Here is a 72,089-nt window from a genome sequence, read left to right as displayed (position 1 = left end):
CAATTTATCAACACCCAGGAAACAGTATACACACACACACACACACACACACACATTAGCTTTGACCACATTACCCTTCTCTTCCATCACCTGTGCCTGGCCTATGCTACCTTTCCTGATGCATGGACACCAGTCATTTGTTTATCTTCCTGTTTTTTCATCACAGCAAACTCATCTCTGCCTGAAGATCTTTACATTAGTTCGTTCTTCTGACCTGGAGTATTCTTCTCCCTCATCTTCTCAAACTACAACGTCCCTCCAACAATCTACACTGAATTTCACTTCATTACTGCTGAATTTTATACTAGAAATGTCATAATCTTTTCAATTCCAATTTTCTACTATAGATTGATGGTGGTCATCTCTCTTTCTATTCTTCTCCCAGCCTCTGTCATTTCCAGACAATGAAATGGCTTTGTCATTCATCTTTCATTGTTATTTAAATGTCATCGCTGTCAATATGTAGGGATTTTCCTGTACACTTTATTTTAAATTTAGTTACACAATCCGGTAAGAACGATTCAAAATTATAAATGAAAACTGTCTTCATTCAATTCACATTTCATTAAATCAACAGAAGCTGTATTGGCAGATAGAGGCTCTGGGAAAATTACTGCAACATCCAGAGATGCCTTAATTATTGAAACCTCAAGCTGGAGTCTTTACAGAGATTCACACTCACATTACAAAGAGTAGAAAACTTGAATAATTGATAAATTTACACGTTGCACTGTTATTCACTGGTAAAAACAGAACGTTCAATTTTAAGATATGGCTTTTATCCATTTCTTTCGAAAAAAAAAGAAAGCCTGGTGCTTTCAGAAGGCACTAATAAATTCTTAAGATTTCACATTAGGGACTTGCATAGCCATTCAGTGGTCAGGACTCTGTGCTTCCAATGCAGGAGTGAAGGTTCAATCCCTGGCCCAAAAATAAGATCCCACATTCTGCGTGGTACAGCACTCCCTGCAAAAGGTATTTCACATTAATTGTCATTAAAATACCAATGACTTTGCAGCAATATGAAGTATGACTTAAGAAAATGTGATGTAAATGCCTTCTGATAACTATTGTTGGAAAAACTCAAATGAATCTTTAGATCATTTGAAGTAATGATACTTTAGATCAGTTTTGTCCAGTAAAATATTCCATGATGATGCAATATTCTCTAAATGAACTGTGTATTATGTAACTATTAGCTGCTTACAACTATTGAGCACTTGAAATGTAGCCATTGAGGCAGAGAAATTGATTTTATATAAGTTTTTAAAACTGCTTAGTATTTAAATGGTCACATGGAGTTTCTGGCAACTGTATTAGTACAACTTAAAAAAAATGATTCCATATCTTCATTATTATTATTATTATTATTATTTGGCTGTGCCATGAGACACATGGAATTTAGTTCCCAGACAAGGGATCAAACCTGTGCCCCCTGTGGTAGAAGCGCAGAGTCTTAACCACTGGAGATCCAGAAAAGTCCAAAATACAACTTCAGATCTTTTAACTATCAAGATAATTTTTTTTTCAGAAAATTGCACTTCTACTTAATTGTTATGATTGATTTTAACATCAAAGCATTTGAATCAAAGCATTTTTCAGTTTCTACCTCAGTCATCAAATTTCCAACATCCAATATATCAAAGATCAAATTGTCAAATCCACTGGATCATCGAAAAAACAAGAGAGTTCCAGAAAAACATCTACTTCAGCTTCATTGAATACACCAAAGCCTTTAACTGTGTGGGTCACAACAAATTGTGGAAATTTTTTAAAGAGATGGGAATAGCAGACCTCCTTACCTGTCTCCTGAGAAATTTGTGTGCAGATCAAAAGCAACAGTTAGAACCAGACATGGAACAATAGACTGGTTCCAAATCAGGAAAGGAGTACATCAAGGCTGTATATGTCACCCTGCTTATTTAACTTATATGAAGAATACATCATGCGAAATGTTGGGCTGGATGAAGCACAAGCTGGAATCAAGATTGCCGGGAGAAATATCAATAACCTCAGATATGCAGATGACACCACCCTTATGGCAGAAAGCAAAGAAGAACTAAAGAGCCTCTTGATGAAAGTGAAAGAGGAGAGTGAAAAAATTGGCTTAAACCTCAACATTCAGAAAACTAAGATCATGGCATCTGGTCTCACCACTTCATGGGAAATAGATGGAGAAACAATGGAAACAGTGAGAGACTTTTTATTTTGGGGGCTCCAAAACCACTGCAGATATGACTGCAAACATGAAATTAAAAGATGTTTGCTTGTTCCTCGGAAGAAAAGCTATGACCAACCTAGACAGCATATTAAGAAACAGAGACATTACTTTGCCAACAAAGGTCCATCTAGTCAAGGCTATGGTTTTTCCAGTAGTCATGTATGGATGTGAGAGTTCGACTATAAAGAAAGCTGAGCACCGAAGAACTGATGCTTTTGAACTGTGGTGTTGGAGAAGACCCTTCATAGTCCCTTGGACTGAAAGAGATCCAACCAGTCCATCCTAAGGGGAATCATTCTTGAATATTCATTGGAAGGACTGATGCTGAACCTGAAGCTCCAATACTTTGGCCACCTGATGCGAAGAGCTGACTCATTGGAAAAGACCCTGATGCTGGGGAAGATTGAAGGCAGGAGGAGAAGGGGTTGACAGAGGATGAGATGGTTAGATGGCATCACTGACTTGATGGACGTGAGTTTGAGCAAGCTCCAGGAGTTGGTGAAGGATCGGGAAGTCTGGAGTGCTGCAGTCCATGGGGTTGCAGAGAGTCAGACACAATGGAGTGACTGAACTGAACCTCAGTCATGCAAGATATTGGGGGAAAGTTTTATTAGATTTTCAAGAAATCTGTTTTTAAGACTTCTTTTGAAATCTTAAATATACGACTTTTAGACTTTCCTTTGAATGAGAATTTATATTTTCAAATTATATATGAATAAGCTTTAAATTAGGCTTCCCTAATGGCTCAGTGGGTAAAGAATCCAAGTGCAATCCAGGAGACTCAGGAGACATGGGTTTGATCCCTGAGTTGGAATGATTCTCTGGTTTGGAAGGATCCCCTGGAGAAGGGCATGGGAACCCACTCCAGTATTCTTTCCTGGAGAATCCCATGGACTGAGGAGCCTGGATGCAACAGTCCGAAAGGGTCAAAAAGAGTCTGACATGACTGAGAGACTAAGTATGCGGGCAAGCTTTAAACTGGAAAGGGTGTGCTAAGAAGTCAGGTTTTTCTAACAGAAAGTTCTGAGGAAAAGAAAACCTTAGAAAAATAGGGAAACAAACACATTTTCTTTTATAATAAAATTAAGATTTTTAAAAAGGTAATACTTGAAGTTCACAATACTCAAGTAAATCCAAAAGTAAACAAAATACGCTCCTTTATAGGACTTCGTCAATTAAAAAAAATCGTCCTCAAAGGAGAAACAAATAAAATTAAGATAAATAATCAAAAGTGTCTTCTCATTTGTAAGGGAAAGTTTTAATTATTAAATAGCTTTTGTCAGGACAGTCAGAAATCCCATTTCTTAAAATAAAACCCAATAGACTACAAATTGTAGCTATACCTGTTATATTTTTTAAAAATATTTCAAAGTCAAATGATGAATGAAATTTAAGAATGGGACACAGGAATTGATTATTAGTTTTAAAATAGTAGAATTAAAAAAAATGCCTTGATTAAGTTGAAAACTTGGATGTATTTTGCTAAAAATACCACATTGATCTCCAGATGGTTAGTTTGGCAAAAATTCTTGAGTCATAAGTGATAATAAAAATATCTGTTATTTGCAGAGCACATTGATGTCATTAACTTGTTCTGAACCACTGAAAATTAAAAAAAAAAAAAAAAGAAATTTTTAAAGGTTCAAACTCAGATTTTTGGAGTTCAAACAGTAAAAAATCTGCCTACAATGTGGAATACCTGGGTTCTATCCCTTGTTCAGGAAGATCCCCTGAAGAAGGGCATGGAAACCCACTACATTATTCTTGCCTGGATAATTCCATGGACACAGGAGCCTGGTGGGCTACAGTCCATGGGGTCACAAAGAGTCAAACATGACTGAGCAAGTAACACACACACAATCCATTTCTTAGACCTAGAATTTGGGATACTTATATAAGCATAGTAGAACTCAGTCGACATAATAATTATTAATCCAGGGAGTCAATCATCCAATAATAGTTACTTAAAACCCTTGTAAATCAAAGCACGCATCATCACTCAAGCAGTATGGATTAATACAAAAATGCATGGGCCTTACTTCTGGTGGACTTACCCAGGACCCACCCTCAACTGATGACTGAAGGCAGAGTGTGCTACCAGCCTTATCAGACTAGCGATCAGCCACAGTGTGTTCTCTAAGAACTCACAGTTCTGCAACTACGTGCTTGTAAAGGAGGTGGAAAAGGAAAGTCTTAGATAGGATGTGAAGTTTTCATTGCACACACACAAAAAATTCATTCTAGTGTTCCAGTGCTCCAAGGTCTTTGGATTCTTTTCATTATAACAAGAATTTTGAGTGTTATGGAAACTCCCCATCCTTTGCTCAAACTCATGTCCATTGAATCCAACCATCTCATCCTCTGTTGTCTGCTTCTCCTCCTTCCTTCAGTCTTTCCCAGCTTCAGTCTTTAAAATGTCTCTGAGTCTTGGGCTGGCTTGGGAAGCCTAGTATTGTGCTGAGTTTCATTTCTCAATCTTTTCATCTTATATTTCACCATTTTCCATCTTCAGGCTCTGACTTGTTCATCATGAATGCACTAAATTTTTATGAGACCTTGTGAGACTATGAATTGAACTAACATTTTATCTTGGCCACTCACAATATCAATAGCTGAGTTTGTTTTTTAAGTATCTTTGTTGTAGGCTGGAAGAGATAAGAGATTGTTGCAATGGTTCCAGAATGAGCTAGGGATGGAAACTTTGGAGAATTTCATTCTCTTTCTTCTCTAAGCTGTCTGTACTGCTGTGCATGCTTAGTCCCTCAGTTGTGTCTGATTCTTTGCAACCCCATGGACTGTAGCCCGCCAGGTTCCTTTGTCCACAGAGATTCTCCAGGCAAGAATACTGGAATGGTTGCCATGCCCTCCTCCAGGGGATCTTCCCAACCCAGGGACTGAACCCAGATCTCCCACATTGCAGGTGAATTCTTTACCATCTGAGCCACCAGGGAAACCCAAGAATACTGGAGTAAGTAGCCTATCCCTTCTCCAGGGGAACTTCCAGACCCAGGAATTAAACTGGGGTCTCCAGCATTGCAGGTGGATTCTTTGCCAGCTGAGCTACCTGGGAAGCCCCTAAGCTGTCTGCTGCTGCTGCTGCTGCTGCTGCTAAGTTGCTTCAGTCATGTCCAACTCTGTGCGACCCCATAGACAGCAGCCCACCAGGCTCCCCCGTCCCTGGGATTCTCCAGGCAAGAACACTGGAGTGGGTTGCCATTTCCTTCTCCAGTGAATGAAAGTGAAAAGTGAAATTGAAGTCACTCAGTCATGTCCGACTCTTAGCAACCCCATGGACTGCAGCCTACCAGGCTCCTCCATCCATGGGATTTTCCAAGCAAGAGTACTGGAGGCGGGTGCCATTGCCTTCTCCCCTAAGCTGTCTAGTTCTGGCTAAATATGGCATCACCCCCTCTCAGAACTGAATCTTTGCCCTTGGTTCTTGAATTCACCAAGCCCTCACGCTGGGTCTCTGTATCAGTCAAGGTCCCAAGAGGTGAAAGAACTTTCAAAAGAAGCCAGAGAGGAAAGGTTAATTAAGGCTGCTTTAAAAGTTGCAAGCAGAATTAATTGATCCATCCCAGAACTAGTGAGAGAAGAAAGACTGTTAACAACCTGAGCTCAGTTAGAGAGTACCACCGCCACCCCCACCTCACCCCACTGCCAAATCCAGGCTCTGCCCAGAATCTCAAGCAGTGACATTATCAGGCTCTGAGAATGTAATTAATGAAGTTAAGATGAAGTCACACGGAGTTCGTGGCTTCTTAGTTCATATGGCTAGTGTCCTTATGAGGAGAAAAAGGACACAGGAAAGAAACCCACAGGGAGATTGTGTGATGACAGAGGCAGAATTTGCAGTGGTGAATCCACAGAAAAAGAAGCAGCAAAGACTGCTGGCAATACTAGGAACTGAGACTGCAGTGCGTTCTCCCAAATCTTTGTCTTTTTTTTTTTTTTTTTACTTTTTATTTTGCATTGGAGTATAGCCATTTGGGGCTTCCCTGATAGCTCAGTTGGTAAAGAATCTACCTACAAGGCGGGAGACCTGGGTTTGATCCCTAGGTTGGGAAGATCCCCTGGAGAAGGGAAAGGCCACCCACTCCAGTATTTTGGTCTGGAGAATTCCATGGACTGTATGGGGTCACAAAGAGTCAGACACGACTGAGCAACTTTCACACTTCACATAGAAGATTAACAGTGTTGGGATAGTTTCAGGTGAACAGCTGAGGGGACCCAGCCATGCATATTCACGTATGCATTTCCCCCCATGTCCCTCTCCCATCTAGGCTGTCACATAACATTGAGCAGAGTTCCCTGTGCTATGCAGTAGGGCCTTGTTGGTTATCCGTTTTAAATATAGCAGTGTGTGCATGTCCATCCCATCCCCTTCTCCCTAGCCACCATACTTTCATTCTCTAAGTCTGTGCGTCTCTTTCTGTTCTGTCAATAAATTCATTTATATCATTTCTTTTTATATTCTGCATATAAGGAATGTCATATGATATTTCTCCCTCTCTGACTCACTTCACTCAGTATGACACTCTCTAGGTCCATCCATGTGGCTGCAAATGGTGCTATTTCATTCTTTTTAAATGACTAATATTCCACTGTATAAATGTACCACATCTTTATCCATTTCTCTGTCGATGGACAATTTAGGTTTATTCCATGCAAACGCTGTCTTTTAATGATTTTAAGCCACGTGATAACACTATTAGCTGTTTTTCCCATTTGGTGCTATTGTAGGATATTGAGTAACTCTTGAATTAAGGGTGAGGAGGGAGAATCTGGCTTTAAACATGGACAAGCATGAGTGTGGTGAAGTGATCACAACCACTGCAAACCTCACACCGTGTGAAAAATCTGCTACCCACGTGATGCCTACACGCCCTCTCCCACCCACCCTCCACCCCTCTCCACGAAGCCAGGCTGGACATCAATCCTGGCACAACTGACTGAACACTGGCTTCCACCTTTCACAGTCGATTGCTGCTTGATACTGAAATTGAAATATCCTGGGACCTGTACCCAAATGCAGATTAAAAACAATCTCTCCCCACATACTCTCCCTCCTTTGCTCTCCCCCACCCCATTTTTTTGCATTATTATATTTTCCAGATTCCATTTCCAGGTTAGAATACTTGTCTGATCAAATATAGATCCCACTGCTTTGCTCCAGCTGCAAGTAATAGGGGATACAGTTGAGGCATAGTTTCCTGCCCTATCCAAGCTTTAAAAAGAGATTTGGTGACTGGGCATACAAAAGATTACACTCCTACCATTTCTTTTAAGGAAGAAGCCTCCACATTTATAATTCATATCCCTCTTTTACAATAGATTGTTCTCAATTAATGTAGAAATTTTCATCCCAAACAAGTTGAGTTAATTATTACATAATGAATTTTTAAACAAGAAATATTAAGTAAAGTATTTCTGATTTTCAAAAATATGCTCTGCACACCAACTCCTAGTATCCTTGGAATTATATGAAGAGTTCAAGATTCTGTGAAATTAATTAATTGTTTGTTTTCACAACTTACATACTAAATTGGCTAAAAAGTAAGAAAATTTGAAAACAATAATTAAAACATGAATAAAATAGTTCCTAAAAATATTATTAAGCCTGACCTAAAAAATGTGTAAAACTGAGAGATACAATCTCAGTTACACAAAAGCTTGGATGATTTTTATATTTTACTATTTTTGTTCCCTGAAATTTGAAACTGGGAGTCTCTTGTGGAATCACTTTATACTCACATGACCTCAGAGAGCAGCCCAGAAACATTTATCCTCAACATCTCAGAGGGCTCAATCACATGGTAGAACCCACCTTCCTGAATTTTCACAAGCTTCAGTTTGAAGAACATTTATGCACAAGGAGAATGTTCCTTCCTCAGAAGATTGGGGACAGCAGTAAGACTAAGACCTTGCCTTCTGCCTTCTGGTAACCATCCACCTCCACCGTCAAGAAAGCCCAGACACTCACCAACCATTGCCCCTGACACTGTCAGCCTTATCATTCACCACGGTCTATCTAGAATTCATTAAGACCTTAGGATGGTTCAATACAGCCATCAAGGAAACTCAGACTTCTGGGTCTCCACCAATCACCAAGGAATAACCCCCTTGAGGCTCTATATACTTATATTCTTTACTTTTCTCCATCTCTCTACCATCTCTGGAAGCACATCCCTTCTGGAATTCAACGGCATTGTCAGTGAAAGCCCTGTATTCTGATCCTGTTCCCTGAATGCCCCCTTCTCCTTTCGCTCTTATGATAACCTGGGTTTGCATAGCAGACACCATTTCCCTTGGGGTCTCCTAGCCCTGGCTGCTTTTCTTCCCAAGATCTTCTGTCTCCCTGAACCAGGAGGTGAGGTAGGGTCTTCGTAGATTCTCATGATAGCATTTCTATAGCTCATCCTCTGAAATATCACCATCATCATTATTATTTTAATCATTATTTCACCAACTACTTGCATTATTTCTATCATGTCTTCGACTTTTGGGTCATGGTTATCATTTCTGGATGATTCTAGCACCAGACTTACTGTCCATTTCTAGAAATTTACTTCTCAGTGCCTTGCTCAGTCACTAAGTCACGTCCAATTTTTTGTGATCCCATATACTGTAGCCCATCAGGCTTCTCTGCCCATGGGATTTTTCAGGCAAGAATACTGGAGTGGGTTGCCATTTCCTCGTACATCTTGGTTATTTCAGTCTCTATGTAGATGGTCTTTTCTGCACCATACCTCTCAGTTCTTTGCACTCCTATCCACTATCAACCTTGCCTTCCTCTCTCAGTTCCAAGTCAATGTTTTAGAATTAACTGTTATCTGTGACTTGCAAAGCATGCCTAATTGCCTCCCGACAACCTACTTTCCAGCCAACTTCCTCTTGTATCTCACCCCTAACAAACATTCTACCCCAACAAAACATCCGGGGAGGGTGACTTCTAGTTAGGATTAATCATACCATCTTCCCATCATTTTTCATCCTCCATAACAGTCAAGAATCTAGGTTAAATTTCAAGTCAATCACTGGGCACAAATCCTCAGACCTCACCTAACCATTGAAACTGAAGGTGTAGAGAGAAACATGGAACCAATCTGACTGGTATCACTTCGTCTCCCATGATTTTCCTGGTCCTCCTCATCTGATTCTGCCTGACTGTTATTCCACACACATGACATGAAGTAACACACTATATAACCCATGCATTTCTTAGGCATATTTTTAATTGGTTCAATATTTCTCTGCTAGAATATTATCAAAAGGTAAGAATATTTGCCCACTTTATTCACTGATGTAATAACCCAAGACCTGAGAAATGCCTTTGTGTTATAGTGCTCAGTAAATATTTTGAATTCATATAGCACATATGAATTGTGCTCAGTCGTGTCTAACTCTTTGTGGCCCTATGGACTGTAGCCCGCTAGGCTCCTCTGCTTATGGAATTTTCCAGGCAAGAATACTGGTGAAAGTGAAAGTAATTCAGTTGTATCCAATTCTTTGTGACCCCATGGACTGACTATACAGTCCATGGAATTCTCCAAGCCAGAATACTGGAGTGGGTAGCCTTTCTCTACTCCAGCAGATCTTCCCAACCCAGGGATCGAACCCAGGTCTCCCACACTTCAGGCGGATTCTTTACCAGCTGAGTCACCAGGGAAGCCCTAAGTGGGGTGCTATTTCCTACTCGGGATCTTCCCAACCCAAGGATCAAATCTGTGTCTCTTGTGTCACCTGCATTGATAGGCAGATTCTGTACCATTAGTGCCACCTGGGAAGGTCTTATCACACATCATAGGTTGAGACAAAATTTAACATTTTGAACCACAAGGAAGAGCAAAATGCCAACCTTAGTGTGATCAGCAGTTGTAAGTATCCGTGGAGGACTAGAAGAGGGTTCTATTTCTCATCACAAAAGTGATAGTATAATAATTCACACTGATAGTATAGTCATTGCTGGAAAGCACCATATAATTTACATGTCCAGAAGACACTCTCTTTTCAATTAAACTAATAAAAATTAATTTTATGCCAGTAAAAAAGAAAGAGTACTCAACTGTTATGACACTGCATTGTCACATAACCTCATCCTCACTGTCATGAATTGTTCAAAATTCTCCTCAGCTTGAGCAAACTGATGCATAATAATTTCCTGTGTATTGGTTTACCTGAGATCTTCAACTCCAGTCCCATCTCATGACATGTTAAGGCATACAATAGACTACGTGTCAGAACTTTTCATTTTGTTATCCATATTTAAAACACCAAGCTAACAAACCTATAATCAGATCAGAAAGCCCTTTCCAAAGCCATTGCTTTATTTTGGAAGGGAAAAATCTCCAGAAGACTTATTAAATCTGGAGGCCTAATTCATATACAAATGCTATTTATTATTTCCAGGAAGTGATTTGCATCTCCCTAGCTTATAAATCCTCGGAGGTTGGGGCCGCACTTGAGAGAGCTCCTTTCTCCCTGCCAAGGGTTCTTTACTGCAGTGGTGGATGCCCGGTGGGCACAGGGAAAGTGTTGATGATGGCGACGTCAAATTACATTGTCTTCGAGGCATTATCTACAGTAACTGCACATCCTCTTCTTATTAGTGCATTATATCTTGATAAAGGATTTGTCTCAATAAGCCTGTAGCACTAACTTACTTGAATTGATTATATATATCACAGTTTAAATGGCTTTCATCTGATCTATTTTAAATTCATTGCTTTATAATTTCTTTATGAGACAGGATAAGTAGGAGTAGGCAAAAGGATTCTTTTCTATCACATTGTGATTTTTATGCATCGGAGCATATTTTCCCCGTGTCAAAGTTAGTGAGCTCTATTTTTCACATCTAAGGAATTATACAGGGGGGAAAAAAAGTTAAATGTGATAAATTAAATTCATTTACTGATTTCTATAAGTAATTAAGCTTTTTTTTCCACAAAAGTAGCAATTACTTACTAACCACCCGATTTGCTCATGCCCCTGTGCACACGCAGGCACGCTCACACATACATACACACCAGGTTAATGATTCTTTTAATAGCACTGCCTTTTCTAATCATCTTCATAGGACTTTACTAATATCTGCTTCACTATGTCTGCTGGATGTCTTCTTTTTATCTAAAGTAAACAGTATAAATCTTTCTAATTTCATTTATAAATCTACCCCATATCTCTTCATTCTTTGTTAATCTGTCCTGAGGTTGTCTTTTAAGACATATGTAGGTTAATCTGAACCATTATTCACTAAGGACTCCCCCACTGAGTCCGCAAGAGTTCACCCCAACTCCTTTCTTTACTGTAGGGACTGAATAAACTGTTTAAGAATAATAAAACTTCCTGATCCAGCTCTTTTTTGTTTTTTCTATGTGTACTTAGTTCTTAGAAAAACATACTTTTCAGTATATTTATCATAGAGTTTTATTTAAGAGCATGCAAAGGAGGGTTAATAACTAAAGCAGAGAAAATCAGCATGTTTTAAGTATGGTGAATTGTGTTTTTATTTCTAATTAAATGGAACTAAAGTATATTTTTAGCAAATGTTCCTTGTTTTGTTGCCTGTTCTCAATTTTTTATTTTGTTGTTAATTTCTTGACATAATTAATTCCACATATATATATACACACATACGTGTCTGTGTGTGTGTGTTTCTAAATTCAACTTATTTCCAAGAATCTGAGTGTTAGCTCATTGAAATGTCTGTTAAAACGTATCTCCCCCCTCTGGCTCTCATGCAATTAATGACTGTAAGATTCATGTCACATGGCTCAACAAATTCAAACACTAGCAACTTGCTTATTTCTTTATTTATATTTTTTAATTTTTAAGTTAGGATATGTCAAAACCTACCACTTAATTTTTTGAAAAAAATATATCCGCTCAATTTTCCCTGAACAATTTTTCCTGTGATTTTTTTTCCGTTTGATTGTTTTTCTTCACACAATTATTTGGAAATCCTTCCAGGAAAGAGAAAAAAAAAAAAAACAACTCTGGAACTTTAAGTAGTAATGTATCTATTAGAATGAAGGAAACAGTGTAAAAAAAGTATTTAAACATTTTTAGTTTATTTTCCTTTTTCAATTAAAATTTCAGATTAAGTATTATTTTTTAGGATTTGGTCATTTTATGGTTATAGTCATGTAATGTGCTTTCTTTCTGATAAATTTGAAACAAGAGAGGAATCACATTTTTAACATATTTATATAATTGCTATATTTGATTTTTCCACAGATATTTCTATATTTCAACCCAAACACATTAATCAGCCTATCACAAAATAAAATCATTGATCGAGATTATTGTCCTTGATTTAAATATCACTAATGTTTTTGTCAGGCTTCTCAGGTGGCTCAGTGGTAAAGAATCTGCCTGCAATGCAAGCATTGCATTAATAAAATGTTAATAACATTTAAATTATGTCAATTAACATAATTAAATTGTGTTAATAATATGTTTAATTATGTTAATAGCATAACATTGCTAATGCTAATGCTAAGTCACTTCAGTCGTGTCCAACTCTGTGTGACCCCATAGACCGCAGCCCACCAGGCTCCCCCGTCCCTGGGATTCTCCAGGCAAGAACACTGAAGTGGGTTGCCATTTCCTTCTCCAATGCATGAAAGTGAAAAGTGAAAGTGAAATCGCTCCGTCCTGTCCGACCCTCAGCGACCCCATGGACTGCAGCCCACCAGGCTCCTCTGTCCATGGGATTTTCCAGGCAAGAGTACTGGAGTGGGGTGCCATTGCCTTCTCAAAGCATAACATTAATAAAATGTTATTTTATTAAATAACAAGATTTCTATTGTGACATTGAGACATAAAAGCAAAAGAAGTCTTCTCCATTCATTTGCAGAAGACTCTTTGTCCTATTTTAATGAGATACTAATATTTTCACCTGTTAAGTCCTATGCCTGTATCTGCTTTGCACCTCTTACTGTCTTTCTCTTCGGGCTTCCACTAACGTTTCACTGCCAAAGGAAGCACTTTAAATAGCACAGCTGATCTTTGCATTGAGAGAGTGAAAGTGAAAGTGAAGTCGCTCAGTCGTGTCTGACTCTTTGCGACCCCATGGACTGTAGCCTATCAGGCACCTCCATCCATGGGATTTTCCAGGCAAGAATGCTGGAGTGGATTGCCATTTCCTTCTCCAGGGGATCTTCCCAACCCAGGAATCGAACCAGGGTCTCCCACATTGCGCGCAGACGCTTTATCGTCTCATACCCCAAAATGACGTATTAGGGCCTCCCTCTATTCCGACATGTGTTATCCTTTTTCAGTATACATCATCTCCACACTAAGTTCAGAATGACTCTTTAACCAACTGATAGAATTCTGTGTGGTTTAAACATGACTCCTTCCACAACCAGTGGCGTTGGAAGCAAGCTTTTAACCATCTATGTAGACACAGTGTATATTGGAAAATCAAGACTCCCCCCTCGCTGCCAAGCAGGACTTATATAAGAATCCTTCCTAGGATTTTTTAAACCCAGGAGTTTGCTGTGTCCATCATTTCTGAGTTGTTTTACTTCTGAGTTCACATAAGTCTATGAGTTCTAAGATTTTCCACCAGAAATCCATTCCAGCCTCATGAGATAGGGAAATATTACATGGGACACTTACATTAGTTAAATGGATATTTACAAATGAAGGGCTGCCTGCGCTTTTCCTTTCAGGCTGTTGAAGGAGAGGCTGGAATGCCCAGAAGTACCACAGAGAAGACTCTATGTATGTGCCCAGTAACTCAGTCGTGTCTGACTCTGTGTGACTGCATAGACTGCAGCCTGCCAGGCTCCTCTGTCCATGGAATTCTCCAGGCAAGAACACCGGAGTGAGTTGCCATTTCCTCTTCAGGGGATCTTCCCGACCCAGGGATCAAACCCTCATCTTGCATTGCAAGTGGATTCTTTACCTCTGAGCCACCAGGGAAGTATGCAGCCAACCAAAGTCCAAGCAGGAGTGAGAAGAAAGGCAAATGAAACAGGAGATCACCAGTTTAAAGGCATCATTGGGCCATGGAAGCATAGACAATGAGAGAAACTAATCTGCAGAAATGTGATGCTCATTTAAAGAATCCTTGGAGAGATCTATCCGTTACCACCTTAGCTGAGGCATCAAACAGCATCTTTTTTTTTTATTATTATTACTTTTTACTTTACAATATTGTATTGGTTTTGCCATACATCAACATGCATCTACAATGGGTATACACGTGTTCCCCATCTTGAACCCCCCCCAACCTCCCTCCCCATACCATCCCTCTGGGTCATCCCAGTGCTCTAGCCCCAAGCTTCCTGTATCCTGCATCGAACCTGGACTGGCAATTCGTTTCTTATATGATATTATACATGTTTTAATGCCATTCTCACAAATCTTCCCCCCCTCCCTCTCCCACAGAGTCCAAAAGAAACAGCATCTTTAATATGAGAAATCTGACAGAAGAGCTCCCAATGGGCTGCAATAGGTCAAACACAAAACCATCCATAAAATCCCCAATATTGTTATGGAAATAGACAATATTGCAATGGAAATATCCAGATTTCTTTCCAGTTTGTAGGAAATGCGGGGATTTGTTGTTCAGTTGCTCACTTGTGTCCATCTCTGCAACCCCATGGATGGCAGCATGCCAGGATTCCCTGTCCTTCACTGTCTCCCGGAGTTTGTGCAAACTCATATCCATTGAGTCGATGATGACATCCAACCATCTCATCCTCTGTCATCCCCTCAATCTTTCTGTCCTGCCCTCAGTCTTTCCCAGCATCAGGGTCTTTTCCAATATGTTCTCAAGGATATAGAATGGAATTCAGCACTAGGAGTACTCAAATTAGGAGTCAGAAATAGCCTACAAAAAAAAAACAAACTGTCCCTGAGTCTTTAAATAAAGTCAACGTCACAGACAAGTCATGGGATTCTTCTAGACTAAGAGGTTAAACAGACATAATCAGCTGGAAAAGTTGAAACTATATTAGAGCCTGATTTGGATTTTCAAAAGCAAAAAAATATTTCTTACAGCCATCAGGTAAATTTAAATGTGAACTCCATACAAGATGAAATTAAAATTATTTTTATTTTTCATGTTTGATAAATGCACTGCTATTGATGGCTATTTTAAATAATTAAAAATTTGAGAATCCATAGTGTTACATGAAAAGAAGGGGTAAAATAGGAGAAAAAAAGTGAAGATCTTCTTTCAAGAAAACTGCTAATTAATATAAAATGGTGAAAACCCTGAGTTTCACAATGGTGTATTTCAAATAATTCCTTCAGGAAATATTAATGTCTCAGGGAACCGTTGTTAAGGATGGTAATTGGCCCCTTTCTTCCTAAGATGAATGCCAATATATTTAGATGTGAAGCTATATGGTTTCAGAATTGTGCTTTCAAATGTATTCATGTGGGTGGTGTGTGTGTTGTGTGTGTGTGTGTGTGTGTGTGGTGCGCACACGTGCGTGAAAGAGAGAGGACAAATATGGCCAGTTCTCAGCAGTTTTCTTTTATCTACTTGGTAGTATTTTTCCAGCATTTATTTATGTTTGAAATTTTTCTCTATGTAGGAGAAACTTAGACTAAGGGATCTTATGTCACTCTTGAAAAAAAAAAAAAAAGAAAAAACCTCTTTATCATGAAAATACACTGTAAAACCAAGCTGATTAGAATGTAGAGATAATGCGATATATTAACATATATATTCCTGACCAGAGTACTGGTCAGGAAGAAGATGGACAGATAGATAAACAGATGATAGATGCAATGATAGAAAGATGGATGATAGGCGGAAATAGATAGATGATAGACATAATTGATAGATATAGATGATAGATAGATATAGATGACACATGCATACATACATACATGATAGAAAGATAGGTAGGTAGGTGAATAGGTTTTTAGACAGATAATTTAAAAATGTAGACCCACATCACATGGAAGTAATTAAGGAGGAATTTTCCTGTTTATTTATGCATGTTATCATCAATAATAGGTAGTTCAGCAACCATCCCTAAACTGTATTATACTGTGAACCTAGGCTATTTATAAAATATTGTGGATTGATTTAATATTTTTAATAAAATCAAAATATCTCACAATAGTTTAACCCCCATGCGAAAAGCATTTCACCAAGAGTAGCTTTCAACAATAAATATTCATTTCTACCCTAAACTAGAAATTCATAGGTTGTGTCAGAGACAAAGCAATGGCTGTTTTCTGTTGTGGAACTAATAAATGACTTGGTATTTTTTTCCTTCAGAAGTGTTTTAGTTTAGGTAGCTTATTTTTACAATTTCAAGGGAGTGTAGACGTCATTGAATGTCTTGGGGAACATTAATAAAATGTGATGACAACAGCTTTTAATACTAGAAACACTTATCACAGCGGGCCTGACTTCTGAGTAATCAGGAGATGCCAAAAAAGATGATGCTGAACAGAGCTGAAAGCTGTGCAGACTCCCATCATTCTGCACTCTTAGAAGCCTCTGAGTTGAGCCCTCTGGAGAAGTCTCCAAAATGCAGCCGGTAATACATCAAATGTAAATGCTATTTTAGGCAAAGCCTAAATAAGTATTTGCTATATGCTCTATGAGTAAGTCTACACATTCCAAGCCTGTCCCCAGGACAAGTCTGCAGACGCAGAAATAATTATGCATTTTCCCAAATTCCCTGCCTTCATGTCCTCTTTCTTCCACTTTCCATGTAAAATGATTTTTTAAAATAAGTAACTTTTGTGGGTACTTAATGTTTATCTTGTTTTGATAATTAATGCAATCAAACTAGTTGAGTGGGGTATGTACATCTCTTGAAATTTTTAATGAAATCTATTTTGAATGAATCAGAAGTGAATTTTGTCATTTCTGTTACTTTTTATCAGATAATTCTAGGAGCCATTCAGGAAAATGTTTATTAAATCCATAGCAGATTTTTAAAAGAAGTTATCTAATTATTGCAACTCATTAAAAAATCCTCATTTTAAATTATATTTAATAATAAATTCATCTAATGCCTGAAGAGCAAGAAATAATTTTCTACTATTTTTTAAGAATGTAATCTTCTGATTGTAGCCCATGCATTGGGTTTTTGAGTGACCTGGCCACAATTTTAAGTTAATTTGTCACTGTTAGCTTACCTATCTGTGATACAGATATTTGTTAAGCATCTCTGATCCATCAAAGATGTCGATAAACCTGGATTAATTTCTAATAGCATGAATTGCTATAGGAAGAATCTTACAAGTTTCATGGAGTCCTTGCGTCTCTGACTCCACATTTTGAGATCCTATGGAGTTTTTTTCTCCTGGACAAAATCCCAAGCTTGTAGCTGTGTCTTCCCTACATTTTTCCAAGAATCCAAACACACTCAGCATTTCATGCAGTGACAACTTTTCTGGAGGCTTGAGGGCTGCCGGGATAAGAGTACATCACACTTCTCCTTTCCACCCGTCTGACCCTCAACTTGTTGCCTCAGTGTGCTCCTCCAACACTTGCCCTGCTGGTGTGTGATGCTCCAGGCACACAGAGGTCCCTGAGAAAGCTGGTCCAGCCTCAGACCCTGACAGCCTCTCTGAGGGGAAACAGTGTTGACAGGTCTGCCCACCTTTCTTAACCCTACTGAAATTCTCTTCATGCACTTGTCTCATAATTTTACATAAAAATGGTTTTGATCCCTTCAAAGGGATTTGCCTAAAAAAATTCACTAAAAAAGCTAAGAAAAAATCCATAAAGTTACTTTTTTTTCCCTTTTCTGATTCCACATAGGTATTGGTGAGGGTATTTGTGAGTTCAGAGCCATTATTTTGTAGGATCTGTAGTACAGTTTCTAATACCAGGCCTAGATGGTTATGCTGGGTCTCCATTCCAGCCTTGACACTTAATAGGTCCATGTGTTTGGGGAAAGTCCTTTCTGATGCTTTGATTTTTCTTCTATAAAATTTGAATAAGAGAATACCATCTCATAGGACCACTGTAAGGATTAAATTACAGCATCACACTTACAGATGTATCCAGAAAACACCAAGCTTTACAGACATGCTAACTCAAGTTTGAGGGGGTCATAAACTAGCCCTCAGATTCATTAAACTCAGTGGCTGATGAAAAAATTATTGAATACGGCATCTTCCTGAAAGTGTTGTTACATTGCTTAGTCTCTCAGAACTATACATGGTCTCACCCGCTGATTTTGTTTCACTTTTTTCTTTCCAATAGAAATTAAGGCATAAATACCTCCCATTTATTTTTTAACTTTTTATTCTGTACTGGTGTATAGCAGATTAATGTTATTGGGATAGTTTCAGATGCACAGCAAAGGGACTTAAACATACGCATGGGTTTTGGTTTTCTTTCCAGTAGAAATTAGGGAATAAATATCTCCCATTTACTTTTTAACTTTTTATTTTGTATTGGAGTACAGCAGATTAACTACTTATGATAGTTTCCAGTGAACAGCAAAGGGACTCAGCCATACATACATGTGTATCCACTCTCTCATAAATTCCCCTCCCATCCAGACTGCCCTATGATATTGAGCAGAGTTCTCTGTGCTGTACAACAGGTCCTTGTTGGTTATCAATTTTAAATATAGCAGTGTGTACCTGTCCATCCCTTACTCCCCAGAATCTTAAGAAATCACTGATGTTGAGTGAGTGAGACTATGTCTGAATCTGCTGTTTTCATAATTGTATTTATGTTTATATGTGAAGTCCATATCCCTGCTATAAAATCCAGGTGTTTCTTTCCAGCTGTCTCTGGACAATCCCCACGAGCTATCTCAAAGACAGCTTGCTTTCAGCATTTACCGTGTGGAGCTAATGGTCTTTCCTTCACATAGCTGCTCTATCTCCAGCCTTCCATATTTCGGTGGACTTAATGTCAATTTCCTTGCTCAAAGGAAAAAAGGAAGAAGTCATCTGAAATAATGCTCCTTTCCTTTCCCTCAAATCTAGATGTTTCACTATTGTAGTTTTGCCAGTCCTCTTACTGGGAAAATGTTCATGCAACTGGCCAGTAGAATTGCAAAATAGGAATGATTTGGAATTTGAATGGTTAAATAGAACATCTCTATCTGTGCTATGTAGGTGTATGTAATGACACCAGAAGCGCACACAGCAATTCATCATCAACATGATCAGGAGAGTGAATTCAAGTGGATCCTGCAAGCACAAGGCAGGTCTACGAGCCAGTGGTTCTGACTTTAAGGACACTGCTCTCTATTTATCGTCGGGTAACTCCCAACCCATTTATAGGAGCTCACTATAGATAGTTGCCCCCCCAAAATAATAATGGCTTACAGATGGATCTCCAAGACAAGTTTGAATCACCAGAAAGTGTTTTGTTTGGGCCTGGTATCCCACAAGTCTTGCCCTGGAGACACAGGAGAAGAAGACGTCTCTCTAATTTGGCAGAGTTTTAAGTACTGCATCTCTTTTCAAGTTTACTATGGAAAGTCCTAATCTCCTCATTCACCCCACATCCCTGCCCTCGAAACAGGTTCATCTGTACCATTTTTCTAGACTCCGTGTATGTGTGTTAATATACAACATTTGTTTCTCTCTTTCTGAATTACTTCACTCTGTCTGACCAATTCTAGGTCCATCCACATCTCCACAAATGACCCAGTTTTGTTCCTTTTTATGACTGAGTAGTATTCCATTAGATATATGTACCACATCTTCTCGATCCATTCATCTGTCGATGAACATTTAGGTTGCTTCCATATCCTGGCTATTGTAAACAGTGCTGTGGTGAGGAGTCCATGATGTGTCCTTTTGAATTATGATTTTCCCAGGGTATAGGCCCAGTAGTGGGATTATTGGGATTGTTGGATCATATGGCAATTCTATTTTTATTTATTTATTTTTTATTTATTTTTTTTAAACTTTACATAATTGTATTAGTTATGGGGAACACATGTATACCTGTGGCGGATTCATTTTGATACTTGGCAATTCTATTTTTAGACTTTTAGGAACCTCCTTACTATTTTCCATGTAGCAGTATCAATTTACATTGATACCAACACTGCAAGGTGGTTCCCTTTTCTCCACACCCATGCTCTGGGATGACCTAGATGGTTGGGATGGACTGGGGAAGAGAGAAACATCCAAGAGGGAGGGAATATATGTGTACATATTAGATGATTCACTTCACTGTACAGCAGAAACTAACACAACATTGTAAAGCAATTATACGCCAATAAAAATTAGTATTAAAAAAGAGATCACCATCCATATTTTTGAGGCTTGAATTGGAATATTAACAATACATTTTAGAGAAGCACTGATTTTTGTGTTCTCCAAATAATTGTTTAATTTATCTGCCAATTATCTGAATGGCATCACAAGGCCTTTCCTAAGATTAAGCAACTTCAGAGCACTTTTTCAGTAGTATACATTTCATTTCCTCCTTCAGTTAATAGCTGCCTGTGGAACTAAATATGATCATTCTAGCATAAAATCCTAGAGTTTCAGTATTTGAATGGAACTTTTAAGTCACTAACTCCAAATATCATCCAATGCTTGAATTTCCCTATTATTTCTAGTTTTTTATTCCCTTGAGTACTAAATATAAGTTTTCTACTGAATGATAAATAAATAAATTATGAATAAAGCATTTCTTCATTAATCATGCTAAAAATAGTGGCAAACATTGCAGATATTGTTGGGTTGGAGCTTGGTCACAAACACTGACACCTAAGACTTAGCTTCTTAAATGTTTCCTTATGATGTCAAGCAAAACTTTTAGAAATCAGATTTATACGCATCTAGTCTTCAGCTATTTTGATGGAAATGATGATGCAGATGACACCACCCTTATGGCTGAAAGCGAAGAAGAACTAAAGAGCCTCTTGATGAAATTTAAAGAAGAGAGTGAAAAAGTTAGCTTAAAACTAAACATTCAGAAAACTAAGATCATGACATCTGGTTCCATCACTTCATGGGAAATAGATGGAGAAACAATGGAAACAGCGACAGCCTTTATCTTTTGGGGCTCCAAAATTACTGCAGATGGTGGTTGCACTCACGAAATTAAAAGACGCTTACTCCTTGGAAGAAAATGACCAACCTAGATAGCATATTAAAAAGCAGAGACATTACTTTGCCAACAAAGGCCCATCTAGTCAAGGCTATGATTTTTCCAGTAGTCATGTATAGATGGGAGAGTTGGACTATAAAGAAAGCTGAGCGCCAAAGAATTGATGCTTTTCAACTGTGGTGTTAGAGAAGACTCTTGAGAGTCCCTTGGACTGCAAGGGGATACAACCAGTCCATTCTAAAGGAAATCAGTCCTGAATATGCATTGGAAGGACTGATGTTGAAGCTGAAACTCCGTTACTTTGGCTATCTGATGCGAACTGACTCATTGGAAAAGACCCTGATGCTGGGAAAGATTGAAGGCGGGAGAAGGCGACAACAGAGGATGAGATGGTTGGAGGGCATCACCAACTCAGTGGACATGAGTTTGAGTAAACTCCGGGAGTTGGCAATGCACAGGGAAGCCCAGCTTGCTGCAGTCCTTGGGGTCATAAATAGTCGAACACGACTGAGCAACTGAATTGAACTGAGCTGATGTTTAAAAAAAAAGCCACTCATTTTATTTTTTACTTTTTAAAATCAAGAGATTCAGCATCTTTTTAAAAAGTCTTCATTGAATTTATTCCAGTATTGCTTCTGTTTTATGTTTTTGGCTGTGAGGCATGTTGCTCCCAGAGCAGGGATCGAACCTACACCCCTTGCATTGAAAGGCAAAGTCTTAACCACTGGACTGCCAGGGAAGTTTCTAAAACACTCTTATTTTAAGATTTGATAATTTAGCAGTGAATCAATAAACTACTTGGCAAATCTGTTATAAAAATCACATAAACATACCAATACACAACATATCTAAATATATGCCTCCAAGAAGGAAAAAAAGGTGAGAAATTTACACTGAAATCTGACTAAAGAAAAGCATGTAGTAGTGAATCTGTTTCAAAGTCAAAATTTTTCCGTATTTTTTTAAGTTACCTGATTTTAAATCTCTGTATAGACTCTTAATGGAGAAGGCAGTGGCAACCCACTCCAGTACTTTTGCCTGGAAAATCCCATGGACGGAGGGGCCTGGTAGGCTGCAGTCCATGGGGTCGCTAGGAGTCAGACACGACTGAGTGACTTCACTTTCATTTTTCACTTTGATGCATTGGAGAAGGAAATGGCAACCCACTCCAGTGTTCTTGCCTGGAGAATCCCAGGGACGGAGAGGCTGGTGGGCTGCCATCTATGGGGTCGCACAGAGTCGGATAGGACTGAAGCGACTTAGCAGCAGCAGCATAGACTCTTAAGGAGCTTCCCTGGTGACTCAGGGAGTAACGAATCTGTCTGCAATGCAGGAGACCTGGGTTCTACCCCTGGATGGGGATGATCCCCTGCGGAAGGGAATGGCAACCCAGTTCAGTATTCTTTCCTAGAGAATTCCATGCAGAGAGGAGCCTAGACTCAATTTGTTTGAACAAAGCAACCAATTCTTTTTCCTTATGCATATTAAAGAAACATGGTATATTAAAGAAAGGAAAAGTCTTCTTGAGGTCAAGTCTACCATGGACTCTTTATTGAATGTCTTTTTGTAATTTTAACATCAAAGACCATTTCTAGGCTCAAGTTTAGAAAAGTCAGGCTCTCCGTTGCTGAATTCCTCTTATATCTCAACAGCTATTGGCGCAAGTGATAATGTCTGAGGCAAACTGAAGGAAGTCACTACAGTTAGATACATGGAAGAAAGTAAATTAAGATGATAGTATTATTATCTGCATCAGAAGAATAGGGAATTTGTCCAGCCATCTTTCTGTTGCTCACTGGGAAGAAGAAATAATCTCAATAGGGAAAAATACTAGACAGACCAAGAAAGGTAGGCATGGCAGGATCTGTTCCGTTTGCCCAGCAATCAATGCAACCTCCTTGGTTAACAGTGTCCCCGCATCAAACAAGGTAGTGACACGACACAATAGCTACTTTATCCCCTTCCAGAGATGAGATTACTGGATGATGTGTGTTTCTCTTCGTTCCAAAACTGGCCTCTTGTGATCTGAAACTCTGTGGCTAGAGAATGAGCATAACTATTTCAAAAATACCTACTATCATGTAATGGATAGTAAACAAAATAACTGCCATGAAAACTGCCAGTTGGGAAAGGCACACGGAGGAGGAAATAACACATTATGTAGCTGGAATTTGCTGGAAAATGATAGCAAAGATTTGATGTCATCTTTTGCAATCAAGTGGTCCATTTTGTAACCGATTTGTCTGTCCCAGATTCTGCGGCTTGCATGACTATCTCCCTTGCCGATTATCTTCCATGTCCACAACTAAGAGGTAATCTGGGCTGCTTTTCTCCTTCGTGGAATACACTATATAAGAAACTCGACTCCTGTCTGGGCAGATTTGGAGGATTCGAGGATTTATCTGGGAGGATGAGCAATCACAGACTTTTGTTTTACATTGCTGAGGTTTCTGGGATCCTAGGGCTCCTCAAAGTCATTATCTAGAGCAGAGGTTGGCAAAACACAGCCTTTGGGCCAAATCTATGCCACTGCCTGCTTTTGTATGGCCTGCTATCAGGGAATGCTTTTTCAGTGTTAAACTTTTTTAGATCAAAAGAAAAATAATAATTCCTCACATGTAAAAATCATAGAAAAGTCAAATTCCAGTGCCCATAAATAACATTTTATTGGAACACAGTCAACTTTTCTAGAAAAAAGCTCTTCAAAATTATTTGGAACTGAGATTTCACTACAATGCCTGGTTATAAATTTAATATTTATAAAATCAATAATCTCTATGAGAAACAGAAACTTGGAAGATATTAGAGCATGAAGCTCCAATTTATAGAAACATTCAGAAAGATGTAATACCTAGGAATAAAATGAAATGAAACCTATAGATCTATACAGTGAAAACCACAAAATGCTTTTTAGGAACCAGAAGAAAAGTTAAAAACTGTGAAAAATATTCACAACATATATGATAAAATAATTAATATAAAAGAGTTATAACTCTCCATGTGAAAGACTCCAAGTATTGTTATAAAAATGACATTCACCCCCAAGATAATAAGTATGTAAAAATATGCGCAATTATACTAATAAAAATTTTCACATACTGAATTTTCATAGATCAACATTTTTATTATAACCCTCAGAAGAGTACAAAACTGTGTTCCAATGCACTGCTGGTTCTTGGATGTGACCTGAAATAAATACAACTTCACTGAAGGAAATGTAGCATCTATCATAATTCCAAGACACATTCTGGAAAAAAACAGGTGTTTATTTCTAGAAATCTACTCTAAATATATACGCATTCAATAGCACAAATGCAAAGTGTTGTTGTTTTTTTTTTGCCAAATTGTTTGTGATAAAAACAATCAGGAAGCCATTTAAACATCTATCCACATACCACCGGATAAATAAAGCATGTCATGAACACAATGGTATTTAAATGAAGTCAGATCACTGGTGCATGAGGTCATGAGGCAGTGTGTGTAGGTTGGGGTGTGTGTGTCTGTGCAATGCAGAATAATTCTGAAGAGTGCCTTAGAATGGTGTCATTGGTGAGGTACTGGAATAGATTAGCCTGTTTCCTTGGGTATCCATTTGCAGTGCTTGAAAAATTTGATTTTAAAATCCTCAACCAAAAGCATTTTAGTTCCCATATTCAGATTATTCTCAACATTGAATTGTAAAATTTTAGGGTTCCAGTTATTCATTATCTGTAAATTAGAGTGTCCAAAACTATTTCTAAAGAGAAATCTGGTTAGGCTTACAGGTTGATTCCTATATCTTAACTTTAATAAGAGTATATTACTCTTGGAACCAGGTTCATTGTTATGTAGGAAAAATCATATTGGGTGCTCATTAAAAGCAGAGCACGGTGCATGCTCAGTCGCTTCAGTCCTGTCCAACTCCTTGCAACCTATGGACTGTAGCCTGCCCCACTCCTCTATCTGTAGAATTTCTCAGGCAGGAATACTGAAGTGGGTTGCCATGCCCTCCTCAGGGGATCTTCCCAACCCAGATATCAAACCCATGCATCCTGCGGCTCCTGCATTGAAGGTGATTCTTTACCGCTGAGCCACTGGAGGAGCCGTAATAAAAGCAGACATTTGGAGTCAAACAGACTCGATTCTAATTCTGCCTCTGCATTTTCTAGATATGAAACCAATGTCATTGTCATACCTATTAGAATCAGTCTTTTCACATATAACTTGAAAACATAGAACTTAGCCTCATAGACCTGCTGCAAAGGAGTCAATAATACAGTACATGTACATTACTCATCATGGTATCCAACCCTTATGAATATCCAACAAATCATGTCATTACTATTATTCACTGTATTTTTTCACCTAGTTTTGAACTCAGACAACTAGACCTCAAGAACTTGAAAAACAGTAAGCATCTTGTGCTCATTGCTGCCAATCAGCTTTCAGTAACTCAGCTCAAAAAGGAATCATTGGAAGATTGCTTCCAGTATCTGTATCTTATTTATTCCTTGAAATATGCAACAGAGGTGAGGAAGGACCTTGACCAGAAAAGCAAGGAAACTGGCTAGGACGTCCTGCTACATCTACTTTAACCAATGTAGTGTATTTTGATTTGCTTATATATTGAAATTAATTTTATTTGAAAAAAATGTTCTTTTAGTAAAAGTGCAAAAGTTCAAAAAAACTCCACATTCTTCTCTCTTGATTAAATCAGAGAAAGAAAAGGATGGCTACACAAGCATTTGTATCTCTTGAACTTATTTCATAGACCTACATCAAGACAGTCTCTAAAAACAGATGTTCAATTTCACTAAATGTTGTATAATTTATGAGGGTCTTTAAAAGAAATGCTATCTTGTCTTATGATGGAAATAGGCTTATATTAAAGGATGCTGTAAAATCAGATGTTTCCAAATGAGGAGTAACTACGGAACTCCTGGGTTATAGACACAGTGACCAGTGTAATGGACACCACATCCTTCTCCACCTTGGCTTCTAGAATGCTGGAGGCCAGCTTTGCGGCCCTGTCATAGCAGATGGGAAAGGTTCTTAAGCATTGATTTTTGTATTAGTTTCATTTTGGGATCCATTTTATGAGTCCCTGACTTTGTAGTCCTCTTCTCTTTCCCACCTACTTCTATTCTAAGACACCCTAATGCATTTTATGTATCTATTGTTTCAACAAATATTTATTGATCTTCTACTAATGGGCCAAGAACTAGGATGAACAGGAGAAGTAGAGTGGATTACAGTACATGACCTTATCAACAGGAAAGTTATATTTAGTGCAGGTTTCCTTTAAAAGGCAATACACTAATTAATGACCTAATCAAAAACAATCCTGGTGGACAGACCAGGTAAACCACGTCCAGACTAAGTCCACTCCAGTGAGGAAGAACCACAATGTCTCCATGATGGAAAAGGTCCAAAATAATCAACCTGCCAACCAGAAGACACATCCAGGGAGTGGAGCCTGGCAGGCTTTAAGCCTAGTGTATTCGCTGGCAGACAGGCACTCAGGGCTGGCAGTGGTCGCATTAACTTTGCGGATGGCAAACCCACGTGATTCAGTGAGCGCTTCGCCTTCATTTCAAGCACCTGGCCAACCTTGTTTGTAAACCCATCACAAAAGCTTGCCTGTGGAAGGATGCTGACTCATAGCCGCAGGACAGACCTGCCCACCAGATGTATATGAACCTGAGCCCACTCTCTCCTGGCTGCTAGGAAATCCACTTATAGACTTACAGGGGTTCCATTGTATGTGATGATTTTTCCTTTTTAATCTCTTGCTGTTTTAAGAATTTTCTCTTTGCTTTTGATTTCAGAGTTTTACCATAATATGTTTTGCAAAAGATCTTTCTAGGTTGAACTTGTTTGGAGACCTGTTGAGCTTCATAAATTTGGATGTCCCAGTCTCTCCCCAGATTTGGAAAGTTCTCAGTCATTATTTCTTTCAACAGCTTTTTGCTACTTTCTCCCTCTCTTCTCTTTCTAGGACTCCAGTGATACCCAGATGGTCTCTCTAAATAGTATCCCACAGTTCACAGAGGCTTTCCTCAGTATTTTTCTTTTTTTTGCTTTGCTCTCTTCTGACTTAGTAACTTCAAATGACCTGTCTTCTGCCTCACAGATTACTTATTCTAAGTTGATGTTCCCTAGTGCATTTTCGTTTCATTCATGATATTCTTCAGCCTTAGAATTTCTATGTTTTTTAATGATTTCTCTATGTTAAACTTCTTTTGTTCATGTGTTGTTTTCCTGAATGCATTTGAATTGCCTTTCTGGGGTTTTGGTAGCTCCCTGTGTTTCCCTAAAGCAATTGCAGTTGGCCCTTGAACAAGAGGGTTTGGGGTAAGTGGGCCCACTCACATAGGAGTTTGTTTTTTTTTTTTTTAAATAAATACATGCATCAGTTTTACATGATCTGTGGTTGGACAGCTCTGTGGATGCAGATCTGCAGACTGTAATGGCATTGTTGAAATTAATTGTTCAAAGGTCAACTGTATTTTGAGTTCTTCATTAAGGAATTTGGAGATCTTTTAAAGAGCTGGTTGCTGGAAAATTCTTATGTTCCTTCAGTGATGTCACATTTCCTTGATTTTTCATGTTCCTTGAAATCTCGTGTTGCTATCTTTGCCTATGAAGAAGGCATGCAATCCTCCAGTCTTTACTGGCTGACTCTAGGGTGGAAACATCTATCAGCCCTCGAGGGAGCATTGAGCTTTCTCAGACCATTGATGGATACATCTGCCCCATACTTCTTTTTCCCCTTTTGGTGGAAATTCTTATAATCATGTGCCATCTCTCCATCCTGAAAAGCTAGGCCAGGTATGGGCAGTCTGCTCTATGTTCTCCCCAGGGTGGTGGTGTTGAGTTCATGTGCGTGTCTGCATGCTCAGTAGCTCAGTCACATCCAACTCTTTGTGACCCCATGAACCGTAGCTCATCAGGCTCCTCTGTCCATGGGATTTCCCAGGCAAGAATACTGGAGTGAGTTGCCAATTCCTTCTCCAGGGGACCTTCAAGATCCAGGGATTAAGTCCATGTCTCCTGTGTCTTCTGTATGCAGGTGAATTCTCTACCACGGAGCCACCTGGAAAACCCCCTCAAGTTCATGTGTTTTTCCCAGTCCTGAAGAACTGGACCAGCTTTCTGCATGTGCTCATTGGCCACCTGCAAAGTCTCACTCTTGCTACGGTCACTAGTGTTTGTGGGGCCACGACCACATGGTGGGGGCCCAGTGGAGGTGAGGTGCCCAGAGCACTGGCCATGCCCACGGGCCAGTTGGGGGACCCCCAGGCAAGATGACCCAGCAGTTCATTGACAGGCTTCCTGATGGGGTCTGCAGAGCCTTTAGCAGGATGTGTGTTCCTGTGATGCCCTACAAGGGAGACATACTGCAGTGAAGCTGTTCCTCTCGCCCTCTTCAAAGCCTCGTCCTGGATCTTTTCTGCTCCAGCACTGTGCTAGGATTTCTCCACTGGACTCCCATTTTCCACAAAGCTTCTCTGGTATGAAGATGATTGAATCACTACTCTTTGCCAGAGAAGATGTTTGAAGACTAGTATTCTACCATGTTGATGATGTCACTTTTATCTGTATTTTCTAATAAAGCAAACTGAAGGGTATTATCTGTGATGCAAACCACACATGGTTTATATTTTCATAATTTGCTCTTTGATTTGATTCTTAATAATTATATATGATGGGCTTCCCAGGTGGTGCTAGAGGTAAAGAACCTGCCTGCCAATGCAGGAGAGGTAAGAAACACTTTTGATCCTTGGGTCAGGAAGATCCCTTGCAGGAGAGCATGGGAAACCACTCCAGTATTCTTGCCTGGAGAATCCCATGGACAGAGGAGCCTGGCGGGCTACAGTCCACAGGTCTGCAAAGAGTCAGATATGACCAAAGCCACTTCGGATGCATGAACACAATTATATAGGACACTGACTGTTTACATCTGTTAAAGGCAAGATTTTAAGATATAACTTCATTTTATATAATCTTGAAAAAGAAGCTTTAAAACTTCCTGTACGTGTCACACAAAAATAGCAATAGCTTTGAGCTCTTATTTTAATACTCCACAAAGCTTTTCCACACATCCTATATGGCAGGATCCTATTTCGCAATGAATTAACTGGAATTTTCTACCAGTGTTATCATATAAACCTCATTCTAGACTCTGTTGATCTTAGTTTGCAAACTAATAAAGATTATAAATGGGCTCAAAAACTTTCGGGGCAGACTCTATGAAATATATAAACCTGTACTATCCTACATTTAACCCTACTCTCTAACTTTGTCAAAAACAATCATTACAAAATCAAAGATTTGTATCTTACTCTTAACACATTGTGTCAACTGTTGAGAAAATTTCATCTGTGTCCCCATTTTCCACTGATTTCAATTCCAATAAAAATGCTATTAGATGTTTCTTAATAGCAAGAGATAGTTTGATAAAAATTAGCTAATAGGTGAGATCCATGCATTAAAAGTATTATAAAAGTCATCATTTATCCTCCACAAATTCCATCTTGGACTATCGTTTTAGCTGTAAAAAAATAATATGGAACTAAAACTTCAACTGACTTTTTGAAAATGTCATGGAAGAAATTAATGTAGATACATTGGGAATAGGTCTCATTTTCCATCCATCCCAATAGGCCAGATCTAAGTGGGAATTTCCTACTCATTTCAAAGAGAAATAGCAACTGTGATCACTTCTATGTGGCTTTAAATAAGACATTCACATTATCATTAAGAGTCTGAAATCAAAAGGATAGGATCTAAAGTCATGGACCTGTGGTGGATTCATTTTGATATTTGGCAAAACTAATACAATTATGTAAAGTTTAAAAATTAAATAAAAATTTAAAAAAATAAATAAAAAAAAAACAAAAAAAAAGAAAATGAAAAGACAAAAAAAAATAAAGTCATGTTTGGGAGCAGGGCTGTGAATAATGGAGCACATAAGCATGCTGAATATTTTTAATTTGATTTCAGGAAAAGGGAAATCAAGTCAAACTTTGCCAATTAAAAGTAGTCTTTTTATTTTTTATGGTGATGGAAAGAATCTCCAGAATATTCCTACACAACCGGCATCTTGCTTGACTCACTGAGGCACCAATTACATGTCTTACTGATATGAGGAACTTTGAATGATTGAAGTCCTGATGTATTTTTAGAAACAAAAAAATATTCCTCAGGGTTTCACAATATTTGTATGCCCTTGGGAAAAAAATGTTGTAGACAGAATTATTAAAAGCACTAAAAATAAATCAAGCCATCGAAAGGACAAAAATTATGGAGAATCAGCAAAATATTTTTGCTGCGTGGGCTCGGTGTAATGTATATTTGTCCTTGACAACACTGGCAAAACCATTACATAAAAAGTAATTAGGAACTTCAACGGGGAAAATATCTACTAAAAATATTTACTAGAAAAAAAGGATAGGGATTCCACACAATTAAAACATAGACAGATCATCCTCAACTTATGATGGGGTTACATCTCGATAAACCCATCATGCTTAGTGGCTCAATTGTGTCCAACTCTTTGTGACTCCAGGGACTGTAGCCCACCAGGCTCCTCTGTCCGTGGAGTTCTATAGGTAAGAATACAAAAGTGAGTTGCCATTTTCTTCCTCCAGGGCATCTTCCCGACCCAGGGATTGAACTCCTGTTTCCTGTATCTCCTGCATTGGTAGGTGGGTTCTTTATCACTAACACCACCTGGGAAGCCGCAATAAACCCATAGTAGGTTGAAAAAACTTAAAGTCGAAAAATTCATTTATTGCACCTAACCTACCAAACATCAAAGCTTAGCCTGGCCACCTTAAATGCACTCAGAATAGCCGCATTAGGCTATAGTTGGGCAAAATCATCTAACACAAAGATGTCAATCATAAAGGAAATCAACACTTCACATTCATTGGAAGGGCTGGTGTTGAAGCTGAAGCTCTAATACTTTTGGCCACCTGATGCTAAGGAAAGATTGAGCGCAGGAGGAGAAAGGGACGACAGAGGATGAGATGGTTGGATGGCATCACCAACTCAATGGATATGAGTTTGAGCAAACTCTGGGAGATAGTGAAAGACAGGGAGGCGTGGTGTGCTGCAGTCCATGGGGTCACAGATTGATGGATCTGACTTGGCGACTGAATGACATTTTATAATGAAATGTTAAAGACATCCTGTAACATATTGAGTACTTCACTGAAAATGAACAGCATAATGGCTGTTACTTGGGTACAGGATGGTTGTAAATGTATCAGTTGTCTACCCTGGTGACCCACCCCATGGCTGACGGTGGGCTGCAGCTGGGTGTCCCCCTAGCATCACGGGAGAAGCTCAGACAGCATTATTGTCAGCCTAGGAAAAGATCAAAATTGAAAAAAAAAAAAAAAAAAAAGTAGCCACTTGACCAGAACTTCTATTACATAGTTGAATAAAAGCAGTGCTTTATTCTGAGCTTAAATAACAATAAATTTGTAATATTATAAACATTGTAGCTCCAGTATTTTTAGGTTTCCCCTATGGTTCAGCTGGGAAGGAATCCACCTGCAATGCGGGAGACCTGGGTTCAATCCCTGGGTTGGGAAGATCCCTCTGGAGGAGGGAAAAAGCTACCCACTCCAGTATTCTAGCCTAGAGAATTCCGTGGACTGTATAGTTTATGGGGTTGCAAAGAGTCGGACACAGCTGAGTGACTCTCACTTCCAAACATTATATGTTTTCTTAGATTGCAAAGACTTACTTTTAAAATCATAAATAGGGATTTGATTTTTTTTTAATTTTTTATTTTGTATTGGGCTTTCCAAGTGGGTCAGCCATAAAGAATTTGCCTGTAATGCAGACAGAGGAGACACTGGAGATGCAGGTTCATACCCGAGGTTGGAAAGATGTCCTGGAGAAGGAAATGACAACCTCCTCCTGTAATCTTGCCTGGAGAATCCCATGGGCAGAGGAGCCTGGCGGGCTACTGTCCATGCGGTTGCAAAGAGTCAGACACAACTGAGCAACTAACACACACATCATGTGACATGCTTTTCAGTGGCAAGACTTAATTTATTTCCATTGCAAATGTGAGATCATTTCTTACATTTTATAAACCCATGAGAACTGCTTAGCCAGAGATGGTTAGCACGAGCTAAAGAGGAAGGTCTTTTATTAAACCAAATCACTTAATTACGTCTCCTAACCTGGGGTCATTATAAGCTAGACAGGCTGCAAATTTAATGAGAAAAAGGGCAAACTTGCTTAGACTATGTATTCAGGTCAGTTTGACAGGTAAAGTTATTCATTTTCATAAAGACTGAAGATTAATAGAATAGGAAGAAAGTATGATGGGGAAGACAATTCTTCAGCTTTTTCTGCATAGTGTTAGAAATGCAATTATTATTATGAAAATGTGACTGTTACTATATTCAGAATAACTTATTTGGAATAAGGTGCATTCTCAGAATATTTGACTCATGCATGTACACATGTATATGTTAAAATGTTGTTGTTTAGTCGCTAAGTCATGTTGGACTCATTCTGACTCCATGGACTGTAGCCTACCAGGCTCCTCTGTCCATGGGATTCTCCAGGCAAGAATACTGGAATGGGTTACCATGCCCTCCTCTTGGGGATCTTCCCGACGAAAGAAACGAACCGGGGTCTCTTCCACTGCAGACAGACTCCTTACCAGCTGAGCTATTCTGTGGTCATAGGTATATCTGGCATACATATTTATATGCCAGAAAATGGCCTAGCATCATGATACAGCTCCCACATTTAAGAACTTACTTTGTTTTAAACAAGTCTGGGAAACTGTCACAATCTAGAAAAGTCTAAGGAGACATGATGACTAACTGTGTAATGTGATATTCTGGTTGTGAGTTTGGAACAGGTAAGGGAAATTGGGTAAAAACTAAGACAAGTATAGATTTTAGTTAATAATTCTGGATAAATTATGGCTTAAGAATGATGCATTTTTCTGATAAATGTACCATACTCATATAGGTTATTAACCACAAGGAAAACTGAGATGGGTATATGGGAATGCCCTGTACAATCTTTGCAATATTTCTGCAAATCTGAAACTACTTTAAAATATATCCATATGTCCATAGTTATTTAAAAGCATTAAATAGATCAGCCAATTTCTTTAAAGATTAGCATAATAAATGCTGCAACACATCAGTGCTAAATAATTTATTATTAAAAAGATTTTGACATTTTTAAGAAATGTATGATTATTATTTACAATTTGACATCTGAAGAATTTTTGCTGAATATTTTCATCCTAATTTTACTTTCGGATTGATTAATACATTTTAATGATAAATTCAAAATGATAGATATAAATATTTAGTGACAGAAAAATTATAATTTTGTAAAATACTTAGCAAAAAGTAGATGGATGGTAGATGAATAGAAATACAGATATCCAAGTACTATAAGTAAAATTTTAGTGATTTTTAATCATTTACTTTTAAGCAGTTACTTTATGTAAGATTATTAAACTGGGATCAGATTTGCTCCAGAGATTATCCCCAGCATCAGATAAAGTAAGACTGACTCATTTATTGGTTAATTTTCAAGTTAAGTCAATCTATATCTTTTTTTCTTTCAAAAAGATTATGCTTTTGCATCAAAACTGCCAACTTAAACTTTACTAATGGAGAAACAATAGATTCTAGACTTGTGTGCATGCTAGGTCACTTCAGTCATGTCCGACTCTTTGCAACACTATGGACTGTACCCCCCCAGGCTCCTCTGTTCATGGGATTTCCCAGGCAAGAATACTGGAGTAGCTAGCCATTCCTTTCTCCAGAGGATTTTCCTGACCCAAAGATCAAACCCTGATATCCTGCATTGTAGACAGATTCTTTACCATTTGAATCACCAGGGAAGCCTATAAGAGGATTAATGAACCAAAGTTAATACAGGAAAGCGCATTATTATCTTCAGGCAGCTAATCTGGACCAGAAGTTAAGCAATCAAATGTTTTGTGAGATGCTGCTAATAACTTCAAATAAAATTGAGTGGCCAGCAACTAAGTCAAAGTGAAAGTCGCTCAATTGTGTCCGACTCTTTGTGACCCCATGGATGATATAGCCCATGGAATTCTCCAGGCCAGAATACTGGAGTGGGTAGCCTTTCCCTTCTCCAGGGGATCTTCCCAACCCAGGGATCACACCCAGGTCTCCCACATTGCAGGTGGATTCTTTACCAACTGAGCTATCAGGGAAGCCCTGATTAGCAACTTAAAGGTCATTTATTCACTATTAAAATGTTTATCCAAATGTGAGGCCCAGATTGCAAATTGGTACAGCTTTTGAGATATATAATTTATATTGCCCAATATTCTGGGGAAATATTATAAATTTAAATAGGAGATCAGATTCTTCCTGCAAAATCCCAAAGTTAGCAAATAAGATTTAAAATCCAGTGAGCTAGTGTCTCCCTGAGCTTGTTCCTGTTGTTTTTAAGTCACTAAGTCATTCATGTCTGACTCTTTGAGACCCCATGGACTGCAGCACACCAGGCTTCCCTGTCCTTCACTATCTCCTGGAATTTGCTCAGACTCATGTCCATTGAGTCAATGATGCCAACCCACCATCTCATCCTCTGTCATCCCCTTCTCCTCCTGCCTTCAATCTTTCCCAGCATTAGGGTCTTTCCCAATGAGTCAGTTCTTTGCATCAGGTGGCCAAAGTTTGGAGCTTCAGCATCAGTCCTTCCAATGAATATTCAGGACTGATTTCCTTTAAGATTGACTCATTTGATCTCCTTGCAGACCAGGGACTCTCAAGAGTCTTTTCCAACACCACAGTTCAAAAGCATCAATTCTTAGGCACTGAGTCTTCTTAACGGTCCAACTCTCACATCTGTACATGACTACTAGAAAATCTATAGCTTTGACTATATGGACCTTTGTTGGCAAGGTCATGTCTCTGCTTTTTGATACACTGTCTAGGTTTGCCATAGCTTTTCTTCCAAGGAGCAAGCATCTTTTAATTTCTTGCCTGCAGTCACCATCCGTAGTGATTTTGGAGCCCAGAGCTTGAGTTTAGGACAAAGGGAAGCCTCAGTTTGATCTCTGACTCTACTAAGAACCAAGTCACCATGTGAACATCACTTATCCTCTCTCTGCTATAGTTTCTTCAAATCAAGCAGAGGCACAAAAATGTCTATTTCAAAAATTTGCTGTAAAGAAGAAAAGTTATGAACACACAGCATAATGCTACAGTACTGAAAAGATTTTTAAAAACTATGCTCTTGAAAAAGAATGTCCCAAAATTTGAGAAATGTTTTATATCTAGACTTAAATGTGGATTTCTCTGGTAGTGAATACATTTCTGGTGGTGTCAGAGAGCTCTTGGCAGGTCGACACACCATTCCACTGTTTTATCACAATGTGAAAAACACTAGATGCACAAAATTAAAGTTCAAGTTAATCAAAATATTGCTTGACAAAGCAAATAATTGAATTGCACTTGCCGCGCACTGTGGTAGACGGTAATTAACATGCAACATCTCCAACATTTGAGCACAACTTCCAATTTTCATTTTAACATCATAGAATGCTGTCTACACATTTTTTAATGGTGCCCATGATAATAATATATTCTCTTTTTAATCATATTCCACGTTGCAAGAAATGAAGCTTGCAATTTTCCCAGGTGCTTACCAAATGACTACAGCAAGCTAATTCTATCCCCCAAGTTAAGAGTTTCAATAGAGCGCACATTAACAGCCTGCTTCTGTTCTTCCTGTACAACAGAAGGTAAGTTAATATGTGCCTCAATTATATCCAGTTTGTGCATTTATAGCACCCTGCGGGCAGCAGTAAGAAAGCTCTAAATGTACTTATCCTGCTTTTTTAATGCTCTACTCCATTACAGTAGAGTAACACTGAGAAAGTGAAAAGGCAGCAGAGCAAAAGAAATATAAGAAAGGCACTAAAGAAATAAATAGGAGAAAAGCATTATTTAATGGGGAATCAATAAGAAATGCAAATTGAAAATCATTAGTTTAAAACTTTTTAAAGTTTTATCTGTGTTGATGTACATACAGGTGAAGGAAATTCATATACACATGCCCTATTCTATATGTGTTTTATTTTTGCCAAACTTTGTTTAGTTTGAATAACAAAACAATCAAGAATATCTTATTTGTCAAGAATAGTCTACAAATCAAATCACACAAGAAAGATTTATAGTCTCTACAGGGAGATAGACATTGTTATACCTATAATTTGTGCAGGCCAATCCATCAATCCCTTTAAATTCAAGACAAACCTGCTTTCCTCCACTTCTTAATAACCTTAAGTAGTTAGCTTGATTTGCAATATGTAATTTGAATTTATAATGTACAGCTCCAAGATATTTAAAACACTGTCCCACATATATGTATGAGTTACCAATTTATAGGCATATAAGATAGTGATTTAAAACTCAGAAATCACAAATTATGCACAACATTTACTCTATTTTTCTTTTGGCATTCAATGGCATGTGGCCTCATTGCCAAGGTGAAATCTCAAAACTGTAGAGAGAAGGGTAAAGTAAATAATGCATATTTTGATTTTTTCTGCTTTCAGTATGTAGCATGATAGAAGATAAAATTTAAATGTGACTCTTTAAACACGCTCTTAATGTAAACCTTTAGACATCTACATAAAAAATCATGGATAGTTGACAAAAGATTTTCTAGGTTACAAATATATATATTCCATATATCAAACTTTGATTACTCTATTTCCATTATTATCTTTCTAAGATATTAAAAATATGATCATTTGCTAAAGATAACAGTTTACACATTAATTTTTAATTTTTATTATGACCATGGGAAAAATGAGAACCGAAGAAATATTAATCCAAGCAACTAGCATTTAAATCATTCTACTGCTCACAACACTCGCCTGGGTTTCCTCTTTTCTTTCACGTTCATTTGATTTAAACTGACATCACCTGATAACTCTCTTTTCTGTTACCTTAAGGACATCTTCCAATTTTGATGTTGAGCAGCAGTGAGGAAAAGCTATCCCTCCTCATTTTGTTGATGCACTCAGCACTTGTTACTTATTACTTTTGAAATTCTATTGACCTGAGCAGCTCTCCAGGTTGCAATGGCCAACACACTGAAAATATGTCCAATACACTTGAGAGGAGAAATCACTTCCCGGTTCCCAGTAGATACTGAGCCAAATTGTAAAGCATATAAGGAAGAGAACTGCCAGGTTGCTGGAGAACTTAAAGTCAACTTCTGTCTCTTCAATCAATTTTTATGCATGCTAAAAAATTGTCATTTCTAAATTATAGTGTATAGTATTATTCACTCAGTTGTGTCAAACTCTTTGCGACCCCCATGGACAGTATCCCACTTGGCTCCTCTGTGCGTGTGATTTCTCCTGCAAGAACATTGGAGTGGGTTGCCATTCCTTTCTCTGGGGATCTTCAACTTGCTTAATTGCACCCTTGTTAAAACTTTTTCATGGCTAGTCATAACATTAAAGCAAAGACTAAACATGGGCTTTGGAGGCAGCTGAGATGCTAAAGAATCCGCCTGCAATGCAGGACACCTGAGTTCAATCCCTGAGTCCGGAAGAGCCCTTGGAGAAGGAAATGGCAAACCCACTCCAGTACTCTTGCCTGGATAATCCCATGGAAGAGGAACCTAGCAGGTTTTAGTCCACAGCATTGCAGAATGTCAGACATGACTTAGTGACTGAACAACAGGAAACAACTTTCACTGGAGAAAAGCCTTTCATATCACTGTTGAATATAAAGGGGGAGTTGATTACCAATGAAGAAACTTAACTTTCCATCACTAAGTCTTAGTTCTGACCACAAATGCAATATATTAATAAGAAATCTTTACTGATTTAAAAATAATTTCATGGCACTGAAGTGTGAACTCCTAGAAGCATAAATCTAAGGAAAAGTATACACATACATACACAAGTGTGCACAAACACTCAATGCCAAGAAATTTGTGAGTATACAAAAGTTACGCAAATCAAGTATTTTTTCCCTCATACCATTAGTTTTGTTTCTATCTGTGTGTAAGAACTATAATTTAACTGGGTTAAAAGAGGATGAAGAGAGGAAGAAAATGAAGCACTATATAACACATTAGCAAAAGAGCTATGCTTTCTGAGGGGAAAAATGTCTTCTATCATATTTCAATCCTCCTTTTCCAGTTGCCAGCTAGTTATACAATGAAGGGGAAAAAAGAAAGCAAAACGACTAAACTTCCCACACAGTCATCAGTCACAGTCAATCTTGGCCATGCTGTTCATCTTACTTCCGCTGTGAAGTTTGAATCTTTCCTTTTGATATCACAATAATTTCTAATCTTATAGTAAGATATAATGATGACAATGTGAAGAATGAATAAAAATAGAGCATAAGGAAGTTCTAAATGGAATGAGTTTTCAGAGTTTCCTAGGAGACACCAGCACCAGGTCTTTAAAACAGCACTTTGTAATGTCTAAAATAGCTTTTTTTCACACAAGTTTTGCTATGGAGTGGCATTAAAAAACAAATTAAAAATGTATGCCATTTTTAAGCATACATGTCAAGTTAAAAAATCCTTTTGAATAGTAACTATGTCACTTAAGTGTGCCAGCGCCTCAATCTACTTGTCAGCAGAAAGCAAAACCAAACCAAACAAAATATGTCCTAAGTCTTATCTCTTGATTTCTGCTTCAGGGACTTAGGAAATAATTGCTAACTTTTGAGGCTATGTGCCATCTTCAGACAATGAATTTTTTAACTGGACAAATCCATTCTATAAAAATTAGTAATAATGATTTTAGTAATAAAATTATTACTAAACACACCTAGATTTCTGCTACTGTTATACTCTCTTATACTGAATATATTGTTACTGTTATATATAAATATATTTTTCTACTAGTGTAGATTTAATATGGACCTACGTTTCTATTCAGCTGAGCTACTGTTATTTAGCTACTGTCCATATTATCAGAATTATCAAAATAAACAACTAGAAATCTAAGTCATCATCTCCACTCCAAATGATTCAATGGGATGACATGCTTCAGGAAAATGTCTTAATATTAGAACCCCAGCAGAGGAGACATCAAATTCATCAGTAGAACTGCAGCTATGACTCTATCAATAATCCATGGCACTTTTGTATTCCCCGTCTGAGGCTGTTATACAGCTTTGGATGACAGCCCCGCTTCAACTTCATCATATGATCTGTGGGGACAGAAACTCATAACTGACTTTCAGCATAGAGCTTTCGTATAAAAGGCAATAACCACAGCCTGACAGTGTTGGGAGGGGTCAGAAGAGTGCCCTGGTGAACACAAAAGTTTCGGGGAAAGCAGTTTGACACAAAGCGACAAAAACAAGCCCAGAAGGATGGCTCCTTAAATGTTAAAGGCAGGAAAGAAATGGGCATCTTTGAAAGACAGGCCTTTGGATAGTTTTCTCTATTGTGTTCTTTTAGGAGCTGTGGCTGTTGGTTTTAAACTGCTCTGTACAATTTCCACACGTACACGGTCTCCAAGGAAGGATGAGATCAAAAATTCTCCTGTGAATGCACCTCCCGCCAGATCAGTGGGTCTATTGTTTATAAACACTCCATATCCTGAATGAACTTCGCAAAATTATGCTTCGTTGTTTTCAAAATCTCTCCAGAGAAGCTCCGTGGGTGTGGTTAAGAACCTATTTGCTGGGTGGCTTGTAGGAGTCTTAAGGGCTGATTGTTAAAATTTCAGTAATTTTGTGAACCAGTTATTAAACACAGACATTATTGAAAATTACATTACATAAATTTATAATTAAATAAATTATACTAAAACACAGGTCATATGCAAAAACATCACTCAAAAAATTTTAAGCACACTTTATTATTAATTATACTCCTGAAGGTATTTATGTCTCTGTGTCTGTGACATAGAAATGATACAAAATTATTTGCTGCTGCTGCTGCTGCTAAGTCACTTCAGTCGTGTCCAACTCTGTGTAACCCCATAGACGGCAGCCACCAGGCTCCCCCATCCCTGGGATTCTCCAGGCAAGAACACTGGAGTGGGTTGCCATTTCCTTCTCCAATGCAGGAAAGTGAAAAGTGAATTATTAGCTACCAGGCATCTTTCCAAGCTTCTCTGGTGGCTCAGACTGAAGGAATCTATCTGCCTGCAATGTGGGAGACCTGGGTTCGATTCCTAGGTTGGGAAGATCCCCTGGAGGAAGGGATGGCAACCCACTCCGGTAGTCTTGCCTGGAGAATCCCCCTGGACAGAGGAGCCTGGTGGCTGGCTACAGTCCATGGGGTCGCACAGAGTCAGACACAACTGAGCGACTAAGCACAGCACAGGCAACTTTTTACAGCTCTGTGCCTAGCAAAATCTAATTGATCTGTCAGTAGTTTCAAATCGGTCAAAGTGGAAGCATGTGTATAAAACTAAGACCGTTTGGGACCTTCCTGGGACAGGCCTTCCCGCATGTTCTCTGCTTTAGCTCCTCTCTGAAGTACCTAGACAATACTATTTGATGCACATTTCCTGGGCTGATGTTAAAAACCTCCCACCAAATGGAAGATGTTAACTACTTGATGACTATGACCATACAGCCATAGGACTGAGAGTGTTAACCCCCAACCCTCCCCGAACCCTGCCCTGCTCCCTCACATCAGCCAATCAGAGCCCCCCAGCCTCCACCTGACACTGCCCTGCTCACTCACATCAGCCAATCAGAGACTTCTGCACCAGCGGCTCGCAGACCCGGAAGCCCACCTCCTTCTGCTGGCTTTTGAAAGTGTTTTGCCGAAACACTGTGGGAAGCCCAGGGCTTTTTAGTGTACGAGACAGCTGTCTCCTTGCATGGCCCGACAATAAACCTTTATCTGCTCAACATTTCTGTTTGTTAGGGCTCACTGTGCATGCCTGCATGCTTAGTTGTGTCTTACTCTTTGCGACCCTTTGGACTGTAGCCAACCAGGTTCATCTGTCCATTAGCATTTCCAAGTAAGATCACTTGAGTGGGTTGCCATTTCCTTCTCCAATGGATCTTCCTGATCCAATGATCGAAACTGCATTGTGCATAGGGCACCGGAACTTGTGATAACGTCTGCACCATGGTAATCAGCAGATGCTACAATTCGGAACTCCATTTCTCACTATGAGAGGTGGTTGGTTTACCAGCTTATCACTGTGTTACAGTGTTCTATGTTATCAGCACCAGGCTTCACATTTGCAAAGACAAACGTGGTTTTAGAAAAGGCAGAGGAACCAGAGATCAAATTGCCAACATCCGCTGGATCATCGAAAAAGCAAGAGAGTTCCAGAAAAACATCGATTTCTGCTTTATTGACTATGCCAAAGCCTTTGACTGTGTGGATCACAATCAACTGTGGAAAATTCTGAAAGAGATGGAATACCAGACCACCTGACCTGCCTCTTGGGAAACCTGTATGCAGGTCAGGAAGCAACAGTTAGAACTGGACATGGAACAACAGACTGGTTCCAAATAGGAAAAGGAGTACATCAAGGCTGTATATTGTCACCTTGCTTATTTAACTTCTTTTTTTTTTTTTTTTTTTTTTTTTTTTTTTTTTAGATGAGCTCACACTTTATTGGTTGCATCAACAATAAATCCAATAGTATGTCTAGAAGTGGAAAACCATGCTTATTTCCATTCTCAGAAAATGCACAACATGTCTAAGGATTTAAGGGTTCTTTGCAACAATTCCATGCCCTATTCCTCCCACACTGGGTCCTCAAGCTGAAAGTACAAGTTCGGGAAATGGTACCCATAGAGTTTCTCCTCTCTTATTTTCATTTTTTTTTTTTTTATGTCTATCACAGGGCTACCATTAGGATTAAATAAGACAAAGTATGTGAAATTGCCCTGCATATCACCTGCTCAATATAGGATTTCAGTGGTGATTTTTTTTTTTTTTTTATTGCCGTACCTCATTTTACTGTGCTTTGCTTTAGTGAGCTTTATAGATACATGTTGTTTTTTTTTTTTCCTTGTTAATTTTCTGTTTAGTTGATCTATCCATAAGTGTGAGTGGGGTATTAAAGTCTCCCACTATTATTGTGTTATTGTTAATTTCTCCTTTCATACTTGTTAGGATTTGTCTTACATACTGCGGTGCTCCCATGTTGGGTGGATATATATTTATAATTGTTATATCTTCTACTTGGATTGATCCTTTGATCATTATGTAGTGACCTTCTTTGTCTCTTTTCACAGCCTTTGTTTTAAAGTCTAATTTATCTGATACGAGTATTGTGACTCCTGCTTTCTTTTGGTCCCAATTTGCATGGAAAATCTTTTTCCAGCCCTTCACTTTCAGTCTGTATGTGTCCCCTGTTTTGAGGTGGGTCTCTTGTAGACAACATATGTAGGGGTCTTGTTTTTGTATCCATTCAGCCAGTCTTTGTCTTTTGGTTGGGGCATTCAACCCATTTACGTTTAAGGTAATTACTAATAAGTATGATCCCGTTGCCATTTACTTTATTGTTCTGGATTCGAGTTTATACACCATTTTTGTGTTTCCTGTCTAGAGAATATCCTTTAGTATTTGTTGGAGAGCTGGTTTGGTGGTGCAAAATTCTCTCAGCTTTTGCTTGTCTGAAAAGCTTTTGATTTCTCCTTCATACTTGAATGAAATCCTTGCTGGGTACAATAATCTGGGCTGTAGGTTATTTTCTTTCATCATTTTAAGTATGTCTTGCCATTCCCTCCTGGCTTGAAGAGTTTCTATTGAAAGATCAGCTGTTATCCTTATGGGAATTCCCTTGTGTGTTATTTGTTGTTTTTCCCTTGCTGCTTTTAATATTTGTTCTTTGTGTTTGATCTTTGTTAATTTGATTAATATGTGTCTTGGGGTGTTTCTCCTTGGGTTTATCCTGTTTGGGACTCTCTGGGTTTCTTGGACTTGGGTGATTATTTCCTTCCCCATTTTAGGGAAGTTTTCAACTATTATCTCCTCAAGTATTTTCTCATGGTCTTTCTTTTTGTCTTCTTCTTCTGGAACCCCTATGATTCGAATGTTGTAGCGTTTAATATTGTCCTGGAGGTCTCTGAGATTGTCCTCATTTCTTTTAATTCGTTTTTCTTTTATCCTCTCTGATTCATTTATTTCTACCATTCTATCTTCTAATTCACTAATCCTATCTTCTGCCTCTGTTATTCTACTATTTGTTGGCTCCAGAGTGTTTTTAATTTCATTTATTGCATTATTCATTATATATTGACTCTTTTTTATTTCTTCTAGGTCCTTGTTAAACTTTTCTTGCATCTTCTCAATCCTTGTCTCCAGGCTATTTATCTGTGATTCCATTTTAATTTCAAGATTTTGGATCAATTTCACTATCATTATTTGGAATTCTTTATCAGGTAGATTCCCTATCTCTTCCTCTTTTGTTTGGTTTGGTGGGCATTTATCCTGTTCTTTTATCTGCTGGGTATTCCTCTGTCTCTTCATCTTGTTTAAATTGCTGAGTTTGGGAGTCCTTTCTGTATTCTGGCAGTTTGTGGAGTTCTCTTTATTGTGGCGTTTCCTCGCTGTGTGTGGGTATGTAGAGGTGGCTTGTCAAGGTTTCCTGGTTAGGGAAGCTTGTGTCGGTGTTCTGGTGGGTGGAGCTGTATTTCTTCTCTTTGTTCAGTCGCGCTATGGGGAGGGAGGGAGGGATGCTGCAAACAAATGACACTGGCGTGCGCTCGCAGTGCCTCAGCCACACTGGGTCTGCCCCCGCTCACGGCGCGTGTAGCCTCCCTGCCCACACTGCTCAGGCTCTAGGTTGTTCCGCCGGGAACAATCCGAGGCTGGCCCTGGGTTGCATGCACCTCCCAGGTCCAAGCCGCTCAGGTTCAGGCACTCAGGTAGTCCTCAGAGGCGCAGACTCAGTTGGGGCTGCGTTTTGTGCTCTTCCCAGGTCCGAGCAGCTCAGGTGATGAGGTGTTTGGCGAGCGCCAATGCTGCGACTTATCGCCTCCCTGCCACTTGGTTATCTGGGTGTAAAACCGGCGCACCTTCTCAGGCAGATGTTAACCGTCCAGACCCCCAATAAGTTTTAGTTAGCAAAGAAGCCAGTTTTATAGATAATGTCTCTCTGGGGCTGCGATTGTCCCCTTCCGGCTCTGGCTGCCTGTCACCGGAGGGGGAAGGTTTGCAGCCGGCTACCTCTGTTTAGTCCTTTGTTCCGTGCACGGGCTGGCGGTGTCTTAGGTTAGGGCTGGCTTTTCGCATGGTAGATATCCCACAGTCTGGTTTGCTAGCCCAAATTATTTCGCTCAGATAGTGCTCAAGGTATTCAGGCCAGATTCTTACTCTCAGCGATGCAGCCCGCGCTGCGCCTCCCTGCCCAACCCCCGCTTGCTAATGGCGGATGCAGGCGTCTGCGCTGCTTCTCCGCTGGAGGAGTTACCGTAGGGCTCGCAATCTGCGAGTTTTAATTGTTTATTAATTTTTTCTCCCTGTTATGTTGTCCTCTGTGCTTCCAAAGCTCGGCACGGATTCGGCAGTGAGAAAGTTTCCTGGTGTTTGGAAACTTCTCTCTTTTTAAGACTCCCTTCCCGGGACGGAACTCCGTCCCTCCCTCTTTTGTCTCTTTTATTGTCTTTAATATTTTTTCCTACCTCCTTTCGAGGAGTTGGGTTGCTTTTCTGGGTGCCTGATGTCCTCTGCCGGCATTCAGAAGTTGTTTTGTGGAATTTACTCGACGTTTAAATGTTCTTTTGATGAATTTGTGGGGGAGAAAGTGTTTTCCCCATCCTACTCCTCCGCCATCTTGGCGCCTTCCCTTGCTTATTTAACTTCTATGCAGAGTACATCATGAGAAACGCTGGGTGGAAAGAAGCACAAGCTGGAATCAAGATTGCCAGGAGAAATAGCAATAACCTCAGATATGCAGATGACACCACCCTTATGGCAGAAAGTGAAGAGGAACTCAAAAGCCTCTTGATGAAAGTGAAAGTGGAGAGTGAAAAAGTTGGTTAAAAGCTCAACATTCAGAAAACGAAGGTCATGGCATCTGGTTGCATCACTTCATGGGAAATAGATGGGGAAACAGTGGAAACAGTGTCAGACTTGATTTTTTGGGCTCCAAAATCACTGCAGATGGTGACTGCAACCATGAAATTAAAAGACACTTACACCTTGGAAGAAAAGTTATGACCAACCTAGATAGCATATTGAAAAGCAGAGAAATTACTTTGCCAACAAAGGTCTGTCTAGTCAAGGCTATGGTTTTTCCAGTGGTCATGTATGGATGTGAGAGTTGGACTGTGAAGAAGGCTGAGCGCTGAAGAATTGATGCTTTTGAACTGTGGTGTTGGAGAAGACTCTTGAGAGTCCCTTGGACTGCAAGGAGATCCAACCAGTCCATTCTGAAGGAGATCAGCCCTGGGATTTCTTTGGAAGGAACGATGCTAAAGCTGAAACTTCAGTACTTTGGCCACCTCATGCAAAGAGTTGACCCATTGGAAAAGACTCTGATGCTGGGAGGGATTGGGGGCAGGAGGAGAAGGGGACGACAGAGGATGAGATGGCTGGATGGCATCACTGACTCGATGGACATGAGTCTGAGTGAACTCGGGGTGTTGGTGATGGACAGGGAGGCCTGGCGTGCTGTGATTCATGGGGTCACAAAGAGTCGGACATCACTGAGCAACTGAACTGAATTGAACTGAACTGAACATTGATTCTGCTGAAGATGACATTATTTTATTTATTTTTACTTACCTTCTTTCTTAACTGTGATTTACAAACAGTCACCAGTTAACATTTTTTTGGTGTAGTTCAGTTCAGATCAGTCCTTCCTGTCCATCACCAACGCCCAGAGTCCACCCAAACCCATGTCCATCAAGTTGATGATGCCATCCAACCATCTCATCCTCTGTCGTGCCCTTCTCCTCCTGCCCTCAATCTTTCCAAGCATCAGGGTCTTTTCCAATATGTCAGCTCTTCACATCAGGTGGCCAAAGTATTGGAGTTTCAGCTTTAGCATCAGTCCTTCCAATGAAAATCCAGGATTGGTCTCCTTTAGGATGGATTGGTTAGATCTCCTTGCAGTCCAAGGGACTCCCAAGAGTCTTCTACAACACCACAGTTCAAAAGCATCAATTCTTTGGCACTCAGCTTTCTTTATAGTCCAACTCTCACATCCATATATGACCACTGGAAAAACCATAGTCTTGACTAGACAGACCTTTGTTGGCAAAGTATGTCTCTGCTTTTTAATATGCTATATAGATTGGTCATAACGTTCCTTCCAAGTAGTAAGCATCTTTTAATTTCATGGCTGCAATCACCATCTGCAGTGATTTTGGAGCCCAAAAAAATCAAGTCTGACACTGTTTCCACTGTTTCCCCATCTATCTGCCATGAAGTGTTGGGACCATATGCCATGATCTTCATGTTCTGAATGTTGAGCTTTAAGTCAACTTTTTCACTCTCCTACTTCACTTTCATCAAGAGGCTCTTTAGCTCTTCTTCACTTTCTGCCATAAGGGTGATGTCATCTGCATATCTGAGGTTATTGATATTTCTCCTGGCAATCTTGATTCCAGCTTGTGCTTCTTTCCACCCAGCGTTTCTCATGATGTACTCTGCATAGAAGTTAAATAAGCAGGGTAACAATATACAGACTTGACGTACTCCTTTTCCTATTTGGAACCAGTCTGTTGTTCCATGTCCAGTTCTAACTGTTGCTTCCTGACCTGCATACAGGTTTCCCAAGAGGCAGGTCAGGTGGTCTGGTATTCCATCTCTTTCAGAATTTTCCACAGTTGATTGTGATCCACACAGTCAAAGGCTTTGGCATAGTCAATAAAGCAGAAATAAATGTATTTCTGGAACTCTCTTGCTTTTTCCATGATCCAGTGGATGTTGGCAATTTGATGTTGATTCCTCTGACTTTTCTAAAACCAGCTTGAACATCTGCAAGTTCACAGTTCATGTTGCTGAAGCCTGGCTTGGAGAATTTTAAGTATTACTTTACTAGTGTGTGAGATGAGTGCAATTGTGCAGTAGTTTGAGCATTCTTTGGCATTGCCCTTCTTTGGGATTGGAATGAAAACTGACCTTTTCCTGTCCTGTGGCCACTGCTGAGTTTTCCAAATTTGCTGGCATATTGAGTGCAGCACTTTCACAGCATCATCTTTCAGGATTTGAAACAGCTCAACTGGAATTCCATCACCTCCACTAGTTTTGTTCATAGTGATGCTTCCTAAGGCCCACTTGACTTCACATTCCAGGATGTCCAGGATTTTTTTGGTATATTTAATCAAACAGATTAACATCTTATAGGAAAAACAAATTAGACTGAGGGTTAAGAGATTTGAAATTTCTTACAAGTGTGTTAGCTTTATTATTATTTTTTCTTTGAAGAGGTTTTAGTTCTATTAGTATTCTTAATTCAGGTAGTTTTTGTGGAAAATGGGTGCTTGAACAGTTACAAGTGTGAATTATGGAAAGAACATTTTTAATAGGAAGCCGATATGACTTTTTACCATGTAACTTATTTTAAAAATATAATTTATTTTTTTTATTTCTAAAGAACTATCTTTTCTTTTTATAGCTACACTATAGACACAACATTTGTAAAAATAGATATATGATGGCTATGATGGCTGTAATGAAAAGCTCTCAAGTAAATGGAAGTAAGGGATAGTTCCTTTCTCTTGACACTTTCACCCGGGGTCAAGAGACAGAAAACATTTTGAGGGTATAAAGTAATATCTGGGTTTCCTGTGGTGCTAGTGGAAAGAATCCAGCTGCCAATTCAAGAAACATAAGAGATGTGGGTTCTATCCTTGGTGGGTTCTAAGATCCCTGGGTCGGGAAGATCCCTTGGAAGAGGGCATGACAACCACTCAAGTATTCTTACCTGGAGAATCCCATAGACAGAGGAGCCTGGTGGGCTACAGTCCATAGGGTTGCAAAGAGGTGGACATGACGGAAGCAACTTAACATACACGTTCACACCTATGCAATATCCACTATACTCAATTTGATAGATTTACTTAAATTTATAGAAATTCCAGGTTGCCTAGTGGTTAGGACTCTGCACCTTTACTGCTGGTTACCTGGATTCAGTCCCTGGTTGGGGCACTAAGAGCCCACAGGTCATGCAGTGTGCCCTCCCTCCAAAAAAGAAACTGGTTAGTTAATTAACTTCAATTAAATTACTTTTCCAGCAGAGTGAATAAAGAAACAGGTATTTCAGTAAAGAATTCCTAGTAGCTGTTTCTACCTAAGCAACTAGTTCTACCTAATTATATCTGTTAGATTCCCAAATATTTGTGTAGTAACTTAAAATGTGAATGAGAAACATCCTATTATAACTAGAAAAACTCACCAACAAACACACAAATATACATTCCCCATGGAACTCAGAACGAATTAGCTGTATCTTTTTAGGCTAATGTTCACAAAGGATTTTCAGAACATGACACTTGCATTTTGGAAAACAATGCTTTTAAAATTCAGTGTGTTTATACATATAAAATTAGCCAGGCAGCTGGTTTGGTTCCTAGTAGTGGAAGAGTATAGCTTATTTAGACAAAAGGAAAATCTATGAATATTCAAGCGATAATTGTCACTACCTACCGTTATAGCCAGTCTTTATGTTTTTAGTGATCACTTATACAAAGCATTTGGCCTAACAAACATTTTATTTTTTTTTTTCAGATTTCTCAAAATTTTTAATAAATGAAGGTCTTGCTTTGGCTTTATCAACAAGAGAATCTGATTATTATTCAGTCTTTATTCACGCTGATGAATAACAACATTTGTCTCCTGGGGTTCAAAGCCACATTTCTCCCTGACTAATAACTTCGGAGCCTAGGAGTCACAGACGCCGTGGAAGGAATTGCAAGGTCAGGGAAATAATAACGGAAAGTCTCTTGGCTTGGTAGGTTATTGGCAATTAGTTTTAGTTTCTGAATCTCACCCTCACACACACACAAAACAACTTTAAGATAAAGATTTGAGTGCAAGTAGTTTATTCAGAGAGTAAGCTTGTTGCAGGAGTGTGGAGACAAGGGACGAGAGGAAAGTTAATAAAGTGTTGAATGAGCATCTTGCAGCTGTGGGAGTGGACCTACATTGAGACTGCATATACCTGCACCTCAAAAGTGTCCCATCCAGGAGCCAGGAAGTTAGGTTTTGATGCCCTAACTCCCAGACCTCTTTATTTATTTTTTTTTAATCTTTTTTTTTTTTTTTTGCTCCTTCCTTTTTTTTTAAATTTTATTTTATTTTTAAACTTTACAATATTGTATTAGTTTTGCCAAATATTGAAATGAATCCGCCACAGGTATACCTGTGTTCCCCATTCTGAACCCTCCTCCCTCCTCCCTCCCCATACCCTCCCTCTGGGTCGTCCCAGTGCACCAGCCCCAAGCATCCAGTATCGTGCATCGAACCTGGACTTGCAACTCGTTTCATACATGATATTATACATGTTTCAATGCCATTCTCCCAAATCTCCCCACCCTCTCCCTCTCCTACAGAGTCCTAACAAACATATTTTAAATCATTGTCATTTTTCAGTTTGAATGTAATAACTTTTAAACAAATAATATAGATGCAATATTTTATTTAACTGTCATAGGAACACAGCTATGATGTATACATTTAAAATATAAGCAGTATGTAAATTATACAAACAGAAAAAATATGTTTGTAGCTCTAGTATTAAGTATTTTTATACTCTAATCAAGTAAACAACTGTGATTTTTCAACTCTGAAAAAAATTATAAAAAAATTTGAACATGAAATTATAGAATTTCATGTTCTTTGTACTGAATCTTAATCATTGCCAATAGTCTACATTTACATACATGGTAAAGGGCTAATTCATATTTTAATAATGACTATTCATATAACATATGTGGATATAACTGCACTAAAGGAGAATTTCTAAAACATAAAGTGATTTATCAGTTCAGTCACTCAGTCATGTCCAACTCTTTGCAACCCCGTAGACTGAAGCCCACCAGGCTTCCCTCTCCATCACCAACTCCTGGAGCTTGCTCAAACCCATGTCCATCCAGTAATTTATAGTAATCATTAAACCATATACTAGATAAGTAACAAATGTCAAATGGGCTATTTCTTGAGATATTTCAAAGTAGAGTAGATGCCACAGAACTTGGATGGATAAACATTTATTTTTCTGAGAAACTGAGGCTTGCTGTGAAAATTTCTTAAGGCCATTTTCAGTATCAGCCATCCATTAACACTAGTTCAAATTATTTCTCAGCTCTTGAGAAAGCTGCCCTTTAGATTTGAATTAAAGCTTATTTATTAAATTCTGCAAGTTTAAAACTTCAGTGTGTACATGTTATTGAGGTAAGCCTCCATTTTTGTTACATATAGATTCTATAGTCCTTTACCAAAATTACTAGAGCTCTTCTTCCAAAATCTCGCTCATGCTCATGTACATCTAGCTAATCCGTGTCTCTTCTCCTGCCTGGTCTATGTGGCTCTCCCGTCGCCCAAGGACAGTGAAGTCCGTAGCTGTACAGCTGGAGTGAGGTGACAGAGCTGTGCTAAGCTCACAGGCACATCTTTACTCATTTCTCCAAAACATAAGAAAGTCACTGCCTCACAGATGCTATCATTTATTTCCTCAAGTTGATAGCTATTCACGTGGATGTTAGTTCACGTAACCCCCAGAACTTGTAAAACAGTTATCAGTTATTGTAAGTGGGTAGCTGTAGTGACTTGATGGGTGCCACATCCTTTATTTATTGATATGGCAAGCAACATTTTCCATTCACAGTTACAAGCAAATGTTACACCATTTTAAGTGACTTGAGCATCCACAAGTTTGGAATCTGTAGGGGTCCCAGACTCAATCCTTCGTGGATACTGAGGACAACTGTATTTTAAACTTAAAGATGATACTATTTTTTATAGATAATTTACTTTGAAATTGTTTTAACATTTTGCTTTTCTGTAATGAATTGATAAGCATGATTGCTAAGTTTAATAAAAACCTTGAGAGTTTTATGGTAATCATTTTTTAAAAATCTCTAATGGCATTTAAAACGAGTGATTAAAATATTCATTTATATTTCAATAAAGATGTATCAATTCAGTTCAGTTGCTCAGTCGTGTCCGAATCTTTGCAACCCTGTGAATTGCAGCAAGCCAGGCATCCCTGTCCATCATCAACTCCCAGAGTTCACTCAGACTCACGTCCATTGAGTCAGTGATGCCATCCAGCCATCTCATCCTCTGTCGTCCCCTTCTCCTCCTGTCCCCAATCCCTCCCAGCATCAGAGTCTTTTCCAATGAGTCAACTCTTCGCATGAGGTGGCCAAAGTACTGGAGTTTCAGCGTTAGCACCATTCCTTCCAAAGAAATCCCAGGGCTGATCTCCTTCAGAATGGACTGGTTGGATCTCTTTGCAGTCCCAGGGACTCTCAAGAGTCTTCTCCAACACCACAGTTCAAAAGCATCAATTCTTTGGCACTCAGCTTTCTTCACAGTCCAACTCTCACATCCATACATGACCACTGGAAAAACCATAGCCTTGACTAGATGGACCTTTGTTGGCAAAGTAATGTCTCTGCTTTTCAATATGCTATCTAGGTTGGTCATAACTTTTCTTCCAAGGAGTAAGCATCTTTTAATTTCATGGCTGCATTCACCATCCACAGTGATTTTGGAGCCCCCAAAAATCAAGTCTGACACTGTTTCCACTGTTTCCCCATCTATTTCCCATGAAGTGATGGGACCGGATGCCATGATCTTCGTTTTCTGAATGTTGAGCTTTAAGCCAACTTTTTCACTCTCATCTTTCACTTTGATCAAGAGGCTTTTGAGTTCCTCTTCACTTTTTGCCACAAGGGTGGTATCATCTGCATATCTGAGCCTATTGATATTTCTCCTGGCAATCTTGATTCCAGCTTGTGCTTCTTCCAGCCCAGCGTTTCTCATGATGTACTCTGCATAGAAGTTAAATAAGCAGGGTAACAATATACAGCCTTGACATACTCCTTTTCCTATTTGGAACCAGTCTGTTGTTCCATGTCCAGTTCTAACTGTTGCTTCCTGACCAGCATATAGGTTTCTCAAGAGGCAGGTCAGGTGGTCTCGTATTTCCATCTCTTTCAGAATTTTCCACAGTTGATTGTGATCCACACAGTCAAAGGCTTTGGCATAGTCAATAAAGCAGAAATAGATGTTTTTCTGGAACTCTTGCTTTTTCCATGATCCAGCAGATGTTGGCAATTTGATGTCTTGTTCCTCTGACTTTTCTAAAACCAGCTTGAACATCTGGAAGTTCACGGTTCACGTATTGTTGAAACCTGGTTTGGAGAATTTTGAGCATTGCTTTACTAGCGTGTGAGATGAGTGCAATTGTGCGGTACTTTGAGCATTATTTGGCATTGCCTTTCTTTGGGATTGGAATGAAAACTGACCTTTTCCAGTCCTGTGGCCACTGCTGAGTTTTCCAAATTTGCTGGCATATACTGAGTACAGCACTTTCACAGCATCATCTTTCAGCATTTGAAAGAGCTCCACTGGAATTCCATCACCTCCACTAGCTTTGTTCGTAGTGATGCTTCCTAAGGCCCACTTGACTTCACATTCCAGGATGTCTGGCTCTAGGTGAGGGATCACACCAGCATGATTATCTTGGTCTTGAAGGTCTTTTTTGTACAGTTCTTTTGTGTATTCTAGCCACCTCTTCTTAATATCTTCTGCTTCTGTTAGGTCCATACCATTTCTGTCCTTTATCGAGCCCATCTTTGCATGAAATGTTCCCTTGGTATCTCTAATTTTCTTGAAGCGATCTCTAGTCTTTCCCTTTCTGTTGTTTTCCTCTATTTCTTTGCGTTGATCACTGAGAAAGGCTTTTTTTTATCTCTTCTTGCTATTCTTTGGAACTCTGCATTCAGATGCTTATATCTTTCCTTTTCTCCTTTGCTTTTCCCTTCTCTTCTTTTCACAGCTATTTGTAAGGCCTCCCCAGACAACCATTTTGCTTTTTTGCATTTCTTTTCCATGGGGATGGTCTTGATCCCTGTCTCCTGAACAATGTCATAAACCTCAGTCCATAGTTCATCAGGTACTCTATCTATCAGATCTGGTCCCTTAAATCTATTTCTCACTTCCACTGTATAATCATAAGGAATTTGATTTAGGTCATACCTGAATGGTCTAGTGGTTTTTCCCTACTTTCTTCAATTTCAGTCTGAATTTGGCAATAAGGAGTTCATGATCTGAGCCACAGTCAGCTCCTGGTCTTGTTTTTGTTGACTGTATAGAGCTTATCCATCTTTGCCTGTGAAGAATATAATCAATCTAATTTTGGTGTTGACAGTGAAGAGATATCCCACGTCCAAGGTAAGAGAAACCCAAATAAGATGGTAGGTGTTGCAAGAGGGCATCAGAGGGCAGACACACTGAAACCATACTCACAGAAAACTAATCAATCTAATCACACTAGGACCACAGCCTTGTCTAACTCAGTGAAACTAAGCCATGCCCGTGGGGCCACCCAAGACAGGCGGGTCATGGTGGAGAGGTCTGACAGAATGTGGTCCACTGGAGAAGGGAATGGCAAACCACTTCAGTATTCTTGCCTTGAGAACCCCATGAACACTATGAAAAGGCAAAACGATAGGATACTGAAAGAGGAACTCCCCAGGTCAGTAGGTGCCCAATATGCTACTGGAGATCAGTGGAGAAATAATTCCAGAAAGAATGAAGGGATGGAGCCAAAGCAAAAACAATATCCAGCTGTGGGTGTGACTGGTGATAGAAGCAAGGTCCGATGCTGTAAAGAGCAATATTGCCTAGGAACCTGGAATGTCAGGTCCATGAATCAAGGCAAATTGGAAGTGGTCAAACAAGAGATGGCAAGAGTGAACGTCGACATTCTAGGAATCAGTGAACTGAAATGGACTGGAATGGGTGAATTTAACTCAGATGACCATTATATCTATTCTGTGGACAGGAATCTCTCAGAAGAAATGGAGTAGCCATCATGGTCAACAAAAGAGTCCAAAATGCAGTACTTGGATGCAATCTCAAAAACGACGGTATGATCTCTGTTCATCACAAGGCAAACCATTCAATATCACAGTAATCCAAGTCTATGCCCCAACCAGTAACGCTGAAGAAGCTGAAGTTGAACGGTTCTATGAAGACCTACAAGACCTTTTAGAACTAACACCCAAAAAAGATGTCCTTTTCATTATAGCGGACTGGAATGCAAAAGTAGGAAGTCAAGAAACAGCTGGAGTAACAGGCAAATTTGGCCTTGGAATACAGAATGAAGCAGGGCAAAGGCTAATAGAGTTTTGCCAAGAAAATGCACTGGTCATAACAAACACCCTCTTCCAACAACACAGGAGAAGAATCAGTGTAGATCTGTAAAATTGTACTGGACCTAGATTGGAGAAGTGATTGAGAAAGGAACTGGAGGATTTAATAAAAACTCTCCTTATTCATTTCACTCCAGCCGAAGGAAATACAGTCCAGGGCTTGAGGAGAAGATCGAATGAAGAGCGTGTCCATCTTCACTTCTGTGTTGTTTGGTCTCATGTGAAATCACAGTGTGAACAAGTAGAAAAATGAGTCTCAGGAATAGAAGGCAGTTTAAATGCTGTGGTTAAAGGGAGGAAAAGGAAGACTCAATTCACAACCTACCAGTTTTGAGTAACTTTGAAATTCTGAGAGTAGTTTCTTGAGTGTGAACAACCTCAGAGGCTGCAGACAAAGGAGACAGCTTAGCAGTATATCAGTGACCGTGGGAGCGCCAAAGACTTGCTCATGTTCACTCTGATTAATTTATGGCTTTAAATAGTATTTCATTGTCTAAGATCTTCTAAAGACTTATATGTATTTAAATGGTCATAATTATGCTTTAATCAATTTGATTGAAAATTTGTTCATACCACTCAATATTTCTGGATACACAAATAAGTATCTGCAGTTAATGTTCCTTTGCCATGCTTCCAAAAAATTGCATATATTGGTGATTATCCTGAGAGTACTGACTACATAAGGATAAAAAGAGAGTAATTTTTTTTCATTCATATATTCATTTATTTGTAAGTGAAGTAAGTGAAAATGAATTTACATCTACATTAAGAAACAGCTTTTGGGTAGCAAAGAAAAATGCTTATTTGTTTAAAATATTTTCTTCTAGCCATTGTGGGTTTTCCATTTGCGTATAAAATCAAGCTGTAACAAACCAGTAAGTAGTCCCATTCACTGAATGATTGTGTTTATTAAAGAGAAAGATTGTGTTTATTAAAGACTGATCTTTACAAGGCGCTTCCCTGATGGTTCAGTGGCAAAGAATCTGCCTGCAATGCAGGAGAGAGATCAGAAGCAGGTTTGATCCCTGGGTGGGAAAGATCCCCTGGAGAAGGGAATGGAAAGCCATTCCAGTATTCTTGCCTGGAAAATCCCATGGACAGAGGAGCCTGGCAGGCTGCCATCCATCGGGTAGAAAAGAGTCAGACGGAACTGAAGTGACTTTACAAATTCATATATATTTATGAATACTTATATAAATTAATTTTGAATAGATACAAATATGTAAATACAGAGTGAGATATTTAATAAATGTAAGCCTCCATTCTGTCAGTGCTCAAATAAAATTATTACTTTCTTAAAACACATATTTTGATAATGGCTCCATCTTAAATAAATACAGAACCTAAGGAAACAACTCATGATCTTCTTGAGAAACTTTTCCTATTATCTACCATTCTTTCTCACAACAATTACATATCAAAACTCAGTGCACAATTATATACCTAGATTCTTAGGAACAGGGACACACTCACACAGATGCACCCACCTAGCATGCTGCTCTTGGCCTCCTGCATACCACTCCCCACAAAAGGAACCAGAAATTCTCGGGAAAATAAGCATTTCGAAAGGTGGCACAAAGAAGGTTCAAGAGGAGACTCATATCAACCAGAAAATAAGGAAATGCTGAAAGAATGAAGCAGCATGTAAAACTGACACCCAAAACGAGCTTGATCATTTGTCCTAAAATCTGAACATCCAAATATATAATAATAACATTATGCTTGATGAATAAAATAAGAATCTGAGTCCATATTGATCTAAAGAGATTGACGGTTTCCTAAGAACTGGAATATTAATAGCATGTGACATTACCTCCCCATAAAACACGTTTTTAATTTATACAGGGAAAAGAGCAACTTCACAGCAGAGGCACGGTACAGATATCATTGTAATCGAATCATCAACGTGACAGTGGTACAGAAGGAAACCATACTTCTGAAAAGGACATGGTATCAGTCACTCCCTGTGACGTTCCTGCCAAAGTGCATAACCTGAATCTAATCATGAGCACACACCGGAGAAACCCAAAAGGACTGACAGTGAACAGCTGGCCTCTAATCCTTAAAGTGTCACGGTCAGAAAGGTCAAAAAGATGAAAGGACGTGAAGGATCTGTCCGAACCAAAGGAATCACTAGCCCATATTCTCATAAAACTGAGATCGTAAGGAAAACTCTATACATTTTCCGAAAGAAAACAGCAATAATAAATAAAACAAACCACCACAACATTCAGAGAGATGTCAGACTTCTCAGGAGTAACACGGCGTGCTAAAAATCATGGAATAAATCCCTATGTTTGAATGAGAAGAATGTAAATAATCTGCAGTTGCCTGTCCAGCCACAGAATGAATCCAATATCACTACTGAATACAATTTTTCAGCTGTGCAACAAGGAGAATATGTACACACGGTTTTTCTAAAGTAGTTGATTGTAAACACAATAGAGCAAAAATGAAGATATCATTTTGTGAATATGCTCAGTCCTGTCTGACTCTTTGCAGCCCCATGGGCTGTAGCACACCAGGCTCCTTTGTCGATGGGAGGAAGTATTCCAGGCAAGAATACTAGATTTATGCCATATCCTATTTCAGGGGCTCTTTCCCACCCGGGGATCAAACTTGTGTCTCCTGTGTCTCCTGCATTGGCAGGCAGGTTCTTTAACTCTGAGCCACCTGGAAAGGCCATATAATATGTTGCCAATATTTCACATCAACCAAAGGTATCAATGGAAAAAAGGAAAAGTGTGAACTCCAAGAAACAATTGAAAAAATATAGGAAATGCAGTGAAGGGAAGTTCAAAGGTAACAGCTAAGTACAGGGCTCTGGGGTAGTAATCGATCTGGAGCCAGGATAAGTTGGATCACAAAAGTTCATTGTTAAATTTTCTAGGTTGGATCACAAAAGATCATTGTCAAATTTTCAAAAACTTGGAAAGAGTCAGATTTTAAAACATTGATAGCTTAAAATTGGCTCTGAGCAAACACCATGAAAGAGGGCTTCCGTCTTACCCCACTGCTGGCAAACCCTGCCCATTGTTAAATGTTTGCCAGCACCCCTCTGAGTAACATTTTATTTAAGATAAGTATAAATATGTCTCTAGAAGAGGAATTAATTTTTGTACAATCCACATCTTTCAACAAGAGATTAGCCCAAAGCAAAATGGTGAAGTTGGATCCGTATTTGCATCTCCTCCTTTCCTTTACATCATCCCAATCAGAGGCAAAACGAGTATTTGTAGATGCCATTGACCTTTAATTAATTTTTAAATACAAATAATACCAGTGAACTTCTGTGGATTAAATTTCCTCTTGCATGAGTGCATCCTAAGTCACTTTAGTTGAGTCTGACTCTTGGCAACACCATGGACTGTAGCCCACTAGGCTCCTCTCTCCATGGGATTCTCCAGCAAGAGTACTAGAGTGGGTTGGCATTTCCTTCTCCAGGGGATCTTTCTGACCCAGGGATCAAACCTGCATCTTTTATGGCTCCTGTGTTGGCAGGTGGGTTCTTTACCACTAGTGCCACCTGGAGAGCTCAAATTTTCTCTTAGCCTCCCCTAAAGTCCTATAGCTAGCAATATCCCAATCTGATTTTACCTTTCAATGCTTTTCCTTGAATGCTGTTGCGTCAGTGAATGTGATGGTTTTCCACACCCAGTTTTAATCTTCCTAACTGCTTTTGAAAATGAACATGGTTAGCCTCCATGTATTTGTGGTTTTTACAGGTTGTTTCCTGTAATTGACATTGCATCATATGTCCCAGGAATTCCACTCCTAGGTATACATATATACATGTGTTCATAACATCACCGACTCAATAGCCATGAATTTGAGCAAACTCCAGGAGATCGTGGAGGACAGAGGAGCCTGGTGTGCTGCAGTCCATGGGTTCACAAAGACTTGGACATGACTTACCAACAGAAAAACAAATACAAGAAATACAACATGTACAACCCTGTTCATGGTTGCATTATTCCTAACAGTCAAAATTTGGAAAGAACAAAGTGCCAGCAACAGTAGAATGGGCAAATAAATTGTCATATATCCATACAGTGGGATATAAAGTTCTCAGTTGCTCAGTCGTGTCCGACTCTTTGCGACTGCACGGACTATAGCGCACCAGGCTCCTCTGTCCATGAAATTTTTCAGGCAAGTATGCTGGAGTGGGTTTCCATTTCCTACTCCAGAGGATCTTCCCCTCCTAGGGATTAAACTCATGTCTCTTGCATCTCCTGCACTGACAGGCAATTCTTTACCACTAGCACCACCTGGGAAGTCCAGAATATAGTAGATCAATGAAAATGAATAAAATGCAGCTTTATGCAACAACAGGCATGAGATTTAAACATGAAATTTTGAGTAGATGAAATCAGACACAAAGAATACATTTCATATGATTCCATTTATGTAAAATACTAAAACAGACAGTGAGCTTCCAGATTACTGGAACACGTGGAGGTGCTGGAAGTGTCTCAGAGGGCGTGGATGATCTCAGTCCCTTTACCATACCTTATGCATCTCTTCCATCCAGCTGTTCTTGAATTACACTCTTTGATAATAAACTGGTAACCTAGTAAGTAAAAATTAAATAAGCAAAATGAAAAAAAAAAACATGTTCAAATATGAACTCAGTTACTTGCTCTTTTCTTTTTTTTCTTCTTTTCCTTCCTTCTTAAGGCAGCATTTGCATTTTATCTGGTCACATACTGAACTGTACAATCATTGTAGGGTGTACAATTATCCATCTAGTGGTTCTCAAGGACCACCAGCTTCTTGCCTGTCCTGGCCCTGACCTACTACATCAGGAATGCTGTGAGTTGGACCCAATAGTCTGCCCTGTAACAAGCTCCCCAGGGGCATCTGATGCGCATCAAGTTTGAGACCCATTGCTTTACACTGTGTGATTTGTAAGGATAGAGATTGTATCTGTTGACTGCTAGAGAGCCTAGAATACACTGGATATAGCATTTAAAAAAATGGAAGGGATGAATGCATTAATCCTTTTAAAATCTCAACTCTAAAATACTTCGTACTAAAAAGAAAAAAAATCTATAAACTCCTCTTGTGTCCAGAGACCACTCTCCCCAGAAAGGATTGCACATTAGTATGACTTGAATTGATTCCTTTTTAAATCCTCATTTCCTCTGAAATGATATTGGGAGAGACCAGTCAATGTGCTTCAGAGTTACTGACAGGAAAGTGTTCAGAGTGGAGGAAAACAGAAATATTATTTTCACACTGATCCTCTTAGACAAAAAGGATATTTAATCTGTAATGGTTGGTCTCCTCTTTGGAGCCCTGAAGCAGATTTTTTTCTTTTTAAAAAAGATGAAAAAACAGTAAATGGAATTGAGATTAGAATCCAGACACTAAGTGAGGGGGAAAAAAATCAAAAGGTTTTTTTGAAAGAACTATCTTACAGCAGTTTTAATCTTGGAAGTCTCCCAAACAGCTTACACACAGAGGCCATCAAGCCACAGGTGCGCTCCGCGCAAGCAGGTGAGCAAAATAAAGACACTGTAAGGCTGCAATGAATTCTAGTCCATAATGCATGCATCCCAAGGTGCCCTTCTGCATATGGTATATATCTTAGTGTGCATAATTTTTAGCTGGTATATTTCAAGAACATAAAAGATCTCACAGAATCAAACGAGGCTATAAGATAGTCTACAGTCTAATGAGGCAGCCCTTGCAATCATTACTAGCAACATATTGAGGAAGACTTTTGTGTTTATCAAGAGAAAAAGATAAATGGCTTCTGTTTTCATTATTCCTAAATGGATGTTTTAGTTAGTTACCAGTATTGTTCAAACTAGAAATTTTTAAAGTCTTAAAGCCAATGGGAAATGGAGAGTTTAATGACTTCATACAATGTAACAAATTTTAATTGAATTGAGATGGTGGGGAGTTCTCTGGTGGTCTGGGGGGTTAAGACTCTGGGCTTGCCCTGCAGGGAGTTGGATCCTGGACAGAGAGCTAAGATCTCATGGTGGTTGCAGCCAGAAAAAAAAAAAAAAATTAGGAATTCTATTAACTTTAGAGGTAGCAACACTGGTGTGAACAATGATGAGATGGAGGTGTCAATTTTGCCAAGAGGCAAATGGCAAAATTAAGTTTATATTTCTTAGTTCTCTGCACTGTGAAGCCCAGCAAAAATCTTGCAGATGCATCTTTGTTACTCAGTTATTTAGATGTTTATGTCTTTACACAGATTTAAAAACAGAATCATCCATAGCTACAATGATGAATTGAAAATAATTACTTTTCAAAATGAAAATTTTAATCTGATCTAATAACTAAGAATCGTGTCTTTAATTGCTCTTGAAAGACTCCATTTTTAATTGATGCTACTAGAATTAAAGTGATGCTACTAGAATGATGAAAAATTGTCCGCATCACTAGAGAAAAAAATCTTGGAACATTCAACAGCTTCAGAGGGGACTGGTTTGGATTTTAAAATATGTCCCAATAAAAATATTTACCAACTATATCAGTTTTCTATCATTGCCATAACCAATTATCACAAATTGAGTGGCTTCAACCACACACATCTATCATCTTATAGTTCAGAACCATACATGAATCTCCTTGGCTAAAACCCAGGTTCTCCAGGGCTGCCTTCCTTTGTTATGCAGGTTCAAGGGTAGAATTCCTTTCCTTTCCCCTCTCCAATTTCTAGAGACTGACATTCCTTGACCTGAAGTCCTTGTCCTTCATCTTCTGGCTAGCTTCTCACCTCTTATCTCATACCACATTTCCTTCTGAGTCTTCATTCTCCTCTCAAGTCAGCTAAGCATGGCTGAGTGATCTAAGGGGTTAGATTAAGGCTCTAGTCTCTTCAGGAGCGGGGGTTCGAATCTCACTGCTGCCAAATGATTTTGGAGGGCTTCCTTGGTGACTCAGATGGTAAAGAAACCTCCTGCAATGCAGGAGACCTGGGTTCTATTCCTAGGTTGGGAAGATCCCCTGGAGAAGGAAATGGCAACCCACTCCAGTATTCTTGTCTGGGAAATCCCATGGACAGAGGAGCCTGGGGGGCTACAGTTCACAGGGGTGACAAAGAGAAGGACACAGCTGAGCAACTAACACTTTTACATTTCACATTACATATGCAACCTTAATTCCCCCTCACCAGGCAACATGGTGCATTCCAGGGTATGAAGATTAGGATGGGGATGTCTTCCGGGGCTCTTGCTCTGCATATCACACCAAATATCCAGGGATTTTATGAAAATATTCACTTCTTAATAGATGTTTTACAACAATTCCCCTAAAAACAAAATCTGTAAAAGTAGGTTATTCTTTTATTCCCAGGACATGCTTTGCATGGCCATTGTATTTGGTAAATATTTTAGTACCACTCCCAGCAGGTCTTGAAACTGTGGTCTTTGTGCCCATGGCCAAAGATATTGCACATAAATAATAAATTCCAGTGTTGCAGTTGAATGCAGTTCACAAGTTAAAATAAACTGTTTTCATTATTTTTCATCATTTCTTGTAGAGTTTTTTCAGCGTAGTATAGAAAAAAAACAGTATTATATCATGAAATTCCCTGTAACCATTTATGAGGAGTGTTTAAACTTTTCTTTATGTAAAAAGGTGAAACAAGCCATTGCATTTTACAATGAAGATAAACATAGTCAGGAAATAAAAATGTCAAGACAGTATTGTAACTTTTAATACAGTTTAATGACCTTCTAAATTATCCACCTACCTCCCGCTACTCAAATTGCATCCTTCATGCTACAACTATTTGCAGACAGATGCCCAACAGTTGTGAAGCTCTGTGGGAGTCACAGGAGACCCAGGTTCAATCCCTGGAGGAGGAAATGGCAACCCACTCCAGTACTCTTGCCTGGAGAATCCCATGGACAGAGGAGCCTGGTGGGCTACTGTCCATGGGGTTGCAAGAGTCAGACAGGACTGACAGCACACACACACACACACACACACACACACACACACACACACACACGCACAGCAGCACTGTCACACTGTCACACTGTCAGTAGTCCCCTGTTTTCCACAGGACGAGATTGCATACCTTGTTGGAGATGCATGTGGTCCTTCACCATGGGTCCCGAGGTACCTGCCCAGGCCTATCTCCTGCACCTGAGGCCCTCTCAAGTCAAAGATATGCCCACTGTCCTCTATTTCTACTGCTCGCTTCCCTCCCCGAGCCATCCTACCTGCCCTGCCCCCTCTGTTCTCTGCTCTGAGGCTCATCTAAGTTTTGAAGAAATACTAACAAAAACCCACATTCCCCAAAATTCATCTCTGGGCCACACAGCTAGAAGTGACATTTTCAGATTTGTGAAACGATGTCTGCAAAATGATGATGCTGTATACTCATCAATCTCGAGAAAGTTTCTAAAGATAGAATTTTTTTTATTATACAAGCATAGTTAATTTACAACATTGTGTTCAAGTGTGTAAGAAAGTGATTCATATATGTGTATGTATGTGTGTATATATATATATATATACATATATATGTTATTTTTCAGATTCTTTTTCCATTCCATTACTATAAGATACTGTATAGAGGTCCCCAAGCTATACAGTAGGTCCTTGTTTTATCTATTTTGTATATAGCAGTGTATATCTGTTAATATCAAAGTCTTAATTTATCCCTCTCCCCTTTTCCCCTTTTGGTAACCATAAGTTTGTTTTCTATGTCTTTGAGTTTCTGTTTTGTAAATAAATTCATTTGTGTCATTTTTTTTTAGGTTCCATATATAAGTGATAGCATATGATATGTATCTTTCATGGTCAAGTCTTTGATATTTTGTCTTCACGTAGCTGTTGATGCTACCATATATTAATTATCAGATTTTACATTTCTAGAAGCCCGCAGTCATGTGTGCTATGTCTCTGTCCCCACCATATCACTCAACATGGTGGATTTCCAATGGCATTGTTCCTGTACTTTGCTGAGTAGTAGAGGGTCATGGGAAATACCTCTTCTCATTTCCTTCAGAAAAGTTTTTTCCTAATAAAATAATTGGCATTATTACTTCATGGAAAGTTTGTTTTCACAAAATTGGACCTCTTTGTTTCATTTCTTACCCATACAATTTTATCAGTGTTCTCTCTGAACAAATATAATGAGATCAATATTTCTGAAGAAAGTAATATATGTAGAAGAGGAAATACCATTGTAAATAAGTCCTTAAGATGGCACCAAGTTTAATGTTATGCAGCAATTATACCTTAAAAAAAGAGAGATGGCACCAAGCTAATGAAATCAACTACTACCAAATGGGTCCATTATTTGGATAATAAATGTGATAGTATTTAGGTCTTAACTCAAAACATTATTATGAGAAAACCTAGGAGACTGAAGGAGTTTGCATAAAAGCTGGAAGAACCCAACTAAAAATAATCAACTGTACAGCCAGCATTCAGGGACTATTACCAGACAGGGTTATTTGAAAGATCTTTATTAGCTTTTCGTAGGAGTATAAGATATAACTCTTTGCAGCATAGTCCCTTGCTCTTCAATTTGCCAATACTGTAAACACCCAAAGGAAAAAAGCTTATGCAGCTTTTCCCCCAGGAAAACCTGGACAACACTACACTGGTTTTGAGACCACAATGTGTCTGTTAAGTTACTTTTTTTTCTGACAGCAAGTTTATATTCTCTCTTAAACTTGCAAATTGGTATGCATCATATCCTTATAATCTTGTTTTAGAAATACAATTAACTCTGATACATTTTTTTAAAGTTTTCTAACATGGTTCTGTTTTGCATTTGTCATGCTTAATAGTGACATATGAACAACATTATACCGATGCCATACTACCACGATCATCATATAAGGTGCCATATATAGTAGTATTTTATCACAGTGAGAAAAATCCCCAATTCACAAAACCTCAGCTGAGCAAAATGTCCAGGAGGGCAAAATTTTAAGCACCAACTCAGTTTAAATGTTCGTATTCGGTAAAAATAAGGAAGCAGTTGCATCCCTGTGTTCTGTGACACCCATGAGAAGTGGCAAGTGAACTGATTACCTTTAAAAGGAAAATTAAAATACATAAGCATAAAGTGGGCGTCTCTGGTGGCTCTGTGTAAAGAATCCACCTGCCAGTGCAGGAGACTTGGGTCCGATCCCTGGGTGGGAAGATTCCCTGGAAGAGGAAACGGCAACTCACTCCAGTATCTTGGCCTAAGTAATCCCACGGACAGAGGACCCTTGTGGGTTACAGTCCATGGGGTTGCAAAAGAGTCGGACATTATTTAGAGACTAAGCAACAACAAAGCATAAAGCATGAAACAAGACATACTCCATTTATACCAGGTAGGACCCCTATTCTGATTATTGTGAAGGATTCCGCGACCTTTCGATCAACTGCCAGGAAATTGAGCTATTTGCTTCAGTGAGTGCCTCTGTCTCCCTCTGAGTCTACAGACCTCAGAATAACATTGGATTATTAGCAAACCTACATAAAATCATCCCATAACTCTCTTTGGTTTTAGTGTTTGTCCGTACTTACAGCTAAACTGTCAACAAATAGTTTTTCAATAGTTCATAAATATTACTAAGAAAATATGAGATCCAAAAATAGGAAACAAAACCAAGAAACCTGTTATTGCCACTTCCTAATGTCTTTTTCCTACACTCAAAGGCATTTAATACTTGTTAATAGTTGAAATTATATTTATCTATCTTCTGATGCCTTGCACAGACACAGGTAGCAAAAGGATAGAATGATTAACTGTCTGTGATGCTACTAAACCCAAGCTGATCAATTTTTCTTTTATCTGATTTCCTACAGTTAAATCTGACTAGAATATCATCATGCTAAATTACCTTTTATTTTGAGTTACTAGGTGTATTTAACTATTAAATTAATTTTGAATCACATTTTTCAAACAGGCTCAGTGAGGTGAATTTTAAATGGCCCTTTTATCAGGTAAATTAAGCAACAGCTTGCATATATAACCAGTTATACCTCTCACCCATAACTATGAAAAATAACCAGCTTAGAATTAATTGGCAACAAATAAACTGCATAACTGTAATTCCCTATCATTCTTTGAATAGCAAAATCGCTTCAAACATAGAAAACTTGAAAAAGGCTTAGATTTAAATGATGGATAATTTCAAGCAAATTTTCTGCTATTCTTTCATTTTTTAAAATCACTTGACTTAAACATGAATAAAACATCAGTTATGGAAAGGTCAAGGCATCTGTTGGGAGGTCACCAATCACACAATGAATTTATTGCCTGTGATCTGAGTAAACAAACAGCCATTAGCATGGAAGCCGGACCTGGATCAGTTTGTGGTCCTGGTCTTTGAGACCTGCCATCATGCATCAGAATCAGTGTCATTTAGCCAGCATTTTCCTTCCCAAATTACCACTGAGAGTGTCTTATGGAGGCACGTACCTACTTATAAATTCACTTTATGGTTTTTGAAATGTGGTAAGTCGACTTAGAGAAAAAAAAAAAAAAAAACTCTCAAGCAAGGAAAAAACATTTGACATAAGAAAAGTACATTTACTTGGAAGAAAAAACTATATATAATTATATTTATGAATTATATTTTTGACATAAGAAAAGTACATTTACTTGGAAGAAAAAACTATATATAATTATATTTATGTGTATATGTGTGCTCAGTCACTCAACTGTGTCTGACTGTTTGTGACCTCTTGAATTGCAGTCTGCCAGGCTCCTCTGTCCATGGAATTCTCTAGGCAAGAAGAGTGGAGTGGGTAGCCATGCCCTTCTCCAGGGGATCTTCCCAACACAGGGATCTAACCTGGGTCTCCTGCATCTTTTGAATTGGCAGGTGTATTCTTTAATAACTGAGCCACATATACACATATATATATATATATATACACAATATGTATACATATATTTTCTTTTTATTTATTTTCTTTTTATTTATTTACTAACATTTATTTTTGGCTGCATTGCTTTCTGGTTATGGAGCACAGGCTTTCTCTAGTTGCTTTGAGTGGGGACATTTCTCTAGTTGTGCTGCTGGGGCTTCTCATTGTGGTGGCTTTTGTTACAGAGCATGGAATCTAGGCACTTAGGCGTCAGTATTTGTGACTCACAGGCTTAGTTGGTCCTCAGCATGTGGAACCTTCCCAGACCAGGGATTGAACCCATGTCTCCTGCACTGGCAGTCTTGATTCCAGCTTGTGCTTCATACAACCCAGCATTTCTCATGATGTACTCTGCATAAAAGTTAAATAAGCAGGGTGACAATATACAGCCTTGACGTACTCCTTTCCTGATTTGGAACCAGTCTGTTGTTTCATGTCCAGTTCTAACTGTTGCTTCTTGACATGCACACAGATTTCTCAGGAGGCAGGTAAGGTGGTTTGGTTATTGAGAAATATCAATAACCTCAGATACGCAGATGACACCACCTTCATGGCAGAAAATGAAGAGGGACTAAAGAACCTTTTGATGAAAGTCAAAGAGGTGAGTGAAAAAGTTGGCTTAAAACTCAACATTCAGAAAACTAAAATCATGGCATCTGGTTCCATCGCTTCATGGCAAATAGGTGGGGAAACAAAGGAAACAGTGACAGACTTTATTATGAGGGCTCCAAAATCACTGCAGATGGTGACTGCAGCCATGAAATTAAAAGATGCTTGCTCCTTGGAAGAAAAGCTGTGACCAACCTAGACAGCATATTAAAAAGCAGAGACATTATTTTGCCAACAAAGATCTGTCTAGTCAAAGCTATGATTTTTCCAGTAGTCATATATGGGTGTGCAAGTTGGACTATAAAGAAGGCTGAGTGCCAAAGAATCAATGCTTTTGAACTGTGGTGTTGGAGGAGACTCTTGAGAGCCCCTTGGACTGCAAGGAGATCCAACCAGTTCATCCTAAAGGAAATCAGTCCTGAATATTCATTGGAAGGACTGATGCTGAAACTGAAACTCCAATTCTTTGGCAGCCTGATGGGAAGAGTTGGCTTATTGGAAAAAACCCTGATGCTGGGAAAGATTGAAGCCAGGAGGAGAAGGGGATGACAGAAGATGAGATGGCTGGATGGCATCACTGACTCGATGGACATGAGTTTGAGCAAGCTCCAGAAGTTGGTGATGGACAGAGAAGCCTAGCTTGCTGCAGTCCATGGAGTCATGAAGAGTCAGACCCGACTTAGTGATGGAACTGATATGAACTCCTGCATTGACAGGTGGATTCCTATCCACTTTACTACCAGGGAAGTCCCTATATATGTTTTGATCATGGTTTTGCTCTCATTCATCTGGCAAAACAATTTTGATGAATAAAATAATCTCAGCTTCCAGAGCACTAATTATGTGCCAGGCCCTGGCAGGTAATATTATTATATTTAAGAATAATGAGATATCAAAATAAATATTATTTATTTATTTAAAAATTTATAAATAATAAATATATTTATTTATTAAATAAATGTATTTTATTTATTTAAATAATGATTACTTTATTTGTTAATATTTTAATAACATATTAAAATAATATTTTAATTTCATCCCCATCACGTCCTCAAAGGAGAGGCACTATTACTCTTTGAAAAAATAGGACATCAGAGCTTAGAGAGGTTAAATGAGGTACACCCAGTCATTGCAGAACTGGAGTTGGAATCCAAGCCTGTCTAGTCAAAGAGGTGACTGCATCCGTTTTCTCAGATGGCCATAACAGCACATCACAGGCTGGGTGGCTAAAGCAATGGAAATGTATCTTCTCACAGTTCTGGAGATTGATATCCAAGATCAAGCTGTGGGAAGATATGGCTGCTCTCACTTGCGGCTTCTCTCCTCAGTTTGTAGAAAAATGCCAGCTTGCTGTCCTTGCATGGCATTTCTCTGTGTGTGCATCCCTGGGTTCCCTTTCTCCTCTTGTAAGGACACTAACCATATTTGATTGGGGCCCCACCCTTATGATTCCCTTTAACCTCAGTTACCTCTTTAAATGCCCTATCGCCAACTATAGACTCATTGTGGGCAGGGCTTCAATACATAAATAAATTGAGGGTGGGATAGGAAAGGGATTCAGTTCAGCCCACAGGAGCAGCACCCTCCCCACAGCACACAAGCCTCACGAAGGAACTGAGCGCATATTGTTGTCCTGCACCCCGTGCTGCACTGGAGATTGAGACGTGCAATGTGCTAAACATGGCCTCTATCATCCAGAACATCATCTTCTGAAGAGAGCAGCAGACTGATACAGATGAGACCAAAAAGCCCTGAGTACTCTCACCCAGAACAGATTCACTCAATGATAAGGATTGTGGGGCGGTCAGGTTGTGACAATGTCCTCACAGAGACCCTTGCAACGTTCAAGTGTTTAGAAAGACTTGGAAAGCATGTGCTTATGCTGAAGACTATTTACGCAGCCGACTTATGGGTTAGTAAGGCTTAGTACAGTGTTTGCTTCCATGCCCTGTAAAGTTGGTACTAACACTAGATTAGGTTGGGTGGGTACAGTGTAGAGAGGCAATGTAAGCGGTGCTGTATTTGTGACAAATGATGACTGGCATGCTCTGTCATTTGTCTTTTAATAAGATCTGTTCAGTTTTCCAGCCACATTGTGTATTATCAAGGTCCCTGGCTGGTTTCCGTTGTTTGAGTCCCCAAGTTTGACCACAGTCCTAATGTTCCCCTCAGCTTAGCTAATCTCTAGATGAGTTTCTTCCTTATATAGGCCTTACCTCTTCTTTCTTAGAAATATAATTACATTTTATAATTGCAAATTCTGGCTTCCCAGGTGGCCCAGTGGTAAAAAATATCTGCCTGCCAAGGCAGGAGACACGGGTTTAATCCCTGGGTCGAGAAGCTCCTCTGGAAAAGGAAATGGCAACCCACTTCAGTATTCTTGGCTGGGAAAACCTATGGATAGAGGAGTCGGGTGGGCTATAGTCCATGGGGTCCCAAAAGAGTCAGAAACTACTTAGCCACTAAACAACAACAATGGCAAATAATTTCTCTGTCCTTTGGAAACATGTATGTCTCCCTAAAGCTAGGCCAACTGACTTTTAATAAGATCTGTTCAGTGTTATGACCCAGGTCATGTCTCTTGCAAGGACCTGGAGCCATCTCTTTGACAGACAAACATCTAAGGAAGATGATGGTCCTGTCAACTCGTCTCTGGGAGAGGGTCAAGTCCTCACTTCAGTGGGTGGGTGTCTTGGTTCAAGCTGTAAAACTACCTTCTGCCATCAGGATTTGAGAAAATTCTCTATGTCTGCCTCTCCACTGTTGCACTGCAAATAGGTTCATTGGTAGCATCTTTCTAGATTCCATATATATTCATTAATATATGATATTTGTTTTTCTCTTTCTGACTTACTTCACTCTGTATAAAAGGCTCTAGGTTCATCCACCTCATTAGAACTGATTCAAAGGTGTTCCTTTCGTGGCTGAGTAATATTCCATTGTGTGTATGTACCACAACGGCTTTATCCATTCATTTGTCAGTGGACATGTAGGTTGCTTCCGTGTCCTAGCTATTGTAAATAGTGCTGCAGTGAACATTGGCATACATTTGTCTTTTTGAATTATGGTTTCCTCAGGCTATATTCCCAATCATGAGATTTTGGGGTCATGTGGATAGCCAGTGGGAACTTGCTGTGTAATGCAGGGAGCTCAAACCTGGTGCTCTGTGACAACCTAGCAGGGTGGGATGGGATGTTAGGTGGTAGGAAGCTTCATAGGCTGGGGACATATGTATGCCTGTGGCTGATTCACGTTGATGTATGGCAGAAACAAACACAATATTGTAAAGCAATTATCCTCCATTAAAAATAAAAAAAGATTTCAGAAAATTTCCTTTTCCTTTGGGAAGGCCAGTTAGAAAACACAGGTGGCTTCTGACTGACTCCTACCCCAGCTCTTGAAACTGTAGACTTTAATTTCAGAGGAGTTGAGTTTCACCTCTTTTCCCTATTGCTTTAGGGAAAGAAGGTCTTCCTTACCTGTTTAACTACATCTGGCAAAATCTTTACTTCTCAAGGCTAACAGGCTGATCATGGCCTGAATTGCACACATTTGACTTGCCCTTCAAGTCAATATCCAGATTCCAGGGGCCATGAGAGACAGCTCCGCAGGGCCCAGCCTTGGGTAGGAGAAGGATTTCTACAACAACATGAGTCAAAACCATCATTTTGACTACTTCCATCACTGCCAAAAACATAATGAATGCTTATGTATATTGGTTTTTATCATTCTTGTTGACTCACAGTTCTTTTCTTAAACTACTGTTTTGGGGAACATCCATAGTTCTCTTAATTCAGCAGCAACAAAAATTGAGGAAGCTTTTGCTAAAGACAGGCAGTAGAGTCTGGAAAAAGCAGTCTATCAAACTAATGAGGGCCCATCTATGGAAAATTAGTGTTCTGAAGCAGCAGGGAATGTTTGGGCAAACACTGGTGGATAATTGAGAAGGATCTCACCCTCCTCCCATTATCCTTGGCAACTGTAAGATGAACCTCTCTGCATTTACAAAAACTCTCACAAGTTTGTTGTGTAACATCATTGGGGACATAGAAAGTTAGGTAGAAGTTATACTACTTTGTACAAGGAGTTTCACATCTATTATCTTATTTAACCTTCAAAAGCCCCCTGTGAATTTGCCTCTTTTACTGCAGAAAAGAAAAAGTTGAAGGACTTCCCTGGTGGTCCAGTGGTTAAAACTTCGCACTTTGACTGCAGGGGTCCAGGTTCTATCCCTGGTCAGGGAACTAGACCCCACATGCCGCAAATAAGCCGTCCCAGCGCAGCCAGTATAAACAGATAAACATTTTTTTAAAGGAAATTACTTTTTCATTAAAAAAAGAAATAATTAACAAACTGTAAGTTACACCTCACAAACTAGTTGTAAGACAGAGTTAGGATTCAAACCAATTCACGTTCAATGCGGAGGTGGTATGTTTGCAAAGCACCATGCTGTCTTCTTTCTCCTCTCTCCTTTTACCACCATGGAGAGTCTTCATATCAATTTATTACAATATGGCTCTAACAACAAGGCTGTGAGACAGATATAATCACCTCCATGTTTATACAAATACGATAAAGATCAGAGAAGTTGGATAATTTCCCAAGAGTCAGAGATGTCAAAACTTGCAAGTTCATTCATCAGATTTAAATCCAGCTTTGAAGCAAACCTGAAAAGGTTTATTTTGTTGTGGGCATGACAGCAAAGCAAGTCTGAATCTGGAAATAAAGTTCTCAGTGATTTCTTTCTAAAAAAAATAAATTATATAGAGAAAATGTAACTGGACTTATTATTTTTCTTATAATATGATTTACTTGTTTTTAAAGATAATATTTTCATACCAAGAAAAAAGTGTAAGTAATCATAATGGCATAATTTCTATAGCTTATTCCACTTTTAATGATACTTAGGTTTCTTCCCAAAGTTGTTAGATCTCTCTTGCTCAGAGAAAGAAGCCTTGCCTAGTCAATTGAAATGCCATAACTCAGATTAGGAAAACTATTTTATAAAACAAAGTTCTTCATGTGGTTAGAACCCACTAATTGGAAACAATAAAACATGTGATGTTGT

This window comes from Bos grunniens, chromosome 24 (genome assembly GCF_055505025.1).
Source record: "Bos grunniens cultivar Pamir isolate PY7600 chromosome 24, Bosgru_T2T1.0, whole genome shotgun sequence".
Lineage (NCBI taxonomy): Eukaryota > Metazoa > Chordata > Mammalia > Artiodactyla > Bovidae > Bos > Bos grunniens.
This window is presented reverse-complemented; position numbering follows the sequence as displayed.